General features: G+C 42.8%; 1 protein-coding gene across 2 annotated transcripts; it reads left to right on the top strand.

Moving 5' to 3' along the window:
* The first annotated feature begins 268 nt into the window (after positions 1–268).
* MCOLN2 (mucolipin TRP cation channel 2) lies at positions 269–53,215 on the top strand. 2 transcript variants are annotated; one of them, XM_036108857.2, is made up of 14 exons: positions 269–547; positions 16,920–17,079; positions 22,636–22,809; positions 24,760–24,913; positions 28,984–29,059; positions 29,164–29,260; positions 30,934–31,033; positions 36,670–36,782; positions 37,968–38,117; positions 39,549–39,650; positions 39,749–39,871; positions 47,886–48,092; positions 49,906–50,027; positions 52,375–53,215. In XM_036108857.2, the coding sequence occupies exons 1-14, from the start codon at positions 471–473 to the stop codon at positions 52,409–52,411; spliced, it is 1,692 nt and encodes a 563-aa protein (XP_035964750.1). In that variant the 5' UTR covers positions 269–470; the 3' UTR covers positions 52,412–53,215. The 2 variants fall into 2 exon arrangements, with proteins under 2 accessions (XP_035964750.1, XP_035964751.1); XM_036108858.2 differs by lacking the exon at positions 269–547 and adding an exon at positions 1,144–1,233.
* Positions 53,216–71,806: the final 18,591 nt, after the last annotated feature.

Below are 71,806 nucleotides of genomic sequence, written 5' to 3' on the forward strand. Positions count from 1 at the left end.
GTAAAGTCCTAGAAGACAGGGCCATCTCTTTCTTATCCCGGTGTCCACAGTACCCAGCCCTCGGCTTGGCACTGAGTGTGTCCCGAACGCATCAAAATAGAAATGACTATTTCTACAGTGATGAATGGTGTAGAAACCCGGAGCAAAGGAAGGCAGGAGCCTCGGAGGGCAGGGAGTGCGCGCCCCGCCGCCGGGGGGCAGTGTGGAGGGCGCGCGGGCCGCAGCGGCGCTCCACCGCCCGGTTCTCTTTAGCATACGTGCTGCCGAAGCGAGCACCCGCCCGGTTCCCTTTAGACGGCGCTTCTCCTCAGCCCGACCTCCGGGCAGACACCCAGGACGCGGAGCCGGCCGGCCGCAGCTCCCGACACCACCGGGGACCAGAGGGCAGGGGCCTCGGGCCGGCACCTCGGGGCCGAGGCAGGTGCAGCCGTCCCACCCTCGGCCTCCTCCTCCTGACTCGCGGGGGCCGCATGCCTCCCGGCGTGGAGGCACTGGACCTGCCGGCGTGGAACGGAGCCTCAGGCCGGTCCTGGGGGCCCCGCGGCAGGTCAGTACCCCCGAGGCGCTCTGCTCCGCCCCGCTGGGCGCGCCCTGGCCGCCAGCCCCCCTGCATTCCACGGTCCCTCCCCGGGGACCCCACCGGTCCTCCCCGACCCCTCCCCGGACTGCTTTCCTCCTGGGGTCTTCTGGCTCCCGCACCTCCGCGCCATCTCCCACCTCCCCCGCCGGCCTCCGCTTCGCTGCCTCCCGCCCCCGGGGCTCCGAGAGGCCCGAGGGCTTACACGTGGAAAAAGTGCCCCAGGGCCCAAGCTGAGAAGCTCTCCGCCAGCTCCGCCGTCTGCCCTGCCCCGGCGGGAGGCGACGCGGCGGAGGTGGTGGCTCGGGGGGCGGGAACGCCCGGCCACGCGCCCCTGGGCTCCCGGCGCGCACTTCAGCCCTGCGGTCCCACCACCCCCCGCGCCCCGCCGTCCCCACCCCCGGGCCCGGGTCTGCGCGTCCCGGGCGGCTGCAGGAAGGGTAAGAGAAGGGAGCGTGCCTGGAAGGGCTCCGACTTTAGGGGAGGCGTGCCCGGGAAGGCCGAGATGCGTGTGCGCTGAGCGGTTTTTCCTGCTCGGAATCCCGAACGAAAGCTGTGGAAAGTTTTGAAGGCGGAGGCATGGCCCCGCAGCCTTATCGGTTTGCCCAGGCCTGGAAGCCGGAGAGAGGATCAGGGGTTTTCAGGCTAACCGTCAGGTGAGGCGCCTGAGCTGTCTCTTGGAGGATGCCAGATTCTGGAGGAATTCTCATCAAGCGGACGGCTTTACTGTTGTAGACTAGAGCTTCCTTGCTGCCTTGGGAGTGCTTATATTAACTGCTTGCAGTTGGTTAAATAAGGCTAGGCTTTGCCTTCCGGAACAAACAGGCCTTTTCCTCAGGTGGGAGGGTTACAGTGTGGTTCCTCTGCCTTGATGAAAAGGCGTACAGTTCAGCCGGATGATGCTGCCAAGGGGCCCCACCTCCGTGGTCAGAGCTGCAACCACCCAGCTGCGCCGCTGAGCCCGGAGCGGGGTGTGTGGGGGGGGGGGAGTACAAACAGGCCTTGGCTCCCCCTCCTCTGCTCACAAAACAAATACAGAGGTGGGGCGTTAAATTTTCTTAAAATAGTGTAGAGACTCTCCTGCTTTTCCTGCGTGGCATTCACAGGATCAATAACGAACTTAATGCTAGCAAGGAAAGCCAGAATTCAGAAGGAGAATTTACTTGATCTCTGGTGGCTGTCCAGATAAGTATTTAACTAATTCCAAGCAAGCGTGGCATATACTTTTTTAGACTTTTGAAAGGCCAGTTTTTGTTTTTGTTTTTTTGTGGGGTTTTTTGGCCAGTTTTGAATTAGAAGACATAACTTTGGTACAACTTTTTTGACAACCGGATACTTGTGAATGTTACAACAAAATGACCATCTCTCTTAAGACTAGATGTCTATTTTTAATGGGGCAGATGGGCAGAAATTATACATTTCTTCCATCTGCCTTAGCTCTAAAAGCCTGTCCGGAAAGGTGGAGAGAAAATGGACTCTGGCTTTATTTATTGTGTTCTGCTTGGACTGATAAACAGGCTTGTGCTTACGGTGGGTGTGGTCTATAATCCTTCTCTTTTTTTTAATCTTTACGCCGGTATTTTTCTTAGCCTATTTCCTTCAGGGCTTAACCATTTGTATCCTTTCCGTGAGTATCTCCAGAGGCTCCCATTCTTACAGTATGGGACACATACTCAGCGGTGAAGCTTTTGTGAGGATTCAGATTTGACATATATATGTGTGTGGGTCTGGTTGTGCAGTGCCAGTGGGAAAGAGGATTGTATCATTGTAAACTGAGGATGGAAGAAGGGGTCATTGAGAGAGAGGTGGGAGAAGTTGTCTAGACATCAGGATAGGAATTCTGATGTTTTATGTGGAAGGGACCAGCTAGCTCGTTCTCCGCAGAGCTGGGATGTTGGCTTCACACTTTCAGGAACTGCTCACCACCTCTGTGATGTGCTGACCAAACCGCCCAAGTTTGGGGGAATCCGGTAGCTTCTTCCTTTTGAGTCAGCAGTCTCAAGATTTTAGCTCATCTTCCTCTTCATACTTTGAGTCAAACTCCCATTACCGTAAACTTGGCCTTCTCCTGTAGCAAACCTTCCCTAAACCAGGTTCTGTGGCCTGGACCCTTTAAAAAACACACACGTCCCACTCTTTGCCTGACTGTTCTCATGCAGAGGTCAACCTGATGGTGCCAATTTTATTTAATTTCCTGCACTTAAAAATCAGTAAATCCTGATGAAGTGTTTGAGGAGGCCATGTTTTTTTCTCTCAAAAAAACATATCAAAAGGAGCATATCAAAAGTGTTGTTTTTTAACAACAGAATAATAAATATAAAATCTCTTAATGAAGCAAGGAGGAAGAGTAGGGAGACAAATTTCGAACAGAATGACAGAGAATAGAGAACTGAAAGTCAGGAATGATCGTATTCACAAGCTGAGCTCTTCAGGCTCGGTCTCTATTAGTGAAGTGAAACCCAGGATAAGACAGTCCTCAAAATTTAGTGGGAAAACAGGTGGCTTCTTGTGGCTACAACTTTCAAAGTAAAATCAGTGGCCAAAAGAAACCCTTTTGGCCAGGAAAGTTAGAAGTGGGATTTTCCCTAAGGCTGCACTTAGCAGAGGCCAGGAGTCTAGGTTCCATGTGTCAGTTCTGAAGAATGAGATCACCCTTCAGGGAGCTCTTACATCACCTCTTGTGAGCTTCATAGAGAAAAGAAATTTTATTTCCAGACTTCATTCTTTTTTACGCAGACTGCAATATTCTTTTCAGGGACAAATGTTTAAAGCCAGGTTTTAGTTGGTTTGTTTGTTTGCTTTGGCAATCATCTGGGTTTTTTTTTCTCATTTTCCTTAGCCTACCCCTAGCTGAGCTTTCTACTCTGTTTTGATCTTGGGTCTCTGCCTCCTTTCCCCCCTTCCCAGCTCCCAAACCCCGGGTGACAAGACAGCTTTGGGGGGAAGGGGGGTGCCAATATTTCTGTCCCCTCAGTTGGGAGATGGCTCCCTTTCTTTTTCTTTGAACGTTGTCTTTTGTGATCTCCCCTTGAATACATCTGGTGTTTCAGCCTAAAACATCTGTCAGGCTGTAGTTGGTGACTAGTGAAGCTAAACGTTCTGAAATATTGCCCTTGCTATAATTCCAGGAGACCCATAATTTAAGCGGTGGGCTTAAAAAAATCATGTCACCTATGGCGACTAGAGGGAATTGTTAGAGATAGAGTGAATCTAGGGATTCCCCAACTGACACTGAGGTGAGCTTGTCTGAAAATAAGGTCACATTCATTCAATGGTTTGAGGAGAAGAGGATTAATTATGGCTTTATGGCTTTTAATTTCACTTTTCCTTAGGGATAGGCATCAGCATGACCCTGTTAAATTGGGCACTTATTGATATGTTAGAGAAAGCAAAATGTAAGGAGTGCCGTAATTCCAGTCATCTTCTCAAGCTTTTTTTTTTTTTTTTTTTTTGAGAGGGAGAGATTGAGAGGGAGGATGGGTGGAGGGAGAGGGAGAGAGAATCTTAAGCAGGCTCCATACTGAGCGCAGAGCCTGATGTGGGGCTTGATCTGACGACCCGAGATCATGACCTGAGCCGAAATAAAGAGTCAGAGGCTTAACTGACTGAAACACCCAGGCACCCCATCTTCTCCAGCTTTAAGTGCTTTTGGAATCCTGTATTGCTGAGAAATGGAGTTTTGCTTTACTTATCTCTGACCTAGGAACCTGATTGGTCAGGATGTGCTTTCAAAGGGGGTGTGACTTTTTCAGAACAAGCACTTTTAAGAGTCTCATGCTCTACCGACTGAGCTAGCCGGGCACCAGAACAAGCATTTTAAAATGTGCAGCCCTAGTTCTGCTTTTCTGTTGCCCAGAGGCAGCAAAGTGGTGATGGAGATGATTTTATAGGAACTTGGTGGCATGGTTGGTCATCTCTAGGGAAATTCCTGAAAGTTGTAGCATGCACATTTTTTATGAGTGGCTCTAGTGGAAAATGAAAAGCCCTACAGTCTTTCTTCCCAGTGCTTCTCAGGTTTAGAATGAGCACATCATTTATGTTCTGAGAGCTATGCTTAGAAGGTAACCAAGGTTTCTCTCTTTGACTTTCTTTTCTTTTCCTTTTTTTTTTTTTTGGCTCCTGACTTCCTTTAATTGGGGCCTAACTATCCCAGAACCTCAGTTGTCTGGATCTCTCTCTTTCTCTCTCTTTCCCTCTCTTTCTCCCTCCTCTTCCCTCCCTCTCCCTTCCTTCCTCCCCCTCCCTCTCTCTGTCTCTCTCTCAGCAACTCAGCAAATCACAACAAAATCAGTTCATTGTAGGAACTGGAGTAGAAGAAAAAACCCAGTGTGGGTTGTTGGGATTGTTCTAAAGTCTTCCATCTGCCAGATTGCCCTGTGACAACCCCCCCCCAACACTGAAGTTCAGTCTCTGCATGACTTCCCCACTTTCTCCCTCCCATATAAATGTTGGGCAGGGAAATGCTGGATTACCTGGTATGTATTATTAGATCCTTTTCGACATACCTTATTTTAACTCATAATGATAACTCAAGAATCCGTATGTCAGTCACCAAAAATCAAGAAAATGTGGAAAACTTAAGAAAATTAAGATTACATATAACATGACTTCAAGAGATTACTAGGATTTTTTTTTCTGGTTTATGCACTTTCAGACTTTTAAGATGTCTACATACAGATATAAATGTCAGCATTTCTTGGAAAGATGGAACCTCAATATATTTATTTTGTAACTTAAAAAAAATTAACAATATGCATAGACATCTTTAGGCCAATACAAAGTTGCCAGTAGGGTTACAATGAACATTTTTGTAGCCATTGTTCTGACTGGTGCTTGTTCTGAAAAACTCACACCCCCTTTGAAAACATACCTTGAGGTTCACAAAGTTTTAAACATTTGTGGCATAAATCCATAGAAGGTTGATTCCTAAATTACAGTTACTCTCCTAGATACTGAGTCCAAATGCCCTTCAAAAATTTACATTTCCATCAATAGAGTTTTGTTGTCATTATTGATAAATAAAACTTAGGATAGATTTTCACCAATCTTGCTGTTAGTACATTTTTATTGTTAAATGTTCGCTGTCCTGTTCAGATCCTCAGCCTGTATTACACTGGGTTGTCTTTTTCTTACTAATAACTCAGAGCTCTCTACAGATAATAGGTCGTAAGCTTTTCTGCCTGTTTAAATATATTGCAGACCTTTTCCCCATTCTGTCTTTCAACTTCTTGAAATTGTAGATATTTGTATTAAGATCTGTCAGTCTTTTTCATTGGCTTCTGAATTTTGTCATCCTTAGAAAGACATGTCAAATTTGGGGCCCCTGGGTGGCTCAGTCGTTAAGCGCCTGCCTTCAGCTCAGGTTATGACCCCGGGTCCTGGGATCGAGCCCCACATTGGGCTCCTTGCTCCACGGGGGGCCTGCTTCTCCCTCTCCCACTCCCCCTGCTTGTGTTCCCTCTCTTGCTGTGTCTCTCTCTGTCAAATAAATAAATAAAATCTTAAAAAAAAAAAAGTTCTATTTTATACTTCAACCAATTTTATTTTTTTAGATGTATCTAAGTTTCACTTTTGTGTTTGGTTTCAAGGAGGACACTCATTTTCTTTCTCCCCAGTGGATTGCAAATTTTCATGATAACGATTCATGGAATCATTCATTCTTTGGAAAGACTTTAGGAATATTAATTGAAACAAAATAGGGTTTCTATCAGCAAACCAAGCAACTAAATTACCTAAAACTCTCTTATGTATCTTGACTAAGTGAGCCTTTTCAGTATATTTTTAATTCAAATTTTCCTACCTGTGTTTTAGACTTTGCATTCTTGTTGTTGTATTGTTTTTATTATATTTGTTGCTGTTGCTGGCATTATTATTAATTCACCTTATCAGGTACCGGCCAAGGAAATGTTCATGTTGTTAGGGTTATTGTCTCCTTCATTGACTCATTTCTTCCCACCAAATGTTCATTGAATACCTATCATGTATTAGGTGCTCTGCTGTATGCTGGGGGATATAGTGATGAGCAAGACCAGGCCTTCATGCAGTTCTCTTGTAGGGAAGACCAATAAAGAATGTGATCTCAGTTATAAAGGAAATTCAGTGATGGGAGAGGCAGTGGGAAAAGATGAGACGGAGCCAGACATGCAGAGAGCTGGGGGCAGAGCAGAAGGATAGGTGAAACAGCAAATGCAAATGTCCAGATCAGGGACTGTTCCAGGGCCAAGAAGGAGGCCGTGGGATAGTGAGGAAGGGGAAGGGTGGGTATGAGAAGGAGCGGGTAGGAGACTTTTAGGCAATGATAGGGGGGTTGGATTTTAGTCTGAGAGCAGGGGAAAGCCACTGTGGAGTTTTAAGCAGGGAAATGATAACTGACTTGGGCTTTTAACATTACCCCTCTGGCTACCATGTGGGAAAGTGGGAGGCTGTTGAAGTTGTCAGGCAAGAGGTGACAGGGCATGGACCAGGGAGGCTGCAGTGGATAGAGAGAGATGGGGACCAATCCATGACATGCTTTGAAGGAAGACTTGATCAATTGGGTGTGAGGATTGAGGGAAAGGAGGAGTCAAAGTAGGGCTCTGGAGCACAAGTTCCTACACTTACCTGCCCATTAGAATCACCTGAAAAGCTTATCTTAAATCTTGATGCTCAGCTCATAACTGGGCCCCAGTTAAATCAGAATGTCTAGGGGCTGGAAGCCAGGCACTGAAGCCTTTTAAAAGTCTCCAGATGCTTCTACCGTATAGCCAAGGGGGAGAACCACTGATAGGGGAAGTGATTTCAGCTGAAACATCTGGATAAATGTGTGTGATCACTGCATTGAGCAGATGGGTGGAGAAAGGGGTGGGGAGGTGGTTGAGAAATCTGTTAGACACATGGGTGGAGTTTCAAGGAAGAGGTTGGATAAGGGAGCCTGTTCAAGAGAGAGATTTGCTGGAGTGGCAAATGTGAAAAGTCCACATCATGTGGGTAGTATTTAAAGCCACAGGACTGGGCAAAGTCTTCTAGAAGGGAGGACGGAGGATGGAGTATGGAAGAGCCCTGGGCTGTGTCCTGAGGCACTCTGGCAGCTGAACTCAGATGGAAGAGGAGCCAACAAAGGAGACTGGGAAATGCCCAGTGAGGTAGGCAGAAAAAGCAGGGGAGTGGAGTGTCCTAGAAGCAGAAAGAAGTTGTTCCAGGGATGTAGTGGTCAGCGGTGTCAAATGCTGCCAAGCCCCTAAGCGGCAAGCCTGAGTAGTGGCAACTGGAGTCCACAGCAGGAGAGGGCTCACCTTGAGCACATCCACTGGGGTAGAACAAATGGAAACCAAGGGTTTGCTCTAGACAATCTGAAGCCCAGAGAGACCCTGAGCAAAGTAAATGTTGGATTTCTTCCATCAGATGGCTTTACCTGTTTTTTCCTTCTCATTTTGATAACATGACCTTTTAGGAGTCTCCTGAATTTATGGATTAGGATGCTATTGTCTGCTAAATACCACACATTTCTAAATAAGAGAAATTATATCTGAAATACTAGTTTATTTGAACATAACATTTTTTTTTTCTTCATTCCTGACTATCTTACAGGCCATGACTCCTTAAGAAAAATTTAATTCCGGGATCAGGAAGGAATACTGGAGGGGGTCAGTAAATTGGACTCTTTGGGGGCAGGTTGCAACTTTAGGGGCCCTTAGTTGCCTCGTTCATAAAATAAGGAGACGGGAACAGGTGATCTCTAAGGTAGAGGATTTCAAACTGGGTGCACAGTAGCATAACTTGGGGAGCTTTTTAAAAGCCCTGATGCCCAGGCTGCACCCACACCAATTATGCCAGAATCTCTGTGGTTGGAAGCCAGGCTTCAGTGGTTTTCAAGTGCCCCAGGTGACTCTGTGTGTGGCCGATTTGGCAAACAGTGGCTCTGTGTTTTTGTCTAGCTCTTATATCGAATTACCCTATTCTTGGGTGTTAATATATTCCCTACCCTCAACAAAATCAGGAAGAAGGGAGGAATGGATACTGGGTAGGCAGTTAGCAGTGTCTATCAAGGGAGGTCTCAAAATTTACCTTCCAGGTTTCCTTTCACAGGAAGGGAATGAGGGATACTCTCCATAAAAATGAGGTAGCAAAGGAAGTCCAGGAAATGCGGACTCCAATTTGGGAAGAAGGTGAAGAGAATTCCCAAATTGATGGCCCTGAATAGGGATTAGGAGCAACCAGTGTGTAGGCTGGAGCAGGAGGATGAAGCTCCAGGAATGATGAGAAGAAACAAACTGACAAGTTGCCCAACTTATTTGACTGTATTGAAAGGAGCTGGTAGATTCAGCCAGTTTGGTGATAGAGTCCTTATTGGTATGTTGAAAACTAAGCAAATGGGTAAAAAGGCAATTAATGCCAGAACCTTCTTTTTACAAGAAAGAATAAAAAACAGGGCGGTTGGGTTGGGGGTGCCTGGCTGGCTCAGTCCATAGAGCATGCCACTCTTAATCTCAGGGTTGTTAGTTTAAGCCCCGTGTTGGGCATGGAGCCTATCTAAATATATATATATATATACACACACGCACATATATATAATCACAGTGTACTAGTAGCTCAACTATGAAAAGTATTTGCATATTCACTTTGTAAATTTTAAATATTTATCCAAAAGTTTTATTAAAATTTTATTGGGACAATGAGTGGGGGAGGTGAATGTGTATATTTGCTGGTGGGGAGCAGATATAAGAGCTAAAATCATCTTTTCCATGGGAGGATATAAATTGATGATATCTAAAAGACTAATAAATAGTGGGACAATATTGAGAAATATTAAAATAAATAACTGAAGAGAAACATGAAAGAAGTTGCCTCGGAAGGAGTGAAAATCGGGGGTGGGGTTTGTTACAGTTCCTTTGAAATTATGTACACTATTAAGTTTGAGGGGAAAAAAGATGACATTGCGGGGGGTAGGTGAGACCAGATGATGCAGAGCTACCCAGATGTAGGTTCCTGGAAGGCTGGTGGTACTTACTGTTCCCTGTGCTAAGGATACGGGAAGGATAGATTTGGGAAGTGGTTCCCTGCTTCTGCTGTGTCATCCTTTGGGACTAGTAAGAGAGTTGTGAATTAGGAAGACCACTCTGTTCTAACACCACTGCATGAATACAAGATACCTAAGCAGTGATGTCTGTCAGAAGCTGGGGGAACACACACCAATTTCTCCCAAGCTAAGGAGTTTATAATAATATCAGCAGGGATAACAAAAGAACAACCACATCTAAGCTCTGAAACACTAGAGAAGTCGTCCCAAATATTTTTGATAACTTACCCCATCAATTTAAAGAACATCCACCCCCTCTGAATGTATATTTGTATATTGTATGTAGAATCATATATACTATAAAACAGGTAAAATGAACATTTTTTGGGGGGGGAGGGACAGAGGGAGAGGGAGAGAGAGAATCTTAAGCAGGCTCCATGCCCAGGGTGGAGCCTGATTCGGAGCTCGATCTCATAACCCTGAGATCATGACCTTAGCCAAAGGCAGACGCTTAACCAACAGAGCCACCCAGGCGCCCCTAAAGAGTTTTCTTGATAAATCTGTTTCTTTTTTCCAGATTCTTTTCAGATCAGATCTGCTTTTCATCTTTTTTTAAACTCATGGCAAACAAAGTTTGCACGAGGAGAGTTTTCTTGTTGTTAACTTAGGTCCTTATTAGTTTCCCAGTGAGTCTCGTTTTTTTGCCAGGATCTTTATGTCCCTTGCCCACCTTGTGAGGGTTGACTAAACTGGATAGTATACTCCAAAAGTGCTTAAATGGGCCCACATAAGCCTTTAGTGTTAGGACTGTGCTGAAAATCAGTGAGGCCACCAACGCAAGCCCCTATTTTGGGAACTCGCTTTCTTTCCCCCAGGATGTGTTGCCCACCTATGTGAGGCTCGGGCATCCTTCGGTCTGACCAAGTGAGGGCAGTTTCGATACGCCAGACAATGATCCCTGTATTAAACCTCTGTCTTTGCTAGGTTGTCCAGTTAGAAGCCCTAACCCTTTCTTCCCACATAGCAGTGAATGGTCTTAATTCTCCCTTGTAGGCACACACCCCTCCTTGGAGGCCACTGCGGTAGAAAACAATATTTTCTACCTCTTTTTGAGTCATGCAAGCTGAAAAGGTAGCAGCCTGGGCTGGTTAGCTTATTTGCTGAGCTGATTGTACTAATAGGAACAAGGTACCATCATTGAAACTGGTGTGTGCATTTTTCTGCGTTAACGGTCAAAAGCTTTCACTGGTTCTCATAGGGGGTTATGACCCATGTGAGATTAAGAATTGCTGGTAACTTGTTTTCTTTTACGTTTTTTAAAACTTCAAGCTTCCATAGGCTTTCTTAGTCATTGATTCATTAAAGCTGGAATTGCCCTTGGTCACACGATAGCCTTAAAATTAGCTGACATTACACAGTCCTGATTATCTGAGGGAAGAGTAGGTTTTCTGAATAACAGACAGTAACTTTGATGTGCTTCCTCTCTGACTTCTCCCCATAGTACTAAGGCTCGGGCTTCTTTCTTTCCCAAGTCCTGTTTACTTTGCCATTCTAGCATCTCTCGCTTTTATTTAGCGCATCGTGCGGGTGAATTTCCATTCTATTCCAGATCTTGTTTTTATGTTCACCAGTACTGTGCTTTTTTCCCTCTGATACTTTGGTCTTTAACAGTGCTCTTTATTAAGCTTATATAATCCAGATCCTATAGTTTAGTGAAACATAAATAATTCATGAGTCATGATTGTTCTTATTTATTTCGTGCAATTTCAATTTCACGACCTTGCTGCAGCTGATGCGTCAGATTTAGATCTTCATTGATTTCTCTTCCTTAACTGTTTTTATGGTGCAGTTTCTCTTCTCCTGAATTGTGTTACAAGTTCTCCGCTCTCTGTCCTTTTCTCAATCCGCTGGTGATTTTCATCATTTGTGATAGAACTTGCAGTGTTTCTCCCGCTGACTTAATTCTTGCTTATAAAGTTGTGATTGCAGCTTCAAGCCTCCTGTACCAAACACCCAGCCTGGTGCTCAGCACAGGAGGGTGTTGGATGAATATGTGTCAAATGCAGGCATGTTTTAGTCCTGTGATACTCTCTTGCCTCTTTTGTTTTTTTAGTTTTCCTTCTTTTTCACTTTGCACCATTTGTTTGTTTGCACCATTGTATTTTTGTTATAAAATGTCTAGTTGTATGTGAGTGTGTGTTTAATACCCTTCACCGACCAGGGAAATAGGGCAGATCTACAAATTGGGAAGATTGGGGCAAGAAAGAGCCCTCAGAAAAGTAAAGGTTAGCAAGCTTAAGCATTTACGTTATCCTTGAGATTCCAGAATTCTTGAACCAAAATATCATTACCTTCTCTTCCAAACTTAGGTGTTATTTTTTTTGTTAAAGATTTATTTATTTACTTTGGGGGGAGGGGCAGAGGGAGAGGGAGAGAGAATCTCAAGCAGACTCCCCGCTGAGCACAGAGCCCACTCCGGGCTCCATCTCACAACCCTGAGATCATGACTGGAGCCGAAATTGAGTCCGAACGCTCAACCAACTGAGCTACCCGGGCGCCCCCAGATGTTATTTCTAAACTTAAGTTGGACTTACTAAAAACAGCCATCTCATAACTTTATTATTCATATTAATTTTTTTTTGTATTTCTTTTGATTATATTTGACTAGTACTATCCTTTATTTCACCAGGTGGCTTCTGTATGCTTGAGGGAAAGTTTTTCATGCTGTCTTTTCCATTTTTCTTTTCATCCTTCACCGTGCTAGAACTATTACAGCTGCTCTGTAAGTGAAAAACTTCTGGATGGACAGAGCTCTGTAAATAATTTAACACGATAAATGCTGATGTTTGTTCTCTCTCACTTTGTGTATGTGTGTGTGTGTGTGTGAATTACCTTTTTTTTTTTTTTAAGATGTTATTTATTTATTTGACACACAGAGAGAGCACAAGCAGGGGGAGCAGCAGGCAGGCAGAGGGAGAGGGAGAAGCAGGCTCTCTGCTGAGCAAGGGGCCTGATGCGGGGCTCAATCCCAGGACCCTGGGATCATGACCTGAGCCGAAAGCAGACGCTTAGCGACCGAGCCACCCAGGTGTCCCTGCGGATTATCTTCTTAATAAGGTTTCTTAGGGTAATGTTAACATCAGTTACCATTTTTTGAACATTTAGTGGCCAAGTAGTCAAAGAAACCAGCAGCTGAAAGAATTATTTGAAGCCACTTGAAGCAGCTGGGCACTGTCTTCTCTGGGCCTGGGGTGCTCAATGCGTATTTCAGTTACAACACAGAACGTGTTTTATTGTACTTTCACGTATTCATAGCTCTCCTTCCCACTGCACTGAGCTGGAAGACAGGAAGATGTCTCTGGTGGAGCTGGGCTCACAAGGCGTTCACTAAGTATTTGACCTAGTGCCCTGTGTTTCACACCACTGTTTTTGAGAAAACCATCTCTTCAGTATGGCGTTTCTCACATTAGAGAACAAGACAGGAGTTTCCATGCCGTGTTCTGAGGGTTCTATCACAACTTTTCAGATGCCTTTTTCCTTTTATTAAATGGAAAAAATACCGTGACTCATCAGGATGACTACATTAGCAACACAGATCCGCTAAAGTGATGGTGGTTAACTCTAAATTTAGTACTGCTCAAACATGCCCACGAAGATTTCTTCTGGCATGTTCTCAGGGGTCTGAAGGCTCATGTCGGAGGATGTTGCTGTCAGGCACAGTTAAGATACCACGTTGTTCTGGGAAATGCCTCCCTCCGACAAGCACCCTTGTCGGGGGCCGCCATGACACACACCCCCTGTGTGTTCTGATGGGATTTCCCCTCTGGCTCTGTGAACCCCTCTGTCAGAGTTAGGCCTGGTTCCACAGTGCTTTTCACACTAGCGTACAGCATTCACTGAGCTATGTGGTAATTTGGGAATATGCATTCACGGGTCTCTCTGCTACCGGATGCCGAGCGTCTGCAGTCAGGGATGCTCTCCAGCGTTGAGTCCCAAGCACCCAGCTCAGTCTCAGTAAGGCGGTCCGATCCAATCCAAAGCTGACTAGAGTGGATGCAGACAAACACATTTTAAAGGTCTCCTCATTCTTTTGAGATTGAGACTCATGTGGTCATTGATTTTTCATTTCTACAAGTATTTTTTGTTTTGCCCAAATTGGTCTTATAGATATTTTTACCTGTTCTTGTCTTTCAATATGCCGAACATGATCATCTTCCAACCCGTGTCTGATTCTTATGGACTTGGCACTGTTTCTGCTCCCTGTTTCTAAGTAAGACTCTTCATGTTGCTTGGTTATATCTTACAACCTGCCGATCAATGAGTTTTTCAAGTTATATGTCAGAGTGGCCAAGTCTTAGGATGAACCTCTGGAGAGGTCTGAGTTTGCTAGGAGACAGGGCAGTCTCAGTCTGGAGCCCCCTGAACCGAGCAAGCTCATGGTTTGATGTTCTCTGGCTCATCCAGGTGTGAGGCTCAAAGGGCTGTGTTGTGGGCATCATTTCTCAGGATGAGCCTATTTTTTAAATTTCCTTTTTCTTTTCTTTGATTTGAAACTACTCTGGCCTTCTCCGTAGTCCTTTAACTTTGGGGACAGGCCGTTGTGATGCTAGGTACTTTTCTGAGAGGGTGGCTCTTTGGGACCTCCGTCTAAATTTGAGGAGGATCTCCTGTCAGATCTTGGATGGGCTTTGGGCCTTGAGTCCTGGCTCCCTCATTCCCCTTTCCTGGGGCCACGGACTGAAGCCTAAGTGGGCATGAATGGCAGTGGGCCCCCACTTCTCCAGGATCCCCCTAAGACTAGACTGGGAGTTCCTTGCTCTTAAATTTTTAAGTGTTCTTAGAAACATCTTTATTATTATTTTTTTAATTGAAATATATTTGATGTATAACACTGTACAAATTTAAGGTGTACAACATTTTGATTTGATACATTTATATATTGTAATATGATGGCCACTGTAGCAATAGTTAGCTCCTCTGTCACCTCACAGAATTATCATTTCCTTTTTGCGGTGGGAATAATTAAGATCTAGTCTCTTGGCAAGTTTGATGTTTATAATACAACATTATTGTCTATATTCACTGTATTGTGCATTAGATCTCTAGGACTTATTGGTCTACGTTTAACTCCTCAGTCTTTTATAGGTACTTCCTCCACCTACCCCCCCAAAAGAAGTATGCATTTTATCCAGCACCTGTCTTTTCTCTTTTCTTTTTCTTTTCCTTTCTTCCCTTTCTAACCTCCCTCTTCCTCCCCTTTCCTTTCTCTTTCCTTTCCCTTTTCCCCTTCCTTCCTTCCTCCCTCCCGCCCTCTCTCCTTCCCTCCCTTCCTCCCTCCCTCTTTCCCTTCCTTTCTTCTACCCAGCAGGAAAATTCTAAATAACCTAGCCTACTAATTCTGGAAATAGGAGATCTAAAAATCAATTTAAAGTTAGAAAATTATTAACTGAGTGTAAGTCTTAAATAGTCTTAAAATAAGCCTTAAAATACTCTTTCCCTTTTAGTCTTCTTTTTATTTGTTTGTTTGTTTGTTTGTTTATTTATATAGGCTCCACACCCAACATGGGGCTTGAACTCACGACTCTGAGATCAAGTGTCACATGCTCTACTGATGAGCCAGCCAGGCACCCTCCGCTTTAGTCTTCTTTAAAACTTGTTAGTCGAGGTAGATAATGTAGATCTGAAGTCAGTATAAAAATAGGTCATTTAGATGTTTCAGGTGAAAAGTTGTCCCCAGATGACCCCCAATTATAAAAACTTCCCTAGAAATGGGTACCTTGAATGATTGGCTGAACTTAGTAAAATTTAATCCTTAAATTTACCATCAAGACACTTCCTGTTGTATGAAGCACAAAACTAACTCAAACTACCATAAGCCCTAAAGAGTATTTATTAGCTTACATTGCAGGTCTTGGGATGAATGGCTTCAGGCACAGCTGGATCCAGGAACTCAAGTATTATCATTAGGCTTAGTGTCTATCTTTTGTCTGTTCTGTGTTAGCTCCACTCTCTGGCATGCTCTTTTATGATGGCAAGGTGACTTCCACAAACTCCAGACTCACAGCCTTTGCTTTAAGTCTATGATCTCCAAACTTTGTTGATTATGTATTCAGTGATAAAAGTTAAGCACATGTTCTCAATGTGTGTATATTTACTTATAAATTATATGTGATTATATACCACTGTTATTCTGTATGTTACATTAGTTATTAGTAGAGTTCAGGTTTCTTTTGTTTTAAGATAAAGAAGAAAATAGGGGCACCTGGCTGGCTCAGTCAGTAGAGCTATGACCGTTGATCTTGGGGTGGTGAGTTCCAGCGCCTTGTTGGTCATAGAGTTTACTTAAAATAAAAAATTAAAGTATAGAATTAATTTCTAAAAAAGATAAAGAATAAAATAGAAGTACTAATACTTTCTGTACTGCCAGTGGATTGTTTTGCATACCCCAATTTGGAGACGGCTTAGTGGACATCTCTCCCATCAGATATAATCACAGTCTTGGGACCACAGCTCATTAGTTCTTTTTGGCCTAGCTTGAGTCACATGCCCATTCCTGAGTCCAGAGCTGTCAAAATAGTAAAAGCAAACTTTTCTAGTGTAAAGTGACACAAATATCTGAATAGGCATAATTAGATACTATTTTAACTTTTTAAAGGTATTTACATTTTTGAACCTTATTTCATTGCTATATTATCAAAAAAAGGGCATAATCATTCAGTACGATGTTATAGAACAAAGATTCTCTGTTTTCATAGCAATTTAATTCCATTAGTCAGTACTCAATTTCTGTGATGTCATACCCGGTGTATCATGAAAGTATCCCATCTAGTTTTTGTTAATATTCCAGTGACAGGTGAATGCTACATGTTAAGATATAGGAATTGATGACTCTTGCAAATAAAATCCTGTTCTTATAAATTTTGACAATGGCCATTTTGCACAAGATGGATAACTGTGTGGAAAGGCAAGTGATAGAGGGTCCTGAATAATTTTCGGATTTCTAAAGAGAAGAGGAGGTCACTGGTTGAAAGGAGAATTTTGCTTGTGAGAATGGGTAAAGAACATGAACAGAAAATATTATTCAGAAACTTTCTTTTTTAAAAAAAATATTTGAGAGAGAGAACAAGTGTGTGTGGGGGAGGGGCATGGGGGGAGAGAGAGAATCTCAAGCAGACTACACGCTGAGCATGCAGCCCAACACAGGGCTTGATCTCATGATCCTGAGATCATGACCTGAACTAAAACCAAGAGTCAGACGCTTAACTGATTGAGCCACCCACGTGCCCCTCAGAAACTTTCTGATGAACAAGATGTTCTCTTTTTTTAAAAATTGGTCTTCCGTGGCAGAAATGCAATGGCTCATCTTGATTCTGAGGTGAAAGAAGAATGTCTGAGGGAAGACCTGAAGTTTTACTTCATGAACCCTTGTGAAAAATACCGAGCCAGACACCAGATTCCATGGAAGCTGGGATTGCAGATTTTGAAGATAGTCATGGTCACCACACAGGTAATTCATATTATCAGTTTTTTTTTACCTTATCCCAAGATGAAACTGTTTTCATGTGTTCTGCCCTTGACTTTTTTGTTCTGAAAAGTCCACACTCAAGTTCATAAAACTATAAAATTATGTTGACTCTGGAGGGCAGATGATAGGTTGAAGTTCAGTTTCGATGATGATGTTGTTTTAGTAAGGGCTTCTGAGGCCATCTTCCCACAGGTTCTGTAAATAGAGATGAATAGTAGGTCTATATAATAGCAGATCAATATGCGGTGGGGTGGGGTGGAGTTCTATATCTGAATGAAGCACACAGACTGGTGAAACCTGCTCAATCCCAAGTGAGGGTGTTCTTGAAATTTCTCATCTTCTTTCAAATACACTTTTGAAATCGCATTTTTGACTGTTTTGACTTGAGACTTGACAGAATTCTGTTTCCCTTCCCATCAGTAGCTAAGCTGGTAAGTAAATGCTTATGCTTGGCCCTGTCAGGAGCATAGGAGGGCTACATTGGGATCTTCTATTGAGTTTCATATTGTTGAGACTTTACTCTCAGGATCACACCAGCCATCAGAGTTGTCATCTAATTTTTGAAACTGTGGTTTGGAACCCGTTTCAGGGAGGCTCCTTTCTAGGTAACCACATTTGAAATGTGTGCCCTTCTACAAACACTACCAATTTGGGGTATTTGGCTCCTTTGGCAAATCATCATCCTGTTATCAATGTAAAGATGTTCTTTCTGGAACACAAAAATGAATACCTTTCTAAAAATGCCTTCGTATAGTTTTAGAAATGAGAGGAGGTTCCTGTTGTAACTGAAGTTGCATCTTTATTCTGTGATCATAAAGAGGTCTTTTCGTTGTATGTCATGCTTTCCACTCCACCAAGTTTTAGGGTAACCAAGTTGCTTTAAAAGAAACAACAAAGTTGAAAAAAATCCAACAAAGTTGAGATACAGGGACCCCGTTAAATGTGAATGCTTGGCTTTTTCCATTTAAAAATCTTTTCATTTTAATTCTTGGTTTTGAAGTTTTAATTTTGGCATCCTATGAAGTAGGTACATTACTGGTATTACTTGGAAGGAGGAGAAATAATGTCCCCTTTCTCATTTGGTTAATTTTAATTGTTTCCCAATTTCTTCTCTGGACAAACCAGCTTTCAGTTCAGCTTCTTGATCTGTTAATGTTACTAAAACTCCACCTCATCTAGGTATAGAACATCCTGATCTTTGACTTAACTTCTTTGTCCTGACGTCTAGTAAATCTCATGGATTCTTCCTTAAAACTGTGTCTACTTATGCTTTGCCATACTCACTATCTTCTCTCTCTAGGACAGACTCTTATCTCATTAATTTAAGATATACATGAAGCACCTCCCATGCTGTGTGTCTTGCTGGGAATACAGCTGGGAATAGGTCGCTGCTGCTGAGAGGTAACCTAACACGTGGCATAGCATTAGCCATGTGCCAGGCACAGGTGCTCTCTGCATGTTCATTCATTTCATCCTCACGGCAACCCTGGGAGGCGGGGTCAGTTATTGCTCCCTTCTTGTGGATGAGGAAATGGAGCCAAAGAGAATAAGTAATTTGCTTATGGCCATTCAGTTGGTAAGTGGTAGAGTCGGATTGGAGCCCTGTGGTCTGGCTCTAGAGTCTGCACTCTTACCTTCAGATTGGTTTTATTCCAAACGTGGGTGCTGTCCTCAGTTTGCAGTCTAGGAATACAGACAAGTTGATGAGGCTGCTTCCAGACTTTGTCTTATGCCTACCTTCCTTATCCACACCCACACCAGTGCATTCAATGCTAATATCAAATGAATTTTTCTTGGAATGCCTTAATTGGGTCACTCTCCTGCTCAGAAACTTTTGTGGTCCCCATTTTCCCACAGAAGAAAATCTTGATTATGGAGCTTGAAATTCAGATTTCCACAGTCTCCTTCGACTTGCCTTTCCAATGGGTTTTCATCTATTTCCTCCCCAATCCCAGCCAGCTGGATGCACCCGGGGATTCTCATCCCTGCCCTGTTTGCTCCACCAAGTCCAGAGTGATTCTTTTTCTCCATCATCTTGCAGGTGCCCTTGGAAGTCCCCCACCGGTCTTGCCTGACCACTCACCACATGGTTTTCCTGGGGACACTAGTACCTGTTGCTGTCTATCTCGCTGCTTTTGCTTTTAATAGACTGCTTCTGGGAAAAGATAATTTACTTTTTGTGTGGGTATACCTTGTCTTCCCTAACAGTGTTGGGAGGGATTAAACTCTTGTCCTGCTGGAGGACCATTCTAATAAGTTTTGCTACAGGGGTGATATCTAATTGGGGCAGATTTCTCGAATACCTTTCCTTCTTTCAGATCCCACTTGTCCCTCCTCCTCTTTTTCTGTCTCTTAGCACTCCATCCTCAAGTCTAATGGGATGGGTGGCATTTTATCAGGGTTGATGGGGAGGAAACTTTTTTAAAAAAAAAGACATTCCTACTCTGCATTCTGCAGTAATTTATAATCTTGAGAGAGGTGTCCACATTTTTTTGCCAGTTCTACTTGTTCCTTCCCATATTTTTTTGTATATTATTAGAGCAGTATCTTGTTTTTATCTGGTACAGAATATTTTCTCCTACACTGATTTCATAATCAGTCTTACCTTCACAATCTTTGCCAGGCTGCACTTAATGTGTAACTATTTTTCTGTCTAATACCATAGTCTCGGCAAATCTTAAGATCCAGTTAGTGGGGCAAGAGTGCATTTTTCTGTCAACCATTTGACCAAATCCATCATCTTACTCTTGCTCCATAGGGAATATTTGGTTCTGCCATAGCAGGAAGGGGACTTATGATCTCCTCCTGAGGGTTTCTCTTCTCTACTAACAGATGCTTTGAAAATCCCAACCCTGACCTGATGCTGGGCCATATAGGTGGATCTTAGCTTATTCTAGGAATAATGGAATGGAGGAAATTTCTTGTTCCTGATGCCAGATGGGGGTGGTTCTAAGCAGAGATTACACCTTCATGTTCTCTCATTCCCAAAGTTGGGTTGATGAGCTTTGAGTTTAAATAAGGTGGTAGCTTAAAATATCAGCAAATAGTATGCCACTTTCTTGGTCAAGTTATCCATTCCCCATTCAGATTTTTTTGGTGTGTTTTTTTGTTTTGTTTTGTTTTGTTTTGTTTTTAGCTCAAGTCTGACTGTGGGAGGAATGGGTCAAATATCCCTGCTTCTAGAGTTAAGTTGGCAACATCTCTGTTTGAGAGGTAGTGTGGCCAGGTGGTCAAGAGAAGGGATATGTAAGCCTAACAGACCTCACTCTGACACTTTCTAGCTGTTCCAACCTGAATAAGTTCCCTGACTTCAGTTGCACGTGTATAAAATGGGATTATATTCATCAACGGATTCAGTATTTGACCCTGGCATTGTGATGGGCACTATTCCAGTTCCTGAGCCGGGGGGGGGAAAGCCTGTCCTTGTGGAGCCCAGTGTAATATCCCCCTCATAGGGTGTTGGCGAATTAAATTTTTTAAAGATTGTACATTTTAGGCATGGTCCCTGATACTCAGTAGATAAGAGCTGTTATTCAACACCATGCAACTTGATCTTGCCCACATCATATCCCAACTCAGGACAGAATAAGCACTCAGCAAACTTTGACTGAAAACTTAATTCATGTGCGTGTATACCAGTTGTTTTTTTTTTTCATTTGTGTGTCAGTATTTAATAAAACCTTGAAACAATCATGTGTGTATTGGTTCCCTGGTTTACTTTTGGCTTTCAAAAAGCAACATGACCTTTTCTGGCATCTCCTACAGCTACCATTGACAGATGTTGTGTGCTTGGAAAAACCTTTAGCTTCCAGTTGCTTGATTTCTAGCACAGGTTGGAGGATGTGGGGTTTCTTATCTGATATTTTCCTTAGACTAGCTGGGTTTTAACAATTGCTCAATCCTTTGACTTGGTATTTGAGGAATGTGACCTGGTGAGGCTCAGATGCTAAAGAGTGTCAACTAAGTACGTTCTCAAACAGTAGTGGCAATTCTCAAAAGCTAGCCCTTAAATTCTTTTCTATAAGAAGAGTCCCAAAGGCAGATTCTTCAACAGAGGTAAATTGTATAGCACAATAGAGTGACTTTGGAGTTAGACCTGACTTTCATTCTAGTTACAGGACTTAGGGCAATTTAATGGGGCTACATCTCAGTTTCCACATGCATAAAGTGGGGATTAACCATAGTGACGTCACCTTAGAGTTGTGTTAGTAACGGAGATAGTGCTTGTAATGCAGTTCAGTAAGCACCTGGAGTATAATAGTTGCTGAAAATGGTAGCTAGGATTTTTAATTATTCAGCCTTTTCAAAAAGTCAGACAAAAACTTAAAAGCTAAAAAATAGTATATACATTTGCATATGCAGATTACCGTGTGTTTATCTGAAAGGTTCATTAGTTGAGGTCTGGTTCAGTGCCATGCGGTCTCTCATATCCAACCGTGGAGTGACAGCACATAGCAGAAATGCCACCGTCATCTAGTCGGACTTGCTGATTTCACACATGAAGAAACAGAATCCCAAATTGCTTTGGAGACTTAGTGGGATGAAGATTTAGGGCACAATTTTTGGACTTTTATTGTCTTATGAAGCAGATGAGGAGATAAAATAGGTAGATGGGGAAGGCTGTGTGGGACAGAGCTTATAAAGGTCTGACTTGTCTTCTGCCATTGCGTGCGTGTGTGTGAGAGAGAGAGAGACAGAGAGAGAGATTGTTGGTGTGTGTATAATTTCCTGGGGTTTTTTGGTACACATTTAGTGCCTGCTAATTTTCCCCACTTATTGGATTCCAAGATGCGCAGGAAGAATACATTCCCTCCTGGTAAAAAGAGCTCTTGGTGCCTAAGCTTGGACTAGGATACAGGGTAAGGAAGAATAAGTAGGAGTTTTATTGCAAGAAGGTGGGTGCTTGCTGCCAGTGAATGGGTTTGAACTCAGAGGGGTAAAGCAAGCCCTGTTCTTCTTTCTGGTGCTTTGATGCTATCGATCTTAGAGTGGGAACTCCTAGGTGTAAATCTTAGATAAGAGTTCTTGCAGAGCTGGAATCACTGAATTTCTTTGACAACTCTTACCTCTTAGCTGGAGTAAGTATCATATAGTCCACTTTTCAAAAACATTCTTAAAAGCTATATATAAAACATAGCTGTGATTTTTAAAAATAGTCACAATTTCTAAATGTTAAATCAACAAAAAATGACTTACTACTTTATTGAGTACATCAATTTTTAAAACAATTAATTTGAAATCCAACTATACAAAAAATGAATTCCGACTTCACTGATTTGGATTTCTCCTTTTTCTCCTTCATTAAAGACCAGGAAGGTTGGTAGTCACTGGGAGTGATAATTTCCCCTAATTTTATGCTATTTTGACTTGCTGATGTAGTTTGATGAGGCTATTCTTTTTTGGGACTTGTATTTTGACATTAATGTGGTTAGTAAACACTTGCTGAAGTTGTAGGCGGGGGTTGATGATAATAAGAATGCATTTGCCTGCCCTGGTAAATGGAAAATTCACATCTTCCTATTTGATTTTCTTTTCTAGCTTGTTCGTTTTGGTTTAAGTAACCAGATGGTGGTTGCTTTCAAAGAAGAGAACACTGTTGCTTTTAAGCACTTGTTTTTAAAAGGATATTCTGGCACGGATGAAGATGACTATAGTTGCAGTTTGTATACTCAGGAGGATACCTATGAGAGCATCTTTTTTGCTATCAATCAGGCAAGTGTTTTGTTGTGAATGACCTACACTTGGAGAATATGTTGATACTTTGTTGTTTTAGCAAAAACAAAATTATACATGTATTAAAATATCTTAATTTAAATTTTGCATAGTGTGCCAAAAAATGTTCATTGCTATTTGTCTAGCTACATTTCTACATGATAGATTTTGCTTATTTAAGTTTTTTCTTAAAGATTTGTATTTTTTTATTTATCCCTTTACACCCACTACTTTTGGGAGATTACTTTACCCAAGTTCGAATTGCCAAGAGTGGATTTATAATCTCAGAAGTTTTGCTAAATGAGATACCAAATCTAAGACTCAAGAGTCTCAACTTTGATGTCTTAGCATTAATAAGCCTAGCTGAATCTTGAGAATATAGAGTAGGATATGATATAGTTGTATCTAAGCAGGTATTGAGAAACCAGATTGATAGGCCTGAAGAAAGCATTTAGGGGGAGAGAGATCGTTATTCTTATTTTTTCTTTTCTCATTCATTCAATAAATATTTGGGTGCCTACAATATACGAGGTACTGTTCTAGACACTGAGAATGCATCATGAATAAAATGGACAAAAGCCCTGTCTTATAGAAGTTCATTGTAGAGGAGAGAACCAGACAAATGAAAAGAAATGAAATGTATAGCACTGAATGCTAGCTCCCTGAAAACACCACCAAGAAAACATGTTGATAAGCAAAACTGAGCTTATTGCTTACAGAGGTAAGGGAGATGCTCCCTTGATCATTCTCATTAGTGCCTTGGGTGAAGAGGGCAAAGTCCAAATTCAGATTTTGAAGACTGATGTAGGGTGGGTCTTTCAGTGTGAGGGGAGCTCAGTTAGAATTGGGTAAAGATATGATGTAATAGTTTTGTATTGGTGGACACAAGAAGGTGAGGGTTTTTGGGGAGAGGGGCATGGTTTCAAAGAGTCTTGGATTTATTAAACTAAATCTTCAAATTGATTATCTGTCTAAATGAGTCGTTTTAGATGTTCCTGAAATGAACAATAGAGTTATTTGTAACTTATGTTTCTGAGCAAAAGTTTTCTGGAATAGGGGAGTCTGCGTGGCTCAGTCGGTTAGGTGTCCAACTCTTGATTTCTGCTCAGGTCATGATCTCATCTTAGGGTCCTGAGATCCAGCCCCAGATGGGCTCTGCGATGGGACTCAGAAATGGGCCCTGCTTAAGATTCCACCCCTGCCAAAAAAAGTTTCCTGGAATAATAAAGTCATGAAGGTGGGAGCTAGTAAAGCCCTCTTAACCCTCTCAGTGCAGATAGGCGAATGGTAAAGTCATGTGATGAGAGCTGCTTTAAGTTCATGTAAGCAAAGGCCAGTTGTGTTAATGTGAGCTGTGGGGTATGGATGGCTTGGGTCTTCAGTGGTGTGTCAGAAAGTGATAGATGCTGTGGAATAAAGCAGGGGAGGAGATTGCCGGTGCCTGGTGGGGCCTGTGTGCTGGGGATGGATGTTTGCCACTTGCACTGGATGGTAAGGGAAGGCCTCACTGAAGAGGTAATTTTTGACTCAAGATCTGAAGGAGTGAACCTAGCAGATAGATAACACGGGGTTCCAGGCAGGGGGAACAGCAAAGGCCCAGGCAGGAATGTGCCTGGCAAGCTCCAGGAACCGCCTGGAGGCCCGTGTGGCTTGGGAAGGTGGGGCTTGGAGCCAGGGGACAGTAGTCTGCTGTGAGGTCACAGCACCTCGGCTTTGGCAGTCAGCGAGGTGGGAACATCTGTCAGCAGGTTTACTTTAGCTCTGAGTTCTGTGAGGCCGTGTATTTCCTGCCCAACCATGAGAAAATTACCTTGTGGTATTTTACACAGGGGGGTTCTAGTGAGGGATCTCATATAAACAATTTAAAATAGCTAAAAGTGTATTCCATATGCTGTAACTTCTGATGAAACTCTTAAAAGCTAATATATTTTTTTAAACTATTTTTAACAGTATCATCATCTAAAGAACATATCCCTGGGGACCCTTGGTTATGGAGAAAATGAAGACAATACAATTGGCTTAAAAGTCTGTAAGCAGCATTACAAGAAAGGGACCATGTTTCCTTCTAATGAGACACTGAATATTGACAGCGATATTGAAATAGGTAATGCACTGATAATTTCATTATATGCCTTTATCATCTTCTGTGGTAAGAGCAAACATCCCCTCATGTGCTGACAACCCAAATGGAACGATGTTGCTTTTGTGACAGCTAACTTAGTTGGAGGCTTGAACATACACCTGCAAAGGGCTTTGCCTCAGGGCACTGCGGGTCTACTGAGATAGGACTGGGGAGCATTTGTGGAACTTCTTGGTACAACTGAAGATTGTTGGGGGTTGAGGTAAATGGACAGGTGTTTCCTGTTTGTTGAGGTTTTTCCCTCCACGAGGAGGCAATTAGGCTTTTGAAAAAAAAAAAAAGTATTTATAAATGAAATAATGTATGTTAAAATGCTGGGTACTCTTGCAATTATATGTTAACTACATTAATGCTCTTCAAAGATGAATTGTGGTTAGTGACTCATTTTCTCTTTGAGGAGGTTGCTTAGCAAAAAGTTAACATCTAATCAAGTAGAATTATTTTGTGCCACTGTTAAGAATTTAAAAACACATTATATGTAAGTGCAAAGTGGTTGACTTAAGGCTCCAGGGGTTTTGTCATTCATTCAACAAATCTCTGGTGTAGAACCTATCATGCCTAAGGCACTTCCTGTTTTATGTACTGGGGTTATGTACTACCAAGATTAATCAGTCATGACTCCTCAAGAAGCTAACAGTTTAGGAGTGGGGGTCCTAGGAGCAGTTTAAACGTGGAATGGTTTTATTAAGAAGAGAGCATCACACAGTTCATTTGACCATACTTCCTATAATCCCATCTTAAGACGCTTTGGTAAAATAATCAAAGACACGTCTATAAAATAGAGATTCTGAGTCTGTTTCCACAGGCTGCCTGTTGAGAATCTCTACATGAGTAAATGTGTCCCATGCTCCTGACTCTGAAAGATGCAGCCCATAAGCCAGCACCACCAGGGGCCTCAGGGTGCTTTCAGAAATCATCTAGGTTGTCAGCAGCTTGGTTCTGTGGCCAGCAGCCTTGAAGTGCCCCTTGTCCTCTTAAAAACGTGTGACTTAATTAGATGCATCTTACAACTATTTTCCAGTGATTCTTATGTTGCTTTCCTCAACTGATTTTTCTTGGAAAATCGATTAAAGAAATGTGGCCCAAGTCAGTGTCAGTGGTTAGGTAGGACAGAGAGTGCCAGAGAGCAGGATTTATTACCTGACACCTGGGCAGTGGTGTCCTTGTTCATTTTCCTTCTATCAGAAGATGGAATAGTTTTAGAGAAGTTGGTGATTAATTTGACTTTATTTTAAGAAAGACTGCTTTAGCAAGTTAATTGTATTTTTGACTTATGAAATGTAACTCGTCCAAGAGAACCCTTTGACATATCTATTCAAAAGATGTAAAGAATATTCTTAGAATGCTTGATACTGGATCTTAGACTTTCTTTTCTCAGATATATTGCAGGAAGCCTGCACATGATAGGAATAGGAATTGGTGAGGCATTATAGTTTATGTAGGTGAATTAGCAGAAGCTGTTCTAGATTACCTATTCATGAATTTTGCATCATCTTTATTATGAAGAGAGTCATCCTTTGGTGTGCTAAATGCAGAGGTCACCCTCCATGCCCAGTTCCTCTGTGGGTCTCTGTTTAGTTGCACAGCTGATTGTGTAGTTCAAGCTAAGGGTTTCCCTTAAATCAGGCTGTGGGCATATCATGCCTCTAGACCTAGAGCTTTACAGTTTAGTCTCATTGGGGGGTCTGTTATAAATCCCGTTTTTAATAAATGTTGTACAACATTTAGATGGCTATCATTCTAATACAGTAGTGCTTCATTTTCTGTAACAGATTTTGAATTCATGTTCTCCTTTCCACGTATTCTCAGCATGAGATGTTACGAGCATTTCATCATTTTCCCTGTTGTTTTAAGAACATGTAAACTCTACCTTCCCTTTATCTCTAAGAGCTTTGTTATTCCATTCGCTGGAATATTCTGCCCTGTAGATGAGATTCTTTGAGGGACGAGGCTGCTCCTCTAATACCAGTTTGTTCTATCGGAGGTTTGATGTTTTACTTAAGGCTTTTGCCATCCTTAAAAAAAACCCCAAAACTCAGTTCTTAGGTGTTATTGCCACCGGGTGCTTGGTGGCCTCATTAGCAGTGTCTGTAACCTAAGGTTGGCCAGACTTCAGAGAGTCCTGAATGTGTATTTAGAGAAAGTGTAACTCCATACTTACAATTACAAAACTTGAGTAACCAAATAGGTTTTATAAGGCGAATTTTGTGTAAAGTATAAAATTAACAAATGCTATTATATTTCTCTGAATCTAAGGTGCCATCAATATTGTTTAAAACTCATCTTTTTTTTTTTAATAGTTTTGGGTTTTTTTAAGATTTTATTTATTTATTTATTTGAAAGAGAGAGAGTGAGAGAGAGAGCACATGAGAGGGGGGAGGGTCAGAGGGAGAAGCAGACTCCCTGCTGAGCAGGGAGCCCGATGCGGGACTCGATCCTGGGACTCCAGGATTGTGACCTGAGCCGAAGGCAGTCGCTTAACCAACTGAGCCACCCAGGTGCCCCTAAAACTCATCTGTTTTAGAGGTATTTAAAAGTGAAAAAAAAGAAATAGAATGAGTGAAATATAGAAGAAAGAGACCTGAGACAGTACGTGGCACATAGATTTTGAACATGTTCTTTCTCTTTTCAGAATCTAGCACTTACTCAAATCAATTTAAATGTTTTGTTTTCTTTTACTTTGTCTTCAAATGAGAATGTGACAGGTGGAAGGACCTTAAATATCATCAGTTTGGCTTTTACTTTACAGCTGAGGAAACTGGAGTTCAGTCAGGCTAGGTGGTTAAGCCAAGGTCATGGACTGTTTAGTGATGGGAGGTCATTGCTACACCTGGCCCAGTGGGAGAAGACGCTTAAAGAATCCGCCATCAAGTCTAGTAAAATTCTTGAGCACCTCCTGGGTATTAGGCACTGACATTTCCATTTCAAAGGCAGCATGAAGGGGCAACAACAGCCTGGGGCGACAGTCAGCCAGGCTGGCTTACCCCCTGTTCCATGTCAGGGTTCTGTGACCTTGAAAGGCATTCACCATTTCTAGACCTCCTTGGTTTACTGCTAAGATGTTGAGCTACACAATGATGAGACTATTTTTATGTGAGGCTCTTGGAATTATTCTTTTATAGTTTACAGCTCATAATTTGTTTTTACTTGAATAAAACCTAAGTTTCTTTCTTTTCTCTTTATTTTTTTTTGTTTTGAAAAAGCATCAGACTTAACAGAAAAGTTGCAAAATAGCACAAAGGTTTTCTTGTGTACTCTTCATCTAGATTTTCCCCAAAGGCTAATGTTTTACCACATTTGTTTTATCATTCTTCCAATGTGTAAATATTTCTCCTGAAGTGTATGAGAATAAGGTGCAGACATGATGTCTCTTTATCTCTAAATACTTCAATGTGCATTTCCCCCAAACAAGAACATTCTCCTACATAACCACCATACAGTGCTCAAAGGTACGAAGGAACATGGATACAGTACTGTAATCTACAAACCCTATTCACATTTCACCCATTGTCCTGTTCTTTATAGAAAAAGAAAACTGCCTGACCATACTACCCCCTCCATGTGCCCCCTCCCCCATCCCCTGCCACCTCCCCGGTCCAGGATCACATAATGCATTTAGTTGTCAGGTCACTTTAATCTCCTTTAATCTGGAGCAAAATAAAATTCCTTAGCCTTTTTTTTTTTTCCCAATGACGTTCACATTTTAAGAGTAGAATGTTCCTCACTTGGTTTTTCTGTTTCTTTATGACTTGATTGAGGTTATGCATTGGGGGCAGGAACACCACACAAATGGTACATTATTTCAGGAGGTGCATGATGTCTCTTTGTTCCATTACTGGTGATGTTAGCTGTGATTTTGTGGTTAGGGTGGTATCTCCAGGTTCTTCCCTGTCAAGTTACGGGTCTCGTTACAATGAATACGGATTTTGTGGGAAGATATGTTGGAACTTTTAAGTGTCCTGCTTCTCAGCACACCTTGTCCCAGCATTTGATTGTTGTCTGAAACAATCCTTCTTGTTGTTTCATTGCCCTAGATTGTGTTCACTTAGACCTCTCCAAGTCCCCTCAGGACTGGAAGAACTCGTCATTCTTCAAACTGGAATTTTATCGGTAAATAAGTTTCTAAGTCTCATTTCCCAGGAGACAGGGATGGGGAAAGCAGAGGAGGATAGTAAGACTATGACAGTTTATACCTTGTAATATTTTTTATTCAGGCTCTTACAAGTTGAAATTTCCTTTCACCTCAAAGGCATTGACCTACAGACGATTCATTCCCGAGAGTTACCGGACTGTTACGTCTTTCAGAACACGGCAAGTGTCTTGTCACACTAAAGCTGGATTTTATTATTTTTCTCTACTGCTGTTGCAGATGCCAAGTGTAAAACTCATAAGCCTATATAGATGTGTCAGATGCAGTTGTGTTTAAAACAGCTTAATGACACTTTCTAGCCTTGTTGGTCCAGAGACCGTTACTTCGGAAAACGAAGCAAGCCCTTTCCAACTTTTTAAAACCGGATTCCTGGGCTGGAAAGTGGAATTTTCAAAATTGGCTTTGACCTCTTACTCCCCTAATACATTAGAAAAAAAGTTGATGACAAGTGTCTTAAGTGTCTATGATGTTTTTCCTACTTTCAAAGGAAGGTCTTTGCAACTGTTGTAGCAAATGTTTTCAAACCTCCAGGCAGAAACTGCCCCCCCCCCCCCACATCTGAGGGCCAGTCTGCAAAGGATTAGGTGTTGCTTCTTTTATTTTGGGAGGAGGCACGTGCAGTAGAGGAGAATGTTCACTTCTGTGGGGAGAGTAACCTGCCTTCTTGTTCCATGGGCTTCTGTGCTTTCCCTCTCTCCACCCCTCGTGTTTATGGAGGGGCAAAACCGAACGCTGAGCTGACAGTTGTGTGTGAGTGCCCTTTGAAACAACTCAGAGGAGTGCCTCTTCAACAACAGTCAGTCAGTACGTAATGACACGGCCATACCGTCGGGGTGCGGCAGCCCTCAGGAAGCTTATAGCCCAGCAGACGAGCTAGAGCGGAAAACAAGTACACGAAGAAATAGAAGTAATTATAAATCTTGACATGTGGTGAGGAAGAATGTCTCTGGCACAGAAGAGCATGATTAACCTCCCTGGGGTGACCTACATGTTACAAAACACATTACGAAACCCCCCCAAATTCACAGGCAAAGAGCTTGCCAGCTGCATGTGTAGGTGATCTGTAATTAAATCCGTGAGTGCCCGAGCATCTCCTCACATGAGCCACACTCGGTGTAATCCAAGAATATCCCTCTGACCAAACCAGAGGCTTGAGAATTAAACCTGTTGGCCTCGTTTCAGTGCCTATGAACTATGAGGACAACTCCGCTGACCCTGGCTCACTCACGGCCTCATTCTCCCCTAAGAAAGCCCCCAAAATACTTCTCTCAGGCCTTAAGATACTCAGCATATTTCACTTGGAAACAGCATGACTGAAACATAATGTGGAACGTCGAGGCTGTTTGGAAATCTTAAATTCAGCCTGAAGCCTGGGAGCAGTCTTTGTCACTTCTGAAAGCATTATATGTAGCATTTGAAGCAAACAGAAAGATAATTTCTAGCCTAGTAAAGACCTAGAATTTCGTACCCAAAGGACTAAGTTGAAGCAAATGCTTTTACATTCCATTCAGTATAATAAATGAGATCATTGTATTCTCTTGTCAAAGATTGGTGAATCTTGTTTTTGTTCCTGGGACCGGTTAGTTGTTATGCTCTAAGATTTCTCTGAACCCAAATGTGATTCATTAGAACTTCACATATTCACCCTTTGGATCATATTTTTTCATTAATAATAGAAACTTGTGAAGGAATCATGTGATGAGGACATTTTCATCAGTATAATTATTTTTGAATCAGCATGCTATTTGGATGCCAGTGATATTTGAAGCAGAGTTCATCTTGTGTGCCATACTTTCTGCTGGGCGGTAACCTTTCCATACATTTGTGTCTCCAGATTACCTTTGACAATAAAGCTCACAGTGGCAAGATCAAGATCTATTTTGACAGTGATGCTAAAATTGAAGAATGTAAAGACTTAAACATATCTGGATCTAGTAAGTATGTTACCTGCTTGACCATTATGGATTTTGGGTGGTTTTTAACACATTATTTTGGGATTTGGGGTGTTTAAATGGTGATGGGAAGAAAGAGCTCCAAAAAACTCTTGAGCATTCAACTCTGTACAGCATATCCTAAAGCTTTGCCTTTTTGTTCGATTTCAGCAGGTGTTGATTACATACCTCTTAGAAGAGGCAGTGTTCCCAGTCCTTAGGAGCACAGTTTCTGGAGCCAGACTGCCTGGGTTTGGGTCTTTGTTCTGTTCACTATGCCTGTGATCTTGGACAAATTACTTAACCTCTCTATTTCTCAGTACCTTTCTCTATAAAATGAGGGTGATAATAGTACCTACCTTTTAGGATGTCGAGTAGTAAATGAATTAGTGTGTCAAGGAAAGCACCGAAAACAAGAGTTGGCACACAGTAATTGCTAGGCACTACGGAAAAAGAAAGAAAATGCCTCAGTGGGAGAGATTGACGTGCTTGTGAAATCTAAGTGGTGGAGGTAGAAAGGGATGCGGATAAAGAAAGCAAATGTAACGTTGGGGTAGAGTGAGAAATAAAATCTAGCAGTAGTTTTTGGAGAATGTATGCTTTGAGCCGAGCCTTTGACAATGGACAGAGATCAAGGCCTCTGAGCTCAGAGAGCAGCCTGTACAAACATTGGGTCGTTTACTCAGTTGTTACTCAGAAAACACCTCTTCATCCAAAGTTTTAAATGGGCTATGCAGAACTTCTCAATGAGGGGGTCGTGATGGTGTTAATAATGGATTGTCAGTATTTTTTTTTAATTTAAATCCAATTAATTAACATGTATTAATTTCAGAAGTCAGTATTTTTTTTTAAGATTTATTTATTTATTTGAAAGAGAGGGAGAAAGCATGAGTGAGTGGGGGAAGGGGTAGAGGGCGAGGAAGAGAGTCTCAGGCAGACTTCCTGCTGACCACCAAGCTGGGCTCGATCCCATGACCCTGAGATCATGACCTGGGTGGAAATCAAGAGCCGGACACCGACCTGACTGAACCACACAGGCATCCCGGATTGTCAGTATTTTTTAAATAAAAAAAAAAAATTTTTTTTTAAATCAAAGAGAGAGAGAGAGAGAGAGTGAGCACAAGCAGGGGGAGCGGCAGGCAGAGGGAGAAGTAGACTCTCCACTGAGCAGACAGCCCAGTGTGGGACTTGATCCCGGGACCCCAGGATCATGACCCGAGAGCCGAAGGCAGACACTTAATGACTGAGCTATCCAGGTGTCCCTTGGCAATGTTTTTTAATTTACAGGTTTTGTTGAAGTGAATTTGCCTTTGACCAGATTATCAGAACCAAGTAAAATGTAAAATACCTGTGGTTTTTAACTATTTTAGATTTGTTTTAATCTAGATTTGTGTGTGGCCTGTGGCTGTTCAGTTCTATAATATATCCTAATGACTCTGAAGGTTTGGTGTCAGTATTTCCATTAACCTACTCAAGGCTCTGATCAGCATACACAGTTTTAGTTTCTTTCTGTTTGAAAGTGGTTCCTATTTCCCAGCAGACACACCACCCTCCCACAGAAACACACAGATCACATGTGTATTTGCCAAGCCCGAGTATAGGTTCAGCCATTTAATGTGAGAAAAGCTAACCTTTGTCACAGATGAAATGTGGTTTGGAACAGTCATTCTGACCGAATGAGTTAGTGGGTCAAACGTGTTGCCAAAACCTGGTTTCCTTTCTCCCCACAGGGCTGCTAGGATGTTTTCCTTGCCTGTTCTCAGGAGAGAAGAACTCTGGCTCCCTTCTGTGGCCAGTGAGGAGAAACACAAACCTCACAGACCGCTGAGTAGAAACACTAACATTTATGTTTCTCCCAGACCTGTGTCCTAAGAAACCAGATTCTGTTACTAGGAGAATATGAATTTTAAATGATGTGACGTGAAAACCTTAAAAAGCTGAAGTTTGGACACCAGCTTGGGAAGTGGATCTTTTTTTTTTTCTGTCTATGGAAGCTGTCTGGTTGATTGATTGCTCTGGCTTTGAGGGAAGTGGAAAAAAGGCAAGGGTGACCTCTGGTGGGATCTTTGTGCTATTTCCAGAAAGTTCTGAGGCTCCTTCAAGTCCATACTCTTACCCTGAGGTTTTTCTCTTCCTCTTGTCATTACCTATGTTATCTCAGGAAGAATGATGAGGGATTGTCCATTTTCACATACAAACCTCACGTTGCCTTTTATGACTTCTCATACCTATTCCCCAAGTTTGCCACTAATCTTCACTTTAACTGGATTTTATAAACATAGCAAGTTGGACATGAGGGGCTGAAGGTGGTAGGGACTGGTGGGCAAGATCCCCCACTGATGGGTGATTTCCCAAGTGTCACAGGGAAAGGGGGTTTAGCAAGCAGGGGAAGCCCTGGGTTAGAGTCCCTCAGATGGGCAGTAACAGTGCGTGTGAGACTCCTCAGGACCTCTGGGAGGAGGGATGATATGTAGGACTTCCCTAACCACGTTGACAGGGATCTCTCTGGATTAGTATTTTATAACCAAAGTTTAAGAAATGTTCCCCTGGGGGTAATATAGATTCAGTGGAGTAAGAAAGCAATTGCAACATTCATAAACTACTTTTTGTAGCACACCAGCTAGTCTTCTCAATAGATCAAATTAAAACAGAATATGAGAGAGAGAGAGACAAACCAGGAAATGGGCTCTTTTTTTTTTTTTAAGATTTACTTATTTGAGAGAGAGTGTGGGGGGGAGGGGGCAGAGGAAGGAGAGAGAGTCCTAAACAGACTCCACACTGAGCGTGGAGCCCAACACAGGGCTCGATCTCAAGACCCTGAGATCATGACCTGAGTTGAAATCAAAATTCGGACAAACCAAGAGTCAAACATTTAACCGACTGTGCCACCCAGGCACCCCAAGAAACAGACTCTTAACTATAGGTGATGGGAATTATGGAGGGCACTTGTCGTGATGAGCACTGGGTGTTGTGTAGAAGTGTTGAATCACTGTATCATACGCCTGAAACTAATATTACACAGTATGTTAACTAGAATTAAAAGAAAAAAAATAATAAAAAGGTGTCTGAAGCTAATATGACGACGACAACAACAACAACAACACCAGAATATTATACTGGTTTCTCTGTTAGGAGGGACGGTTTATCCTTCTAGATATGGGCCTCTATTTCCCCATTTGTAAATAAGACCCAATACAAGTAATCATAGAGGTTTTGTTCTGTTTGTATGTCAGAAAGGAAAGCACTAGATGCTGTCCTTGCATTTCATAAGGTTTTCAGTCCCATCTTCCCAAGAACTGTACCTATTCCCTCTGTCCCATTCCATGGCTCCGATAGATAGATAGATAGATAGATAGATAGATAGATAGATAGATAGAAAGAAAGAAAGGAAGGAAGGAAAGAAAGGAAGGAAGGAAGAAAGAAAGAAAGAATGTCAGTCTTGGGTTCTGGTTAAGTTGTTTTCTTACCTACCCATCAGATGATATCTCAAGATAACTTAAACTTCGTAATTGCAAAATGGCTATAAGTAAGTGTAAATGCTAGGTGCTAGGCGCTGTTCTAACAAGCACTTGACATGGATTATTTCACGATTTCCCGACAGCCCATGAATAGGCACAGTTGCTGCCCCTATTTTGTAGTGGAGGCATCTAAAGCTTCGCAAGACTAAATAATTGGCTCAGGGAATTACATCTACTAGCTGGCTATGCTCGTAACCCACAGGATGAGCTCTTTCACCCTCAGACCGACCGGCCACTGTTGCTCACGCCCTTACGTTACTGAGTCCATGGACACGTGGTCTTTTTGGCAGAGGTATCGCTGTGGAGTGCTCCACTTTATAATCCCTCCTACGGGCCCTTCCTAGCCCTTGTTTCCCTCTGTGGTCTCTCTCAGTGGCCGTGTCCACACCCATGGCTTTAACTGCCACCGAGTCGCCCTCTCTTGTCGTGAATGTCCAGACTGAGCTCAGTTCACCCAAGACAGAAAACCGAGAGTTGTTCTTGGCTGGACCTTCCCGGGTTCTAACTTTTGGATTATTCAGGGGCCTTCTTGTGTGCTGAAGGCTTTGCATGCCTCTGTAAGCACACTGAAGCATTAGGAAAGCACAGACACTGTCGTGCTGAGCAAACACATACAGTCCCTGCTTCCTAGGGTCAGGCCTTTCGTGGGGAAGATAGACCTCACGTGATACCCAGTAGGAGGCACTGGAGATGCTGTTCCAGGGGCTTTCATATATGAACTTGTTTCATCCTCACAACAGCCCTATGATGAAGGGTTTTTTTTCCCCCACCTTTTTTTTTTTTTTTTGGATGAGGAATCTGAGGCAACTTCCCCAAGGGCTCCACAGCTCCTGAGTGCAGAACTGAGATTTAGACCCAGCTCCTTAGGCTCCTGAGACTGTGTCTTTCCTGTTCTGCCCTGTCTCTGTGTCCCTTGCTGTGCCATCTTAGAAGACACGATCACAGGGGCGGTGGCCGGCCATCAAATAGAGAGGGATAAACAGAGCCTTGGGTGTGTATACTTGTGGAGGGTGCTATGAAAGAGTATAAGAGGGGGCTGATACAGATGGGAATTTAGGGAATTCTCTTCGGAGGAGGAAAATATTTCATCTGAAACCCAAGGCTGAAAAAGAAGAATCTAACTTGGAGGGTAGGAAGGGCCCCCTGCTCCAGGCAGAGGGATCAGCAGTTGCAAAGTCCTTGAGGCAAGAGAGCAAGCAAACCTGGTAGGAGCAGGGATGGAGGAGGAACAGTGTGGCCTCAAGGCAGAGAAGGTGGGGAGAGAGGAGTGGCAGGTGATGAAGCTGCAGGAATGGGCAGGGGGCCAGGCGTTGGGAATGCTACCATCAGGTCTCAGAGGCGCTGGGGTTCCAGGTGCATCTTCCTCCAGTACATTCCCCCATGCTACTGTGTATTCCACCACAAAAATTTGATTACTACTGTTCTTGCTTCCATTCCAAGAGGCTCTTTGCTCCATGTGCAGAAGCAGCTAATTGGATTGGCACTATTTGCTGGTCAAGTACACAGTAAGGTTGAGAAGCAGAAGTGGGGATTCTGAGGAGTGGTGTTTTATTTTTATTTTTTTTAAGATTTTATTTATTTATTTGACAAAAAGCGAGCATAAGCAGGGGGAGCAGCAGGCAGAGGAAGAGGGAGAAGCAGGCTCCCCGCTGAGCAAGGGAAGCCCGATGTGGGATTTGATCCCAGGACCCCCGGGACCATGACCCGAGCCGAAGGCAGTCGCTTAACGACTGAGCCACCCAGGCGCCCCTGGAGTGGTGTTTTAAATTGTTCCTTTATTAATGGAGAACTTGGTGTTCGTGTTTTTATGAAAAAGAACTCAAGACTTTGTCAGTTTTGCCTCTTTTGAATAGAGCCCATATGGACCACCTTTTGTTGAGTTCTATTCAATAGAAAATATTTTTAGTACATTTAGCAGAGAGTTTATATGTTTTTAAATGTACAACTCATAACATCAGAGAATGTTTTACCCTATTTAAAGACTTCTGAATGAATGCAGTGTGATTTGTTTCTGATGTTTAAGCATTTATCAGTAGAACTTCTTCTCAGACTACCATTTTGCTTGGAAATTATTCCCAAGTAATATGAATTTAACATTTGAATTCTGTTTTTGTTCCTCAGTTCAGAAAAGTACTCAGTATGTCCTGGTGTTCGATGCGTTTGTCATTGTGATTTGCTTGGCATCTCTTATTCTGTGCACAAGATCCATTGTTCTAGCTCTCAGGTTACGCAAGGTAAGTGTGTGTTCAAATATTCTCCCTCCCTTCTTGGCCTCTGCCCTGTTTGTCCAGACAGTGGACCCTTGATGTTGGGTCATCCTGCCCTTTCTGGAGCTCTCGACTAGATTAGATTCCTTTGAATGATTGTCTCCCTACAAGGCATTAATCAACCTGAGGTGTAGAGGGTGAGTAAAGGCTCCTGGCATGTCAGGTGGGATCAGATAATTATCCTGCTTGGAACTGAGCTGCTAGGCACAAGTGCACAGTGGTGAACTCTCTCGCTTTTGAATGTTCCCAGAATAAAGGAGACCCTTTTAAATTCAGGAGTGATCTTAAGAACAGAGTAATAGCACGTGTGGGTTACATCTTCTGTCTTCAAATCAGAGTTCATTTTGACAGGGAGTCATGGTAAATGGGTTATAATGCAGCATCAGATACTTTATTCTATTTTTAAAAATAGTTTAAAAATTCTCTCCTGAGTTTCATTTTACCTTTTTACCCTCAGAGTTCTTGTGAATACATACTTCAGCTTCCCACAAATTTTATTCTGGTTTGTAACATGTGAGTAAATGCAGACTGGGGTCAGGGGAAATAGGAAATCATCCGTTGTGGATATCATTTGTGGGGCAAGAAAATGGTCTACATTCTAGTTTTCTTATTCTTGACCTTTGTTGACTTATTTTGTAAATATCCACTTCTCTTACCTGTCCCCCAAGCCTCTTGATATTCTGAATCCAAGGTCAGGGTCCTGGGTCCGCCAGAATTAGGAGCCACCACTGGGAGCACACGTTCGGAGCCAGGCTGCCGGGACCCAAATCATGGCCTAGCCTCTCTGTTTCTCAGTTCCCTTTTCTGGAGAAAGGCCTGATTCATGGGGTTATCGGATTGAATGAGTTGATGATAGGTAAAATATTGGGAATGTACTGCGTGTTAGCTATTATGACAAGAGTTTCTTGGTGTTAGAACATAAGCCTTTGATGTGTGAGTTAACTTAGCAGGTACTGGAATGGCTTAATTTATAGCTGCGGTAGATTATGGGAGAAAGTGGGGGCCATAATCGCCACCCTTGGAGTGGATCTATCCAGTTGGGAAAGGTAATGCCATTTCACTTTACAGGCAAGAGCACTGTTTTGCACTTGTCTTCTCCTTCCAGAGGGCTGTGTGGTTTGTAAGAAATACTTTTTAAAATGTTTGCCACAGAGATTTCTAAGTTTCTTCCTTGAGAAGTACAAGCGACATGTGTGTAACGCCGACCAGTGGGAGTTCATCAATGGATGGTATGTCCTGGTGATTATCAGCGACCTAATGACAATAATTGGATCCATATTAAAAATGGAAATTAAAGCAAAGGTGAGGGACAACTCATTTTATTTTAATCTTCTGTTCTTCCCATTCTTCTGGGTGACCCCAGGCACTTTGAGATATAAAATCCTTATGGAGACTATCTTGAGTCTCATGTTTTCTCTTTTCTCACATGCATATAACTGAAGCTTCCTCTGACTTCATTCCTCATCAAGGGAACATAAGAAAGCCATTGTTCTGTGGAAGATGATATTCCTATGAGTATCCCCCAGGAGACTCAACAGCATCTCCAGAATAGGAACTGAAGTTTGAGAAGATTGGCTGTTTGGGTGGGCTTCATTTTTTTTTTTAAGTTGCAGAAGAAGAAGCTGACCCAAGAACCAATTATATCAAGAACCAGTAGTGACCCTCCAGTCACTTCCTTAGAATCTCGGAGGGGAGTGAGGGCAGGAGTATTGAGTGACCTCCAAGCACCTGATGCTCTCTTGTTGTTATTCTTTGATTTAATCTCATGACTACATCTTGCCTCCTCCTTCATCCGGCTGTTTTCCGCTCTGTGCTGTCAGCCAGCAGGTCTCACCACCTTTGCCTCCTGGCCGCTTACCATGCCTCCCTCCTCTCTGCACTGACTACTCTGCCTCCCTTCAGGCTATCTTGCTCTCTGGCCTGGATGCTACAACAGTGTCCTCATTGGCTTTCCTGCCTTCCGCCTTATATGCCTCAGATCCATCTGTCGGACTCATTTTTCTCGACGTATCAAAACGCTCTCTGCCTCACAGGGCCCCCATTGGGATGAAGTGGCTTCCCTTCACTGTGGCCTCTGGGGCTCTCATCCTCTTGCTCTGCTTCCCTCCCTGCCCTAGCTCTCCCGAACCCATCAGGACTCCTCTCTAGGACACCTTGCCTGCCCTTGGCCTTGGGCCTTTGTTCAGCCTTTGTCCGCCGACCGGCAGTGCCCCCTCCCACCCTGTCCTCCGGGCCCAGCTCCATTCTGGAGTCACACCGTGGAAAGCCCTATGTGACAAGCCAGGTGTCATGGCTCTTGTTGAACTTAGCATACTAAGTTAGAGCTGCGTGTGTGTGTGTCTCCTCAGTGAGAACTGGAAGGCCTCAAGGGTGGGAACTGGGTGAGCAAATCATGTTGGAGCTTTCTTTCAAAAATAGCTGAGTGGTATTGTTTGGTATTTACCAAGCACCATTACTTTATATTCTTTAATGCCTAGGTCAGTAGTCAAGGCAATTTCTCTTCCAGGATATTGTTTGAACAGAAATTCAGTTCAACCAATTCAAATATGAAGAGGAAATGAGAAATGCATTTGGAATTGGGCTATTTTCTTCTTCAGTTTACAGTTCTTGGTGTCACCTAGAGAAAGGCAGGCAGTCCATTCTTTTGCAAGTCCCTTCTTTGCAATTTAAAGTGAGGTCAATAAGCTGAGTGGAGTGGAATGTTTTACTCACGTCTATTTTTTCATTCCTTAGAATCTCACAAATTACGATCTGTGCAGCATTTTGCTTGGAACGTCTACGCTCTTTGTCTGGGTTGGCGTCATCAGATACCTGGGGTACTTCCAAGCATATAATGTAAGGATGTGGCATTGGGTAGGGCACGAGACTCATTTCTCCATGGGTCCTAGTAAGCCACTTTTTAATTTCTCTCATTCTGCTGATTTTTATTTCAGGTGCTCATTTTAACGATGCAAGCCTCACTGCCCAAAGTTCTTCGCTTCTGTGCTTGTGCTGGTATGATCTATCTGGGCTACACGTTCTGTGGCTGGATTGTCTTAGGACCATATCATGACAAGGTGTGTAGCACTAATTCTTCCTTCTGCACATTAGGCACTTGGGGCCCTTCCAAGAGGGGCCCCAAACTACCCTCTTCCCACTTTGCTCTAGCATATACCATCGATGTCAGTAAGACGTATCTTTGCATTGGTTTTCTTTGCCTTTTCAGGATATTGAAGTGACTTCAGGATATTGAAACAAGAACTATAGAACTGTAACTAGAGGATACATTTCCTAGTTGTCTGGGACCGGCTTCAGGGGGCACATACTAACCCAGCCGATCACCAGCTGAGAACTGTTTGGACACGAGATCGCCATATTAAAAATGAAAATTAAATGAGGAGAATTATTCCAATATCCTTCTCACTTAAAGTATTAGGGTTTTCATCCACATTAATTGAGGAGAATGAAGATGGACAAAGACCGCCCAGAAGGACCATCTTAGGTCTATGATTACAATGATAACAGATGTTGTCTTTGCAGGTGGTTTTGATTACACTGTCATCTTAGTGCCTTATTAAAGATCAGTATCTGAATTCTAGACTATCACTGGGCTTTGGTCAGCGGCAGCATCTCAAGGACGCCAAAGTTACATTCAGATGTTCTTGTTTTAAAACGATAAATTTGATTGATAGATGCCTCAGGAAATGAAATTCTGTAGGCCTTGTTTTCAAACCAAAAAAGGTGAAAGGAATTATTGTATCTTATCGTTTTTCTTCCATGGGCCTCTGGCAATTGGAATAACAGAAACAACACAATGAACAATAACAACAGCTATTACTCGATGCTTGTATGTTAGGTACTATGCTAAGCATGGCTGTCTTCTCTTATTTCATCTCTACAGCCCAGGGGACTGTTATCTTGGCTTAGATTCTCTGTAGAGAGAAAAGAGGTGAACATACAAAGGATGGTGTTGAAGCTTGTAGAACAGCTTAGCCTTAAGTTTTGACCTTGATGGTTGCATTAAACAAAACATGATCAAATCACAGAAAGTGGGCAGTCCACAAGGTTCCACCTTTCTGTGTTCTCATACTAAAATAAATCCTAGTAACTTGACGCACAGGCAGGTTTTCTCCCCTGTAAGTGTTACATTTAACATGTCCAAAGAGAACTACTGTTTTCCTATTTGAGCAACTGTATAATTAACAAAGTGACAATCCCTGGGTTAATAGTAAATCTGGATAATCTTATTGCTCTTCCAATTCCATGCCACTGCTTTAAAGGTGACTCATGAGTAAAAGTTGTTCTTTGATATAATCTCTCTGATCTGGAAAACTTACTGTCTTAGTACCCAGGAAAATTTCCATTTTTCTTCCTTGCTTGCCTCCTGCTCTGACTGCTTCTCCACATTTTTGTCACTAGAGGGCAGTGTTGCACCGTGTGGAATAAATACTGAGCCTGACTTTTCTGCTTCAGTTGACTGGCTCCAAGGGCTCAGGATGAGTGCTTCTATCTCCTTTGCCCTCCATCTCCCCTACCCCATCATTATTCTGGAAGGTGATCAGATAATGTTGCTTGAATTTTACTAAGAGAGCTACCATTCTCAAGCATTATCTGCTAATAGACATAGTGCCCAAGTTCTCTACCCCTTGCTGTGTCAACCCTCCCAGCAACCCTGTGGGGAAATATTATATTTCTTTTACAGAAAATAGGGCTCTTAATATGTTAGATAGTTTTCCCAAGGTTACACAGCTAGAAAATGGCAGAGATAGGATTCACACCCAGGTTTGTCTGACCCCAATACACATGCTTTGACCAATACCCTGCAGGGGTTTTCTTGGTATTATCTAAAACAGATCATTACAAAAGAGCATTTAGTTTGATCTATGAGTAGATCAACTGTGAGAGGAGAGCTGTGTAATCAGTCTTATTTCCCTCAGTGTGTCAACCTTGAAGAAAAGGATGTTATTTGTTTTGTGGGTCTGAGTGTGTTTTCATATGTTGGGTTCTGTCCTTTTAAGAATCCAGGCGAGATTGGGATGCTCTGGACAACACTGTCCAGTAAAAATATGAAAGCTACAAATGAGAGCCTCATGTGTCCTTTCACATTTTCTAGTAGCCACATTAAGAAAAGAAACAGATGAAGTGATTTAAATTATATAATTTATATAGATGTAAATTATGGATTTGTTAAATCCAATATATCTAAAATATTAATATATTACTTTAGCATGTACTCAATATAAAACATTGAGATAGTCCACATCCCCCCCTTTTTTTTGGTACTTTGAAATCTGGTATTTTATCCTGATAACGCAGCTCAGTTTGGACTAACTGGTATACATCAGGGGCTCAGTAGTCACATGTAGCTAGTGGCTGTCATATTGTACCTTGCACCTCTTGACTTGTATCTCCCACTAAATGCCAGCCTTCCATTTCTCCCCCAGAGGACCAGAGGGATAAGGGCTGTCTCTAGGGTTGCATGGCAGATGTTTATGGCATCTATCGTTCATCTTTAGCCAGACTGATATATTGGGGAAATGCATAGTCGAATTAATCCAGTGGATGCATTAGTCAATGGAGGGAGAAAACCTTCAGTCTGGTTCTGGACTTCTGTGATTTTCTTCTCTCTTTTGCTTTTTCTTTTTCTTCCTTGAATCTGAAGTTTAAAATGTTGACTGCCCCCTGCACCCCTTCCCCTGCAAATTAATCCAAACCGTCAGAATTTTTAGATTCTGTCAGCATCTGTTGCATCAGAAGATCTTTAGAATTACCTGAAGTCTTGAGAAGCTGGGCACCACGGCAAGCATTTTCTAGGATTTCTAAAATACAGCAACCTTGGGTGTGGAAGCGAACTCTTCCTTTAAACAAACAAAACACTCTAAGAGGAGGTATTGGGAAAACTAGGTTCACACTGCAATTTGATCAGCAGCAGGACTGCCATATTTCAGCTTCCTGTTTTCCTGTCAGACATTGGGTTTCAGTGGTTCAGCTGAAAGGGAGTAAAGGTACGAGTGTCCTGCCAACGTTGATCCCAACACTAATGGACTTTGGTACAGTGCCCTTTCAAAATGTCTGGGCACAGAGGACTAGTGATTGGTGTTTAATAATTGAAGATGAGATTTGGAAGAACATTATTCTAATGTGGCTCTTCCATTTCCAGAGGACTTCTTCACTGTGAAGAATAAATCAGCCTTACCTTGTCCTCATTTTACAAACGAGAAGTCCAAGCCGTTGAAAAACCGTTGGACTTTGCTGATGGCCCTGGGTAGAAGTTCAGCAGAACCCACATGACATCCTCATGCTTTTAGGATTTCTCTTTGTAGCCAAGCTCCTTTCTTATTCAAAACAATGGTTAGCCAGTTAAAATATTTCACCTGAATGTTGCATGAGGTTCTCAGTACCAGCTCTTGAAGCAAATCTTTATGTCATTCTCCCTAATAAGCCACTGTAGGTTATGTGTTCATCCAAATGAAAGTTCTTTGTGGCTCAATCACAAAGTGATTGTTTGTGGAACAAATACTCGAATTCTCACTCTGGTCCCATAGAACCTAGGGGGACTCTTTATGGAAATAACCATTTAATGTTTACTAAGTGTACACCAAATCTTGTTGGGTTCTTCTAGATTGAGTTCTTCAAGGACAGTGACTATGGCTCCTTGCTCTTTGCATTCCCCATGTCCAGCATGGTGTGTAGAATGTGGTAGAGGCTCAGCAAGTTTTTTAATGAACAAAAAACAGAGAGACAGTAGCACCCACTTTTTAGGGGCTTACAACCTCATAAGAACCATAGCAATTCCCTATAAATGTAGTCCTTTTAGACCAGAAGCCCATGAGAATCTTCTTCCTCTTACCTTGGGTATTATTAAAGTTCACTTCTACTATGGATTTTGGCCACCAAAACTGATTGTGTGGTTCACAGCCACTTCTTGAGGTACAAAATGGCAGGCTGTGTACCACTTATTCTATTGGGTCTCTTTTAAATTTCTGATAGGTTAAAATAAATCTCATGTGCATAGAGGAGAGGGAAGTATAATGGTTGTGAATAACATTAACATTGAGGCAGGTATTACATCTAGGATGATCCTAAGTAACTGCACAAGAGACTAAGGAATGAATTTGATATGTACTTACCAACTGGCTATTTGCAGTTTTGGAACCCGAAGTACAGACTGTTACGGGTTCTTGAAACTAAAGAAAGGACTTGACCAGATTCCAAAAGAATTATTAATGGTGCTGGCAGAGTTTTAATTCATGTCCATAGAAACCAGCTTTGATTTTATTGTCTTAAGGCTGATAGGGATGGAAAATATTTACTCTGAGAACTGCCTGTCTTACTGTTAAATAATCTGCATATTGTTAAGTGATTTGCTCAAATGGATGTTCCCTCCAGATCTCTGTGGAGACCAACTTTAGAGTTTTTCAGAGTTGTTGCTGATGTGCTAAAGGCATGGGCATGATCTCTGTTTGGGCTACATTTGTGTACTCTCCCTCGGTTACAGGCTTTACCCTGTGGATTCAGTCATGGAGCAAGGAGGACATGGTGTGTGTTATCTAGTTGGGGTATGGAGAAGTATATAAACCAACTAGAAGACAAACTAGTGGTTTCCTTGGTGGTTCTTACTGATGCAGAGAACAGGGAAGGGACTAGAGCCGCCAGGGCAGTCTGGCTTGAAGTAGATATTGAAGTAGCCCTCCAACATTGGCTTAATGGGACACAGGGACGGGGAGGGAGAAGAGAAGGGGGAGGAGGACATCCCGTCAGGTGATGAGAACCCATCCATGAGGAAAAGAGAAAGAAGTGGGCCTGGTGTGTGGGCGCAGACAGGCCCAGGATGCTGATACTGACAATGAGGAGAGGGGAAGAGGCCAAGTGAAGAGGAAATTTATCCCAGCCTTCTTGGTTGGGATGTTCACTTTGCATCCTAACTTTGTACATCCTTAAGCAAGAGAAATGACCTGAAGGCTATATTCTATGAGGTTTAGATTTTCCTGAAGTGTGGACTGCAGGATGAAGAGGTTGGAGTAGACTCGCTTGGAGGTTTCCATAATAATCTGGGTGTAAGTGCTGACATCGGAGCGGTTCAGAAAAACATCCTAGGAGCCGACAGACCTTAGAAGATTGAAGACAGGGGAAGACTAATCAATTCGACACATAGTTTTAAGTACTTGATTATTTTGGTATATGTGCTGCCGAAGTGAGCACAGTACTTGATTATTTTGGAGTAAATGGGTTTTTTTTGATAGGAGACTGAAGTCACTGACAGCAATAGGGAATTTAGAGGGAAAGGCCAGTTTCCGGATCAGGGGGTGGGAGGTTTTACCTTGTGACATGTGAAATAGTACCACGACCTCTGAGTGGAGGCACCCCGTAGGCGTTCTTCAGGGATGGGGCTATCCCCAGAGCCACACGGACTCCGTGGACATGTGCGCCTTGTGCTCGGGACAGAATTGGGTTCAAAACTCTACACTAATGTGGCCCATCTGTGTTTGAAAACTGCATTGTCTTTTGCCTCTTAGGTCATTATTGTTCCTTAGATAGAAGATTTTACATTCCACTAATGTTTAACCCTCTGGCCCTGGAGACGTCCCTTTATTAAGCACCTGCTGTTTGTTGTTAGTTGCCGTGGCAATAGTTTGTCAACCACTTCAAGCCAGGACGGCTGCCTGTGGGGTTCCAGTGGGATCCCCACTGCGCACACTCAGCTCCTGAACCTCCCACTAACTGCCGCGCAGCAGCATTTCTCCTGGCACCTCAGACTTGCCGCACCGAAAACGGAGTCCCCTAGGTGTCTGTCCCTTCCCAGACTTATGTTCATCTCCACTTCCTCCTCCTCCTCCCAGTCTCTCCAGGATTCCTTGCAACCCCAGCCTCCTGCACTCCCTTCTCCCTGGCCTCCCTGCCCCTAGGCTTTGCTCATTCTAGATCTTCCGAGTGCCATGGTTCCCTTTAACATAAAACACAGATCAGATCCTGTCACTGCAGCATGAAGCATTTTCCTGGTTTCGAGTGATGGTCTGTATTAGTCTGAAGTGTGGAGAAGACCACAGGGGCCCTTCGGCACCTCATAGACGCACCCCCTTCAGCATGGCATAGACACACCTCTGCAGCTGCTGCTTCCCAGGCTGAGAGCCCTATTTCTCCTGTGTTCACCGAGTAAACCCCCCCTTTCTCCTCTCACTGGGGAACCACTCAGCCTTCGGGCCCCAGTTCTTTTTTTTTTTTCTTTTTCTTTTTTAATTTAATTTTATTATGTTATGTTAGTCACCATACAATCCATCATTAGTTTTTGATGTAGTGTTCCATGATTCATTGTTTGTGTATAACACCCGGTGCTCCATGCAGTACGTGCCCTCTTTAATACCCATCACCAGGCTAACCCATCCCCCCACCCACTCCCCTCTAGAACCCTCAGTTTGTTTCTCAGAGGCCATAGTCTCTCATGGTTCGTCTCCCCCTCCGCTTTCCCCTCCTTCATTTTTCCCTTCCTTCTCCTAATGTCCTCCATGCTATTCCGTATGTTCCACAAATAAGTGAAACCATATGATAATTGACTTTCTCTGCTTGACTTATTTCACTTAGCATAATCTCCTCCAGTCCCCTCCATGTTGATGTAAAAGTTGGGTATTCATCCTTTCTGATGGCTGAGTAATATTCCATTGTATATATGGGCCACATCTTCTTTATCCATTCATCTGTTGAAGGGCATCTTGGCTCTTTCCATAGTTTGGCTATTGCAGACATTGCTGCTATGAGCATTGGGGTGCATATGGCCCTTCTTTTCACTACATCTGTGTCTTTGGGCCACTTTCCTTCCACAGCGCACCCTAGCTCTACCACAGGGTGTTCTGTGTCTAGGTTATGGCCTGTCCACTGTCAGCACGGGAGCCCCTCAAAGGTACGAGCCATGATCCTTCATCTTTTGACACTTCCCCAGCCTTGGAAATCTTTAGTTTTTAATGTGCGGTTGGAGAGGCTAAGGTAAAACCCTCCATGTAGCAAAACTTTCTTGAGCCTGTGCTATGTCTCAGCCATTTCCCTCTCTGCTGGTTGTAGAACACAGCAGCTGCTGTTCTTTCAGAAAGCGGTCTGGCAGATTAGACCCAGTAACAGGAAAAACACTGTGCTGAGAAATGTTTATTACATTGTCTTTTATTATTGCGAACATTATCGGGATTCTAGCCAGAGGGAAATAGTTAAATCTGACATCCAAGGAATGAGCTGTTAATTAAAAAAAAAAAAAAAAAAAAAAGGGTTTCTAAGTGTGAGTAACATAAGACAATGTTCAGTAGAAAAAAAAATCAGGATCCAAAATTGTTAGATGATATGACCACAAATATACACAAAGTGTAAAGGAAAAAAACTGAGGAAAATATCGAGAGATTATCTTTGTAAGCATGGAGGAGAGTTTTTGTTTTTTTTTTAAGATTTATTTATTTATTAGAGAGAGTGTGCACAGGGGGAGGGGCAGAGGGAGAGGGAGACGAGCAAACTCCCCACTGAGCACAGTGCCTGACAAGGGGCTTGATGCCAGGACCCAGAGATCAAGACCTGAGCCAAAATCAAGAGTCAGACACTTAACGGAATGAGCCACCCAGGCGCCCCAAGGAGAGTTTTGGATAATGTTTTCTTATTGTGGTATATTCTAAATGTTTTATTTTTTTTTTTTAAGATTTTATTTATTTATTTGAGAGAAAGTGAGAGAGAGAATGGGTGGTGGGGGGGAGACAGAAGGAGAGGGAGAGGCAGACTCCCTGCTGAGCAGGGAACCTGATGCGGGGCTCTGGGGCTCGATCCCAGGACCCTGAGATCATGACCTGAGCCAAAGGCAGACGCTTAACCGATGGAGCCAGCCAGGCGCCCCGGTGGTGAGCATGGGGCTCCCTGCTCAGGGGGGGAGTCTACTTGTCCCTCTGCCCCTCCCCACCTGCTCATGCTCTCTCTCTCTCTCAAATAAATAAAATCTTTAAAAAAAATAAAATGACTGTTATTTAATAATAGTGGTGACGACAACAACAAAATAAGTTAACTAGATACTTCTCTGCTTTTTTGGATCATACCTCTTAAAAACTAATTTTGGTTTCCCCCCTACAGTTTGAAGATCTGAACACAGTTGCTGAGTGTCTGTTTTCTCTAGTCAATGGCGATGACATGTTTGCAACCTTTGCTCACATCCAGCAGAAGAGCGTCTTGGTGTGGCTGTTCAGTCGCCTGTACTTATACTCCTTCATCAGTCTTTTCATATATATGATCCTCAGCCTGTTCATTGCCCTGATTACAGACTCCTATGACACCATTAAGGTAAGTCATATTTCCTGCCAAAAAGCGACAACCAATTCTGTATGGATTGGAACATAGGAAAATACTATGCCTTTTTACTTAAAATAGTACAATTTTACTTTGATTTCAAGGTTTTTTTTTTGGAAAAGAAACTTTGTAGGTGCTGGTAGTGAATTTTCTTTTTTTTTTTTTTTTTAATTTTATTTATTTATTTGACAGGGAGAGAGAGAGAGAGTGAGAGCAGGAACACAAGCAGGGGGAGCAGGAGAGGGAGAAGCAGGCTTCCCGTGGAGCAGGGAGCCCGATGCGGGGCTCGATCCCAGGACCCTGAGATCATGACCTGAGCCGAAGGCAGACGCTCAACGACTGAGCCACCCAGGCGCCCCGGTGGTGAATTTTAAGTGTGCATTCAGGGCATTGTCCCTGTCATCCAGACCGGGGTGGACTGGTCTGGAAGTGCGTTGGAAGAGAGAAAGGACGTGGGTCCGGATGGGCTGCGCATGGGCAGTCAGGTAGCTGGGCTGTCAGTCTGCACAGTGGCAGCTGTAACTGCCCGTCTTGGAACTTAGGCTGTGACTAGTAAGCTTCAGCCATAAGGGGTGTCTGTGCCACCTTGACGGCCTGACCAGGCACGGGCACACCTGTACACGACAGCCATTTGCGTGGTGCGGGTTTCCCTGAGTGGTGAAAGCTAAGGTTTTCGTGGCTGCCTCGCTTCCCGCCTCCCTCAGCCACCCCATGGACTCTGGGTCCTTTCAGGCTGGACCTGCTGAACTGTGTGGTAGCTCGATGGAAGCTCCGCGCCGCCTCATGCGGTGGCATCTCCACAGCAGATGGTCGTGCGTGCAAAACCCTGTTTCGGAGCCATGTCGGAACAGCCAGAGGTGTTATGTCAACGCCTTGGGCTTTTGTCTTCTTCATAAGCCCTTCTCAGACTAATTCAGAAGACCATCCATTGAGGGGCACCTGGGTGGCTCAGTTGGTTAAGCACCTGCCCTCGGCTCAGGTCATGATCCCGGGGTCCTGGGATCGAGCCCCACATTGGGCTCCCTGCTCATCAGGGAGCCCGCTTCTCCCTCTCCCTCTGCCTGCCACTCCCCCTGCTTGTGCTCTCTCTTACTCTCTCTCTGACAATTAATAAAATCTTTAAAAAAAAAAAAAAAGAAGAAGAAGACTACCATCCACTGGAAATGCTCCTGAGTGCTTTGTTTGGCCATGGGGAGATGAGTGCTCACGTGGGGATGGGCGGTTGGCTCTAGTAGCAGGGCTGGGCATGGAGATAGGAGCCGCACACTCCTGCCCTGGGGGTTCCTCTCTTTGATGAGGCAGTGGCCCTGGGGGTGGGCCAAGCCTCGGTGACCTCAGTAAACATGGGGTGAGCAGGGTCTCAGGGTCTTTGTGTCTATCTAGAAGAACTCACTGCCTTCTGCCCCACTAAGTGACCAACTTCTATAAAAGTAGAGGAAATAGGGCTTACTGCCCTGTAGACTCTACATTGGCAGTGAGGGTAAGGGGAGATCTTATCTGGTCTTATAATTAGGATTAAAATTTTAGACTTTTGACTATTTCCTTCACTCCCCTTATTAATACACCCCTCCCCTGCCCAGCCATGGCTTTCTTTCTGGGATTTTTGGATTGTTTTTGTTCTCATGGTGGCCCTGGCATGGCTTTCTGGGACTGACAGATTGATGCATCACTGTTAATATCAGTTTTTGCATCTGAGCTAGCAATGTGGGAGAGTTTTATTTTAGCAAAGGTGGGTGTGATGTGTTGACAAAGGGAGCAGTTTCTCATGTTCTATAAATAAGGTAACAACATTGTGTACTTTTTACAGAAATACCAACAGAATGGGTTTCCTGAAACGGATCTTCAGGAATTCCTGAAGGAATGTAGTAGCAAAGAGAAGTATCAGAAAGAGTCCTCAGCCTTCTTGTCGTGCATCTGCTGCCTGAGGAGGTCAGTACTGTGTTTAATCAGGTCTCCATGCTCCTAAGGTGAACTTCTCCGTGGCCTTAACAAAGAATTCTTCCAAGGTTTACTCTACACTCAGAAATCAGCTTGTTGTGGGAAATAATTTGTCTTTCATTTTCTTTCCTCCCACTGAAACTGGCTTCAGAAATGAATTGTTTCTTCTAAAACAGGGTAGAAAGCTACATGACATGGTTGAAATCTCTTGGGAATACATGAGTTATGTCCCTAAAGTCAAGAAGGTGAATTCTGAGGTGGCCAAGTAAGAGGTCAAAACACTTATTTTTAGAGGTGGACCTCTGGGAATGTCAAAGGCCTTTTCCCTTGCTGCAATATTTGGTACAAATAACCTTTCTTGAGCAGAGTAGGAAACATCCTTGAGAGGAGGCTGTGCATAACCTTGGCTGGGAACACACATCAGAAGCTCTGCCTTGACCAACGGCACTTTGCTCATGTTCAGCCGGACACTTATGCAAATGGTCTACACCTCAGCGGCAACACATCCACATGGTGTTTCGGGGACTAGAATGGAGGTCAGATGAGGATACTTTTCTTAATTGTACCCTTATTTGTTTTCATGTGAAGTCAGAGGTGGGGTGTTAACTAAAAATATCCCCTACCCATGTTTTTCGAGAAGAATTCTCAACCAAATTCCTGAAGGAAGATGGAAGAACATAATTGCTACTTAAAACCACAGGATGTATTTTCTGTTAATCAATTCATACCACATCTTGGGATTTTGAAATGATATGATTGAGCATTTCCAAAGAATGTCTGGTAAATATGAAATGAGGTCTTCTGAGAAAAGTGAAGTTTCTAAAAATCACATTTCTTCCTCTTAGAGCATTAAATTATTGACATAGGAGCTGGGATAAGGAGAAATTAATTTTCCTAATAGGCAGCTGCTTCCTAAGAGGCACCTTGTATAAGGAAAAGTCTCACAAAGTTGCTTTTTCTGATGTGTATTTAACTGTAAAGAAAAAATATTCATCAGAGAATATAATTGTGAATTCTGGAAAGTAACCGATCAGTCTTAGGTGTTTGGTTTTTGGAACTTGGTGTGCATCACAAAGAGCCACAGGAGGTGGTTAAACGTTTTCTAGTGCAGCCATATGGAACGAGTAGAAGGTTTAAGGGGTGGACGGGAAAAGTTCTTGATGAGATTGGGTCTGAGAGCTGAGAAGAAGTAGCAGTATCAGCAGACTGTCCACTGTATGGTGTGCTAGGGGCCGTCGAGAAGATGCTGGTTCAGGGGGAGCTCTGCTTGTCATGATGAATGAAAGAATTAAATGGAATGAGGGAGTCTATCAAGGAAGTCAACTAAAGAACTAAAATGTTGAAAGTTTTGAACAAAGGGATATCAAAAATAAAAACAGTAGTGTCTGTTCCCAAAGATGGTTATGGGTGAAATCAGCTGGAGCAGTTTGAGTTGAATCATCAGATCAAGGCCTGGATCCCGGGCAGATTTGGATGGACCCTGCCGAGAGTAAGTGAAGATCATGGGACTGATGCAGGAAATGGATTGTACTGAGAATAAATGATGGCTTTGACTCCATCAAAACCTCAGTACACCTGAATGTGTTTAAAGGCTACGAAGCTACGAGTAGTTTAATTGAGGAAGGCCATAAATGGAGAGTAAATATTGGAGCAGGACCTCACTGAGGGAATCTGGGGAGGGAGGGCAGCACAAATGTTGGTGTCTGGGGCCCCTGGCTGGTGCCCGTGACTAACAGCCTCAACTGTCACAGCTCTGTCTCCTGCAGAGCAAGATGAAGGTCACTCTTTTTTAATCAAGCAGTCCAGCAACCACCACAGACTGATTCTCCTTCAAATTATTGCCAGAGCCTCTAGCCTGACCATCAGAACACCTGGGTTTCTGTTTTGGACCCTACCGGTTACTGAGTGTGTTCCCCGACCTCTCCTTAACCTCCTGGTCTTTCCAGTGCCACCAGGCTGCAACATGACCTCTGAAACCTCTTCCAGTTCTAATGTGATGTGATTCTTTGGAAAGATCTACTGAGTTGGACAGATGCAGAGTTAGCCTTTCCCCTTCTCCACTGCAGCGAAGGGGAAAATCTGTTGTAGCCATCGAGGGAGGCTTTGTCAATATAGGGAGATGCAGGGTCCCAGGACAGGGACAGCTCTTCAGAATTGCCAAAGGCATCCGCTCAAACCAAAAATAATGTGCACTGTCCTTCTTAACCTTTCTTCCTCTTACACGTGGCATTCAGCAGGTCTAGAACCTATACATGCCTAGAACGTTAAGTATTCTTATTCCAGCTCCAAGATTTTGAAATCATTGTTTTCTCTTTCTCCCTCCCCCTTTCTGATACAGGAGGGGAAGTGATGACCACTTGATACTTGTCAACTAAAGTCCTTCTGCTAAAGATAATCAAGTTTCAGGCCTTTCTACCCAGTGACAGTGCAGAGGGACCCCGAACAGCTTGGAGCAGCACTTCCAAAAATACTGACTTATTACTGGTGGAGCAGGAAAGAGGACTGTCAGCTGGTTGAACACAACTGAAGTTCCAAAGTTCCTTTTATAAACTTGGATGGGATGAAGCGTAGACTACAGTCAACTACTGGGCATGAGTGCAATAGAGCAGTGATAATGACATTCTGCACGGGACTTTAATTTATGACATCACAGTGTGGGGCTGGAAAAAAATATCACATTTCAGGGTGTGCAAAAACAATGGCACTTAAAGCCATGCATTGAAAGATGCGTGTTTATCATCCACTAAGTGTTTGTTTTAAAAGTGATTCTTGGGCTAGAAGACATTTGTTAATTCATGGTGTGCACAGCAATGAAGTTGGTTGTGATACTAAATTAAAAATTCCAAGTTGGAGAACCATTAAGCCTTTTAAAGAACACACTTACATCAACAAAAAGACCTCTTGTAGTGGACATTTCTAGGCCTATTTGTATGTGTGTGTGTGTTTCAGCATGACAGGAAGCAACTGTTGGCATGGTCAGTGGGATAAATTGGAAATAGAGTCATTTGGACACCTTGTCACTTGTGCTAATTGTTGATTGTACACATGACATGTGGAAGTGAACTGTAACAGTGCTCACTCATTTTAACAGTTGAACTCTACTATGGTGGTGATTTGCCCTTGTCAAGCAAGGAAAGATGGTATTTTTTTCCCAAATAAATTTATTTTATGACAACAAATGGAGCTACTGCTTTTTTTTTTTTTTTAATGTGGTATTTCTTAATATCTACCTAGTGCAAAATTCAGATCACATCTCTTTTAACTATCTGGTCTCCAAAAAGGATTTCTCACTTTCTTAAAGGCAGTGAAGGAGGGGTTAGTATATAGAAGTTATTCAATAAATATTTATGATAATGACTTGAGATTAAGATCACTTCATGCATCGATTTATCTCATACTTGTGCTATCTTTTAGGGCTCAACTATTTTAAATTTATTAGTGAAGAACAGAATTTGAATTAAGCAGGACCCTCATCCCAAGGCTCTCTCTTTTTTCCCTGCCCCTCCTGGCCAAGCTCCTATCAGATTTACTTTCTCATACCCCTCCCTTTGCCCCCCCCTTCACCAAATCAGGCCAGGAAAATCATTCACTTAATATCATTAAAATTAATAAGTGAGTGACTCATGTCTACACACAGAATACTTTGCCAAAATGATCATTTTAGTTAAATTTTTTTTTAAAAAAGATTTATTTATTTGAGAGAGAGAGAGCATGAACGGGGTGGGGTAGGGGCAGAGGGAGGGGAAGAAGCAGACTCCACACTGAGCAGGGAGCCCAACTTGGGGCTCGATCCTAGGACCCCGAGACCACGACCTGAGCCAAAGGCAGACGCTTAAATAACTGAGCCACCTGGGCGCCCCATTTTAGTTAACTTCTTACCAAAAAATGTCAAGGGTTACTTTCAACTTTTAAACTAATGACCATTTAACTGGTGGTTCTAGGGTCATTCCCAAGACTCCAGAATCAGGTATGCAGTTAGATCACTCACTCACTTCTGAGTGCACCCCCAGTATTTAGCTTGTCTCTGAATAGAAGTGCTATTAAAGCCTTTCTGTAATCTGCAGCAATGACTGCCATTTGAATAGAAGATGAATGATGGTCTTCCATGCTTGTGTTTTTCTTTTATTGGCTTTCATGTTTCCTTTTATTTCTTTTCCCTCCAGCCGAACAAAACCCTTTCAGGAAGAAAAATCTTTTTCAAGGTGACCCTCTCTCCATGGAAGCCTTGTTTTCTCTCTTTTTAATAATTTTAAACAATTATCATTTTACCAAAGGTATTATCTGTTTGGATTTTATTGAACAATGTTGCTCACAGAGCTCTGCTAATAGACACATCTGGGACAAACCATTTTTTCTCCCACCTAGGCCTCCACTTGAAGAGTTCACCCTGGAAGGTGGGAGACGTGTTCTGTCTGGTTCTGCTGGTTTCATCCTGGGATCTCCATCTCTTGACGATGTACATTGTTGGCTTGCAGGGACTCCCTCACAGCTGGACGCAACCCACTTGAGCTTGTTGACCTGGGGCAGGAGGAAAGAGCACAGGTGTGGGAGCCATCTGGACTGACTCAGTGAAAGTCCAAGTCTCCCCTGGAGCTTTGTGGCCCTGGGCACATTACTCTCTGCTTCTAAATGATGATGATAAACCTCAACGGACTGTGGGACTTGCATGTGAGTCAGAGAACTCAGACACACCCGGCATTGAAATCGAAACCTGAACCATTCTTTCCTTTTGATTTTTCTGCCATGTTTGTAAGTAGGTTCGATGGGACCAGGCAATAGTGAAGACATTAGATGTTTAGTCTGCATCCCTTCTTCCTCCTGAGTCTCCTTGGACAGATCCCACAGGGCCTCAGTTTCCTCTTCTGTACAGTGGGGACTGTGAGGATTAAATGAGTCAAACATGAAGTGCCTTGAACTGGGCATGACTCCTGAGTGCATGGTGAATGTTGTATCTTCGAGAAGATTTTCTGTCATAGTCTACAAATGTGCAGATCTATTCACCTCGGCTGGCCAGGAAGATCTTTATTTTGTTGTGAACTCACCACACACTTTTGGTGGACTATGTTCCAGTTAGGACTTTAAGTGTGTAAATACCCCACATCCAGTCCTGTGTAACAATAGTGGGAGGGCAGCCTGGCTCAGGGGAGGCCTAGGCTCAGCATCTCAGGGTTAGGAAGAGCACAGCAGGCCAGCCTTTTACTCTAGGGACACACAGCCAGTCACCCTGCAATGCCCGAGGGCCCCCTGTAGAAGTGGCCCAGCGCTCTCACTGACGGGCAGGGGCCCTGGAGTCACTGGGGGAGTATGCTCGGTGAACTGCTGCTGTGGTCTTGACCATGGATTGCTCCTGCCACTACAAAGATCCATGCTGTGTAAAGATAATGAGTCCCGTCATCTGAAGGATTCCCCTGTAGCCGCCACTTATTTCAGTAACTTTGGATGACTAGATCGTGCTTTATTATTAACCATTCTCACGTAACTCGAGCAAATTTAATTTTGCTACTCCTCACTTCAAGTTTGAACATCTCAGCCGTAACGTTAGCTGAGTCTCTCTACCAAATCCAGAAGTTCGCACTGCTTGTGAGACACACAGGAAGCAGCTCTTGTGGGACAGAGGGACTGAGAACCCCCCAGATGACCCCCTGAGCGTGGTGCTCAGATCTGAGGCACTCGAGGAGGGACAGTGAGCCCTGGGCACGGGAGAGGAAAGGAGCTGCGCCGAGCTGGAGCCAGGGCCGATCACCTCTGCTTTCTCGCCCCTTCCGTTTGAGATGCTTGATATCGATGCTGTGCAGCTTTGTGGCCGTGTGACCTATGCGTTCCCAAAGGACCCCACACGGTGTTTCATGCTTTGCCCTCACAGCCTTGCAATTCTTAATATTTTTTGAACAAGAGGCCCCACAAGTCACGTAGCAAATTCTCATGATAGGACAGTGTAACTCAGTGATGACCTCAGCGATTAAAGCATGGCCCTTTAGGAAAAAGCTAGGAACCCAGCATTGTACTTTATCTTTAAACCAATTGAAATTTAACGAAAGGAAAGAGTGAACCTGAGTGCATCGGCAGGTTGGATGCTGGGCGCCTCAACTTTCCCCCATGCCTCATTTTCTTACTTTCTATTCCATGTGTTTCCTTTGACAGAGAGGCAGCTGAGGGCAGTTCATCCTCTAAACGCTAGCATGTTCACCGAGGTTACCATATGACCTCCGACCTGGCTCAACAAAGGCTTGTGGGACCTGCTCCACCGGACAGTCAGATGCTCTCTCCAAGCTCTTTGCAGCCATCTGCTGTTAGAATGAAGGGCCTGTCTTGAATGGGGAGATGTAGGATTATTAAATATGCCATGTGTTGGAGAAAAGGACATATTAGCCCTGGGAAGACATCAAGATGAACCAAATCCCAAAATAGACATTCAAGTTGTTAGGGAAAACAGTACAACTCATGGCCATCCTACCATGGGCTCATTTACAGCAAATGCTGTGGCAAACCAGTGGGTGCAAATGGTGGCAAGTGTCTCTCCTGCCATCTGTCTTGGCCAGAGAACCGGGGAGTGAATGAGAGCTAAATGAGTCACATACAACATTTCCACACCATCTTGTATAACAAGGACAGCAAAACTCTGACTTCTTAAAGACCCCTGGGAGCTATTGGTTGTGGTGAATGGGAGAGACAATTTATTAGGGTGATGTATGTTTCTTAGTTTCTAATGATACATAAATTATCCCATGAGCCATGATACATATGGTTTAAAGAGAATTTTAAATGAAAGCAATTTTTTTTCTAGCAACACTAATTGCCTAGCAGCAGTAAATTACTCATCCCCCGCTGCCTGTGGGCTGTGGTCATTATTCTCTCCTCGAGGTTGAGCAGATGTCCCCCAAGAGGAATGTTTGCTTTGACAAAGTGAATTGACATCCTCTCTTATGAGCCTGCCATGCTGGGTCTACCAGAGGAGAGAGTATTAATAGCACCATTTGGACTGAGCACTGTGGGTTGTGCCAGCCTGCATGTGTTATCCATGATAGCCAGACAATGAGTTGGTCTTAGCTCTTGGTTGCCTTTGGGGGGAAATCAGGGAGCTGTTATCAATATTTAATTTTCTCCAGCTGGGGGGTTTGAGAGGTAGACTTGGCTAATAAGCGTGAAAGTTTCCTAGATGACAAGTTAGGCAAGGGAAGTGATAAGCACCACTAATTTGGGGAAACACTAGGTAACAACATGACGTGTAGATCGAAAATGGAGATTCTATTAAACACCATTAATTCAATGCATATTTGTTGATTTCCAATACTGTGCTAGGTACTAAGGATGTAAGGAATGAATGCCACGATCTCTGGCCCCAAGAAGTTTGGAGTCTAGTGGGAAAGACAACAATGTACAAAGCAAGGATAAGACAGGATCACCCCGAGTGCTATATGAGAGCAGAATGGCCATAGCTCCTGCCTGTCTGAAGTATAAATTAAGGCCTCTTAAGGAGAACTAGACAATGTTAGAACTGAGACTTGAATAATACATTGTGCTTGACCAGATGGCCATGGTGTGGGGTCAGCATAGAGCTTTCTGAAGAAAAGCAATGGTAGGCAAAAGGCATGGACATCTGAGAGAGAACCCAGCCAGTTACAAAAGCTGTTTTGGGGTGGTTAGAATGTAGGTTATGTATTGAGGAAAGTCACGGAAGACAAGACCGGAGAAGTGACAGGCAAGGCCACAGGGCCTGTGAACACCAGGGGAGCTACACGACCAGAAAAGGCAGAACCATGAAGGACGGATTGGGGTTGGGTGAGATGAGCAGGGGAATTAGTTACAAAGCTGCTGCTATCATCCCAATTAAAACAACAAAACAGTGATGCTATTTCCCTGTAATTACACCCAATAACAAACACAAGGAGAAATTTGCCTGAAAACTGTCTCTAGGGAATATACTAGATCTCATGTATATGTTTTATCTATCTGTATACATATTTTTTCTTTCTCAAAAGACTTTTCTGCTAAATACTCTGTCATTTTCTTGGGAGTTCATGCTTTTGGACTATGCATTTAAAGAAGAGGGCCTGTTTTCATAACTCCTGTTATGGAGAAATACACTTATTAGGATGAATGGCTTGAATGCATGTTTCTATCAATGGGCATTTCTCCTTCCCACATATTTAGAAGAAGCTTATCCAAGACTTTCTGTTTCTGCATCGTCTGGCCCCTCCTACCCCCTTCTCCCTCGCACACGCACATGCGCACACACGTGCATGCACTCTGAAGTGCTAGGACCTTAAGGCCGGCCACAGTTTGTGTCTATAAAGGCAGCAATACGTGTGGGTGTAACTGCCAACAAAGCCGGCCTGCTATCTATATTCTGAAGCTTACAGATTGCACAGAGACTCTATGAAGAGTCCATCCTCCTTACCCCCCGCCCCCCATGACTGCCATGAAGATTTGGGTGTGGAATCACGAAGGTTCAGAACTAAGTGGGGCTCCCTGAGAAAGGGGGGTGTTCCAGGTAAGTACTAGGAGGTGCTTTGCCTTTATGCCTCCCTTAGGCAGGGGCAGCGTGTGGGGAGGTTGAGGATTAGGAGTTGGGGAGACGAACTGACTGAGGGACTCAGAGAGAGGATTGTGTTGTGCTCACCCCCACTGCCTCGATTTGGGGGGTGGTAGTGAATGAGGTCATGTTAGAGGAGTATTCCTGCACCTGGTGGCCGGGGGGAGGGGGCAGGGCAAAGAGGGTGGCGTGGCCCCCGCCTCACAAATGAAGAAAACATGGAGTTGTCCAAATGCCTGAGTGCACGTGGAGCTGATCTGCCTATTTCCTTCCAGAGCCTTGCGGAGAAGGGCAGCGGTTTGTGCCAAGACCAACCCCAGTGATACCTCTTTGCACGCTCTACCTGACTCCAGTAAAACAACTCCGTGAGTATTGTGGGTGGTAAACTCTTAACACTCCCTTAACATGTGGAATGTGTGGGACGGCAGGGTAGTAGGAAACCCCAGTAGGAGCTTCTGCACCTTCCAAAGCAGGAGGTCAGAGGAGCCTGGTTGGGCTTCGATGGTGAGGGAGAACTCTCGAAGCTCTGCGGGCTGACCATGGAGCAGGGAGCCGATATGTGCCCCGAGGGGCGCCGTGGGCAGTTGGCACCGGCTGCATGCTCAGAGGACCAAACCATGGCCTTAAGGGGATCCACCCCAGCACTGTGACCCTGGCCGAGCAGCGAGACACTCTGTGGGGAAACTGCCATGTCCATACTCATTCTTGGACAGTGAGGCCACCCAGCCCAAGTCTGATCTCTGGAGAAGGTGCATTTGAACTGCCAGCCAGACTAACGTGGAGATTGCTTCCCATATCCTTTCTTGAGTAGGTCATGTTCCTGGAACAGCTTTTAAAGAACCAAAGTAACAGACTGAGAAAGGGGTACGATTCTACTAGAATTTTCTTTCGCTGGCATAAATGATTCCATAGTCCATCTGGAAAAGATGACCACAAGATGACAGGCAGATGAGAGAAGCTTTAGTGTGAGTGTCTGTGGCTCATACGGTGATGACATGACTTAACCTCTCTTACACGTTTCTCTGGGCTTAGCGTGCCTCTGACCTTTAACCCTTGTACAAAATATTCCATTTAAGTTTCCACATTTATATGACTGAGACAGAAGAACTGACATTTATTGTTCTGCCTTAAAAATGAAGCAACTAAATGGGATAAAACCCATCGATATACATTTTTCTCCTTTGGCCTTTTCAATGAGTGGCAATTCACATTCACGGCAGGCGGCTCAGAGGGGAAGTTATTGAGCCAGAACTGGGTACACGTCATATGAGTTACCAGTTATCATCAACCAGTGTTATCAGGAATGTGTCTTAAAAAGATGACTCTTCAGCACCTTACCACCATGTAGCCAAACAAATTCCAAGTGGATTAAAGATTTAAATGTGAAGAACAGTCCGTAACAGAACTAGAAACAAATACAGATGAACACTGATCTGATACAAGAAGTAGAGAAGGGCTTTCTGGGTTTAAGGCTATCAGGAAACCATAAAAGAAAAATTGTTTAGATTTACTCCACAAAAATGAAAAACATCAGAGAATTAAGAATGTAAACAAAAGGGGAGCCTGGGGGGCTCAGTCAGTTGAGAGTCTGACTCTTGGTTTTGGCTCAGGGCTCAGCTCATGTCAGGGTTTCGAGATCGACACCCCCCTCAGGGAGTCTGCTTGAGCTTTCACTTCCTCTGCCCCTCCCCTACCCCTCTCTAAAATACATAAATAAATCTTAAAAAAGGAATGTAAACAAAATTTAAAAAGCGTACCCGGAAGAAAATAACTACAGCGTATACGACTGGCTTACTATCCTTGCTAGACGAGGAAGTGTTACAAATTCCTGGAGGGTGAGCCCCTGACAGCGGGGACTACATTTTCTGTGTCTCCATGTTTCCTGTGCATAGCAGGGTCCCTGGCAAGCAGCAAGAGCTCAAAAATTCGTATATATTTAAAAAGCTCTTTTGGTTGAATGCCTACTATGTGCATGTAGTATTGCTACTCAACCCAACATCCGAATTTCCATTTTACCAAAGAGAAAACTGAGCACAGAGTAGGTGGCAGTAGCCTGGCTCAAATCCGAAGCTTCTGGCCTCAGAAACCTCTCCCATCTCCCCCTGCTGCCTGCCTTCTAAATATTGCATGCTGAATAGAATTGAATGGTAGAAAATTAAGTGTCACCTGCTTAATGAGAAATGTGACTTTTATTTTTGAACAACACCTTGTCAAGGAAACATTCCTTGAACTCACACAATGCTGGTGCTAATGGAAAACAAATCTGTATCTTTGTAGGGGCGTTGAAAGCTCCATAGAAGTTCCCAGCTCTAACAGGGAATTGCCAAGTGATTTAGATAACTTGCTGAGCTGCTCCAAGCCTCAGAGTCCTTATCTGTGACGCAGGGATAATAAAATTGAGAATACCGGGAGGTAAAGTAACTTGTCCAACGTCACACGACAGTAAACACCAGAGCTGGGACACAGATCGAGGGAGCACATCTTTAGAGCTGGATCGTTTACAAGGTAGATGTCTTGTCTAGGAGATAATGGACATAAGGAGCTTTAAAAAGGATAAACTGGATGCAATGGTGAGTGGAAGTAAAACTTAAGGTTATAAGCCTGTGTGTGTGTGCGTGTGTGTGTGTGTGTGTGTGTGTGTGTAAGAATTATGAAAATCAAAGCTTGGTAGGGACATCGCAATGTCTGGGTATGTCCTTCTTGATCTACTATCTGTCTTTCATTTTTTTTTTTTAAAGATTTTATTTATTTATTTGACAGAGAGTGAGAGAGGAAAGAGTGAGCATGAGCAGGGGGACCAGCAGAGGGAGAGGGAGAAGCAGACTCCCTGCTGAGCAGGGAGCCCAATGCAGGCCTTGATCCCAGGACCCTGGGATCATGACCTGAGCCGAAGGTAGACGCTTAACTGAGCCACCCAGGCGCCCCACTATCTGTCTTTCAATTGACATAGCTGAAAATGTATGCTGGCGGGCTGGGCATCCCCTCCCTCACACCCCTCTTACATAAACCAGTGTGGTAATACTGACTAATGGATCAAAGTCAATATGCCCACATTTAGAATCTTATCTGACAGACTCCTTTTTTTTTTTTTTAAGATTTTTATTTATTTGAGGGAGCGAGTATAAGTGGGGAGGAGAGGGAGAAGCAGGTTCCCTGCTGAGCAGGGAGCCCAACGTGGGTCTCAATCCCAGAACTCCGGGATCATGACCTGAGCCGAAGGCAGATGCTTAACCAACTGAGCCACCTGGGCACCCCTAACACCCGGCTCCTTTAAAAAAAAAAAAAAAAAAGAAAGAAAATGAAAATAAAACAGATAATCGCAGACAGTGGGGTGGAGTTTCTGGCAAGTGCAATAATGATTCACCACATAGTTGTGATTGAATGATGAAAGCCACCCCATAAAACTTCGACTCAGCATGTCTTTCATCTCACTGGCCAGAAGCCAGGAGAGCGGGTGTTAATACCGTGTTTTAATATCACTCATGTACTTTTCATGTCTCGGTGCAGTATTTGACCATTGATGAAGTCAGCAGTCGTACGTGTGACCAGTCTGTACACCTTTCGGAAATGTCCTTCATATTCTCTGTATCTCTAATTTATAGAACTTATTTTTCTGAACCATTTGAGAAAAGGTTGCGTATATTATGTTTCCTTATACCTTAATACATCAGTATGTATTTCCTATCAAGAACAGCCTCTTACAAAATCACAGTACAATGATCAAACTCAGGAAATTTAACATTGATACAATGATTTTATTAAATCTTGCAGCGCATAATCCAATTGCATCAATTGTCCCAATAGTCTTCTTGCTGCCCCTCTTTCCCCTCAGGTACAGGATCCAATCCAGGGTCACTACTGAGTTTAGCTCTCATACCGCCTTAGTTTCCTTTCATCTGGAAAAGCTCCTCAGCCTTTCTTTGTCTTCCACGGCACTGAGATTTTTTTTTTTTTTTTAAATAGATGTATCATTTTATTTTATTTTTTATTTTTTTTTTAGATTTTATTTATTTATTTGACAGAGAGAGAGATAGTGAGAGAGGGAACACAAGCAGGGGGAGTGGGAGAGGGAGAAGCAGGCCTCCCGCGGAGCAGGGAGCCTGATGTGGGACTCGATCCCAGGACGCTGGGATCATGACCTGAGCCGAAGGCAGACGCTTAACGACTGAGCCACCCAAGCGCCTGGCACTGAGATTTTTGAGAACTACTGGTCGTTATTTGCATGTAGCCCCTTAATGTGGATTTGTTGCTGCTTCCTCGTGATTAGATTCAGGCTATGCATGTTTGGTGGACATATCACAGAAGCATTGCTGTGTCCTCCTCCAGGTATCATGTCCAGAGGCACATGATACCGGTCTGCCCCTCGTGGGTGATATTCATTTTGATCGCCCAGTGAGGTGTTCTCAGGTCCCTCCATCCTTGTGGTGGCCACAAACATGCGAGGCCTGGCTCTCCTGCTATGAGGAGCCTCCTGGAGGCTGCCTCTGCTGCTGGGCTCTGCTCAGAATCTGTCTGCACCTGCCTGGACATGAGCTTTCCATGGATGGCTTGGCCAGTGAGGGGATGCAACAGTGGTCCTAAAGCAGGCTCATTTCTGCTACACAGGGGACTCTCTGGTGGACTCCCCATCAGCTCAGCTGAATCCCTCCCAGAACTGGGCTGCATCTAAGAGTCTCCTCCCTTGCCCTCCCCCTTTCCCTCTCTCTGTCACGGGGTCAAACCTGCACTGCGGCCTCTCAGCCCTCCTGGCCGCGACTGGCCCACTCCCCTTTTTCCCTTATAGGAGCTGTCCCACAAATTCTCTTGCATTTCTAGTCCTGTCTTGGCAATCTGCCTCTTGGAGGGTCTGAAGTAACACATGGTACTGAAAACCATGGTTGAATGACGTGGTAAGATGGAGATTTGGGCCTAATTTACTCATCCCTAGTGGGTGAAGAGGATACTGTCTTGAGCAGTAGGTGGGGCACAGAGAGTCCCTGATACAAGGCAGTGGCCCAATTGCCGAGGCTTTCCCTGGTGGTGACCTGGGAAAGTGTCCTGGTGGTGGGGACTGCTGTCACAGCTGCGATGATTCGGGATGATTCCGGCATTTAGAAGACATGGCGAAAGGGATGCTTACAAAGACAGTAGAGTTGTCTCATCACTGCTAAGTTGATTGACACTCTGCAGATGGATGAGAAACTGGGGGCTGCGATCAAGTAGTTAAGGCCAATTGGGAGAGCGGAGGTCTTGGTGGAAGCCTACATAGAGGCCCTGATCCCCTGCGGTGTGAGAGCACACAGGCTGGGCCGCACACCGAGCACCCTGTTTAGGAGACTTCCTCAGCCCTACCCCGTGTGTCGGCAGGCTTCCTCAGCCCTACCCCGTGTGTCCGCAGGCTTCCTCAGCCCTACCCCGTGTGTCCGCAGGCTTCCTCAGCCCTACCCCGTGTGTCGGCAGGCTTCCTCAGCCCTACCCCGTGTGTCGGCAGGCTTCCTCAGCCCTACCCCGTGTGTCCGCAGGCTTCCTCAGCCCTACCCCGTGTGTCGGCAGGCTTCCTCAGCCCTACCCTGTGTGTCCGCAGGCTTCCTCAGCCTTACCCTGTGTGTCGGTAGACTTCCTCACCTCTACTTTATATGTCGGTAGATTTCCTCACCCCTACATTATATATCGGTAGACTTCCTTGCCCCTATTTTAAAATGGAGGCTTGAAGAGATGATGTAACTCGCCTTTCTTCACCCAGATTTCTGACAGGTCTGTCTGCCTCCACAGCACTTAACTCTTTCTGCAGATGCCTCTGTACGGATCCACAGATTCTATGGAAGGAGAAGAAGGCCATGGCCTTCGGAGGGAACACTGCTATCTCATATCTACTGTCTATTCTGCCTCATCCCCTCTTCACCACAATTTGACTGCAATTTTTTTTCTTACCAGACTCATATTATTTACCTCAAGAATTCAGTGTTACCTACGTAAGAGTAGTGAATCAAATCATAAGAAGGCATAGCAAGATAGTCTAGCCCTGCTTGCAAGAGCTTCAGAACCCGTTATTAAGAAAAAACATTTCTTCACACTAAATACTGAAGCAAGGTTTCCTTGTCTTCGGGTGTCCATGTAGCTGTGTGGGGTGTGTGTGCAGACAGAGAAAGGTGAGCGGCTGTTTTACTGGGCCATGGTTTGCTAATATTTGTGTAAATATATAAATGGGAGTAGCTTTACTCTTCAAGATTAGACAAAACCCAATAACAGAAAATTGAGATTTTTTTACAGGAATGTTCAAGAAAGGGTAGGTAAGGCATTTTAATACTCGCACTCCATCCCAGGACCATGGATTCATAATGATCTCTTACATTACATAATGCTAAAAGGTTTGCAGAGGGCTTTCCCATGTATTATTTAGTTTTATCTTCACAGTAACACTGTACCAGGTAAAGCAAGTTTTATTATCCCTAGTTTGTGTATGGGGAAATTGTATTCTTTCACAAACAGAAAAACTGAATGAAGAAAATTAATTGAAATGCCCATGCATTATGGGAAATGTATCTGAAACCTGGCATAAGAGGAACTCCGTTTTTGAAATTACCCACTGTTTTGCCTAGAAACTTTCATTTCTTTTATAATATTTAATATAATTGCTAATACACTGGAGTCAGTGTTTCCAACCTGCAGAGAATTCTCACGTAAATCTATAATTCTTTTTGCTGCTCTTTGCAATAAGGATTTAATAAAGTAATAGGAGCGCTCAACATGAATCCTTTTCCTTTGACATTGCTGAAAAATTTAAGTGACTTTAAACCTTTTAGATTGCCATGGGGTTAATTAAAAAGGAGAGAGAAAAGAACCAAACTCAGTCATTTAGATCTGATTTATTTGGGAAGTTAGATAGGAAGGTGTTATTATTTTTTCCCGGTAGGAATACTTCTATAAAAGTTGCAATGGAAATGGTGAGAACACAGTTTTATGGAGAAAACTTTGCTTTTTAGCAAAATAGCTCCTTGGAGAATTATTACTTTTATATAGGTGGTGATTCTCTTTATCCCAAATAACACTTTTTGCCTTAAGGTCTCTTTTGTTTGATATTAATAGTTACACAGGCTTTCTTTTGGTTAGTATTTCCTAACTCTATATTTCCTGTCCTTACCAATTAAATAGATCTCATTCACACAGCATGTAGCTGGATTTATTGGTTCCATTACAATCTCTCTATATCAATTAAGTTGTTTGTTTTGCTTACATTGTTATGATAATGGATATATTTGGACTTATTTCTATAATCCTAATTTGTGTTTTCCATAAATTATACTCTTCTTTCTTGTTTCTCCCCTTCACCGCCCTCCCCCCATCTTTCCTTCTGTTGGATTAATGGAGCTTTCCTTGATTTAGCTCCACTTCTTTTCTTTTAGTATGTACTCTTAACTTGTCACCTTCTTAACTGACTTAGAAAACTCTAAAGCTAATCAAAATATCTCCACTACTCTTCAATAATATAAGAACCTTTGGTCTTTTCCCCCAGATCACCTTCATTCTCTATTTACTCTGTCTTACATGTTTTTCTTGTCTAGTATGTTAGTTCCTTTTTCCATTTTTCTTCCCTCATTAATTGTTATTTTTACTTACTGTCTGGTACAGACAATGTTTCCTCAGATTCACTCATGTTTTTACCACTTACAGTAATAAAAATGCTTTCTGCAGACCACTTCTTCTTTCTGAGTCCAATTTCCTTCTTTCTTTAATAGTTTTTTTTGTTTATTGAGGCTCAGTCTTCATCTGAAAAACATTTTTATTTCACCCTTGGTTTTCAATAATTCTTTAGCTGGACATTAAATCCTAGGTTACCCCTCTTTTCCCTCAACACTTTGGTAATGGAATTCCATTTTCTCCTGGTCTTTATGGTTGTTGAGAAGTGTTATCAGTCCAAGTAATCTGTCTTTTCTCATGGGTTGCTTTTAAGATTTATTCATCTTTAATACTTCATTGTGTGTATTTGTGTGTGTGTTTTAAAATTTAATTGTTTGAGGCACTTGTGGTTTTTGAATAAAAAAATTCATGTCTTTCCTCAGTTCTGAAAACTACTGAGTCATTAGTTTTTGTGTTTGTTTTTTAAAAAATATTGTTTCCTTCTGCCCATTCCCCCTTGTCATGCTTTCTGATGCTCTGATTAGAAACATGTTGAGGGGCACCTGGCTGGTTCATTTGGTGGAGCACACAATTCTTGATCTTGGGGTTGTAAGTTTGAGCCCCACATTGAGTGTACAGATTACTTTAAAAAATAGAATCTTTAAAAAAGAAAAGAAAGAAACATGTTGAACCTTCTCATTCTCTCCTTCTTCTCATTCCTTCATCTCTTAATCTCTCCTTCATATTTTCAATCCCCTTTCTCTTTCTGTTATAGTCTAATGAGTTTCTTTAGATATATCTTTCAGTTCATTAATTCTCTCTTTAGCTGCTTTTAAGTTTTTATTTAATTGGTTCATTGAGGGTTATTTGTTTTGTTTTGTTTTTGGCATATAAGCAACACAAATTTATTTCTCGTAATTCTGGAGGCTGGGAAGTCCAAGATCAAGGTGCTGGCAGATTCAGTGTCTGGTAAGGGCCCACTTCCTGATTCATAGACAGCCATCTTCTTGTTATAACCTTACTTGATGAAAGAGTCAAGGAAGTCCTCTGGAGCCTCTGTTAACAGGGCTCCACTCTCATGACCTGATCACCTCTTAAAAGCCCCACCTCCAAATATCATCACATTGGAAATTATGAATTTGGGAGGTGGGGGGACACCAACTTTCAGTTTATGTACTCCCCATTGTCTGCTTCCCTTTCCCCATCAGCCCTATAGACAACCACTTTACTTTCTGTCTTTATATATTTGCCTATCATGGACATTTAATTCACTGAGGTGTTTTTTTTTTTTACAATGACTTTTTTTTTCATTTCTAGAAGTTCCTTTTGGTTTTCTTTTCTTTTTTTAAAAGATTTATTTATTTATTTGAGAGGGAGAGAGAGAGAGCGAGAACATGAGCAGGGGGGAGGAGCAGAGGGAGAGGGAGAAGCAGACTCCCCACTCTGCAGGGAGCCCGACGTGGGGCTCAATCCCAGGGCTTCAGGATCATGACCTGAGCTGAAGGCAGATGCTTAACTGACTGAGCCACCCAGGTGCTCCTATATTTTCAATTTCTTGTGTGAGCTGGACTCAATAAGATATGAACAGAACATAAATTTAATCTTTCCCCAACTACCCATTTAAACCCAATATATAATCTGGACTTTTTCTTGCCTTTTGGGTGAAATCTTAGGCAAGTCTCATAAATGTTCTAGTTATTATTAGATAATCAGGCATCTTGTGATTACTTTTAGAAACAAGAACAGCCTTATTGCAGTAATTGTAATGTCCTACCTGGTATAATAATTAAATTTCTGAATTTCATTTAAAGTTAAAATTTCTCTCCTTCTAAGGCTTGTGTTTTTCCAGCTGGAAAGCCTGAAGTAGGAGAGGGAAACCTGGTGGTCTTTGTTTTTCTTTTTCCTTTCTGTGTCCCTCTACTCAATTGTCTTAGTTTCTAACCTCTTGGGATCTAGCCAGGAGGAATACAAGTAAGGGGACATTCTTATATGGCTGGTGCTATCTTGTCTGGCTTTGGTACTCTCTGGAGAGTAAATATTCAATAGTTGTTTCTTTCTCTCACAGGACTTTTCTGGGTTTCTCAGAGATGACTCACTTCCCCAAAACCCCTGCCTCCCAAAACCTTTAGAAAAAGATAGCTCCAATTTCCATGAGTGGGCAAAGCCTTATTTGTAGCCAAGTGCTTACTTTCCCAGTCTTGGCCCTGGAGCCCTCATAGTGCACCCCCATGGACTACTTTGCTCTCAAGCAAAATCCCCTTCAAACTAGCCTCAGACTGACGGCACATTGTGTGGATCTTGTTTGATCACGGAAACACAACTCTGTGCTGCCTTGGGTGAAAGTGCATTGGGCTCCCAGTGTAGCCCTCTTTCCTCCTCTGTGCTACCCGCAGGGTGACTTGAACACAGTTCCTCATTCCAGTCCAGTCCCAAAATCTAGGATAGTGTCTCTCAACATTTAATGCACATACCAGTCCCCTGGGGAATACTGTTAAAATGCAAAGTCTGGTTCAGTGAGTCTGAGTTGGGGTTGAGATTCTGCATTTCTCACAAGCTCCCAGGTGATGTCCATGCTGCTGATCTGTGGACCACAGTTTGAGGGTCTAGGGCATATATGTCAAGTTCACTGAATGGTGTTCTCATTTGCTTGAGACGAGGAGGAAGCACCTTGGTCCTTTACCTGAGGTCAAGGGAGAGAAAACATCTCCGTAGCTCAGTAACATTTTCCAAAGAAATCCCCTTGCTTGACCTCTTCCACTTTTACCCTCTTGTAGGTTGTGGGGGACAGACTGCCTGTGTTGGAAGAAACAGTTGTACAGTCATTTATATGTTGTGCAACGGCGGTCTAGCAGGTCATCTTAGACTACAAGGTCCTGCTATTATTCTGTTCTGGGCATTTGGGGCTTCAGTCAAATCTGAGAAGGAGAGGAAGCTATTAAAGCAACTTATTAGAATCATTTCATTTTTTATTAACTTAAAATTTATGTTATGAAAATTTAAAAATATATCTAAATGTAGAGAGAGTCATAATTTTTTTTTTTAATTTTATTTATTTATTTGACAGAGAGAGACACAGCGAGAGAGGGAACACAAGCAGGGGGAGTGGGAGAGGGAGAAGCAGGCTTCCCGCCGAGCAGGGAGCCGGATGCGGGGCTCGATCCCAGGACCCTGGGATCATGACCTGAGCCGAAGGCAGACGCTTAACGACTGAGCCACCCAGGCGCCCCGAGAGAGTCATAATTTAATACAGACGTTCAATGTGAAGATCACTGATTTTTGAGAAATCAGGATATAGAACATTTTACCCCCAGAAGTTCTCTTGGGCTCCTTTCCAATGAATCCTCTGACTCTGATTTCTATCACCATACCTTGGTTTTGTTTGTTTTAGAACTTTGTATAATTAGAATCATATAGCATGTCTGGAATCTTTCATGCAACCTAATGCTTTTGATATTCTTCTCAGTTGTTGCTATGTCAATAGTACATTATTATTTTTATTGTCAAGTAGTATTCCATTGTGTAGTTATACAAAAAGGTATTCATTTAACTGTTGATAGACATTTGTGTTATTTCTAGTTTTTAGCTATTACAAATAAAACTGCTTTGAGTACTACTATACAAGTCTTTTTGTGGACATATGTTCTTACTTCTCTTGAGTAAATAATTACAATTGGAATTGCTGAGTCATAGAGCAGGTATATGTTTAAACATATAAGAAACAGTCAAATAGGTTTTCAAAATGGTCATACCATTTTATACTCCTATTGGCAATATACAAGACTCCCAGTTGGCTCACTTTTTGCCAATATTTGGTATTTTTAGTCTTTTTACATTAGTCATTGTGTGTGTGCAGTGGTGTCTCCTGACAGTTTTAATTTGTGTTTTGCTGTTGACTTTTGATTATCTTTTCGTGTGCTTATTAGCCATTTCATTTATATTCTTTTGTGGAGTATCTGTTCTAATAGTGTACCCATTTTTAAATTGTGTTTTTTTATTATTTATTTGTAGGAGATCTTTGTGTATTTCAGATGCAATTCCTTTGTCAAATTCTTGTGGGACAAATATTTTTTCCCAGTCTATGGATTATATTTTCATTTTCTTAATGATATCTTTTGAAAAGAAGTTTAATTTTGAAGTCCAATTTGTTATTTTTTTTCTTTTCTGTCAGTGCTCTTTGTTTCCTGGCTAATAAATGTTTACCTATATCAGTATAGTCTCCTATAGTTTCTTCTAGAAGCTTTATAATTTTAGCTTTTTTGGATAGGTCTATGATTCATTTTGAAATAATTTTTGACATTAGATTGAGGTTGAGGTTCATTTTCTTTCCACATAGATATCTAGCTGTTCTGGGGCCATTTGTTGAAAGACCATGCTTTCTCCACTGATTTACCTTGTTGAAAATCAATTCACCATGTGTGTGGTGACCTGCTTCTGAACTCTATTCTGTCCCACTGACCTACTTATCTAACCCTGCATCACTATCATGCTATCTTGATTACTGTAATTTTATACTCTTGAAATCAAATAGTATAAGTCCTCCAACTTCGATCTTTTTAAAAATTGTTTTGGCCATTTTAGGTCCTTCGCTTTCTCATATAAATTAAGAATAAGCTTTTCAATGTCTATCAAAAAAGCCTAGTAGGATTTTAATTGGGATAATGTTGATTATAGAGATTGAATTGGGGAAAATTAAAATCTTAACCCATCAACATGGTATACCACTCCATATATTTCCAATCTGGATGGCCTTTTATTTTAATTACCTTTTTGCACAGCTAGAATTTCCTGCAGTATTTTGAATAGAAGTGGTAAAAATGAACATTCTTGCTTTGTTCCCAATCTAAGGGTCAAAGTGTTCATTGCCATTAAGTTTGATGTCAGCAGTAGGTTTTTCATAGATGCCCTTTATTAGAGTGGGAAAATTCTATTTTATTTCTAGTTTGCTAAGAGTATTTTTTTTTATCACAAATGGGTGTTAAATTTTGTCAAGTGCATTTTTTGCATTAACTGAAATGATCATGTTTTTTCTTCCTATTCTGTTAATATGGGGAATTACTTTGATTTTTCAAATGCTGAATCAACCTTATATTCATGAGATAAATTTTACTTGGTCATACTGTATTATCTGGATATGCTGCTAGATTTGATTTGCTAATTATTTTTGAGGATTTCTTTTATATATTCATTAATGGTCTTGGTCCTTCATTTTTCTTGTAGTCTTCTTGTCAGTTTTTGCTGTTAAAGCTATTCAGGCTTTACAAAATAAGTAAGGAAGTTTTCCTTCCTCCTCTATTTTCTCAGGAAGTTTCTATAAAATCAACACTCTTTTCTTCTTAAATATTTGATAGAATTGACCATTGAAACTATCTTAACCTGCAGTTTTGTTTGTGAGAAGGTTTTTAATTACATATTCAATTTCTTTGCTAGGCGTAGGCTACCAATTTTCTATGACCTTTTTTGTCAGTTTGGTAAGTCATGTTTCCTAAGGGATTTGTCCTTTTTATCATAAGTTGTCAAATTTGTCAGCATAAAGTTCTCATGTTATTTTATTATCTTTTTGTTATGTGTACACTTGATAGTGATGTCCCTCTCTCATTCTTGATATTGTTAATTTGTGGCTTTCTTCTTCCTTACCTAGACC

The sequence above is a fragment of the Halichoerus grypus genome, chromosome 5, assembly GCF_964656455.1.
Source record: "Halichoerus grypus chromosome 5, mHalGry1.hap1.1, whole genome shotgun sequence".
NCBI lineage: Eukaryota > Metazoa > Chordata > Mammalia > Carnivora > Phocidae > Halichoerus > Halichoerus grypus.

Excerpts from the sequence above, each read along its gene's own strand:
- MCOLN2 (XM_036108857.2), top strand. The coding sequence starts at position 471 with ATGCCTCCCGGCGTGGAGGCACTGGACCTGCCGGCGTGGAACGGAGCC. Across the intron at positions 22,810-24,759 it reads TCTTTTTTGCTATCAATCAG|TATCATCATCTAAAGAACAT; the intron begins GCAAGTGTTTTG and ends TATTTTTAACAG. Across the intron at positions 50,028-52,374 it reads TGCATCTGCTGCCTGAGGAG|GAGGGGAAGTGATGACCACT; the intron begins GTCAGTACTGTG and ends TTTCTGATACAG.